Source organism: Cricetulus griseus (genome assembly GCF_003668045.3).
Source record: "Cricetulus griseus strain 17A/GY chromosome 1 unlocalized genomic scaffold, alternate assembly CriGri-PICRH-1.0 chr1_0, whole genome shotgun sequence".
NCBI lineage: Eukaryota > Metazoa > Chordata > Mammalia > Rodentia > Cricetidae > Cricetulus > Cricetulus griseus.
In genome coordinates this window covers 167,744,046-167,816,134 of record NW_023276806.1, presented here as the reverse complement: position 1 = coordinate 167,816,134, position 72,089 = coordinate 167,744,046, and the positions used below count along the sequence as shown (strand labels likewise).

The 72,089-nt window shown below is 35.4% G+C and overlaps 1 protein-coding gene across 1 annotated transcript; it reads right to left on the bottom strand.

The window, feature by feature from the left end:
• Positions 1–24,070: 24,070 nt before the first annotated feature.
• On the bottom strand, positions 24,071–52,058 carry Rassf9 (Ras association domain family member 9). Its single transcript, XM_027394152.2, has 2 exons — positions 51,779–52,058; positions 24,071–25,874 (listed from the first exon to the last, which is right to left on the bottom strand). Exons 1-2 carry the CDS (start codon positions 51,823–51,825, stop codon positions 24,614–24,616), a joined length of 1,308 nt encoding a protein of 435 aa, XP_027249953.1. The 5' UTR covers positions 51,826–52,058; the 3' UTR covers positions 24,071–24,613.
• Positions 52,059–72,089: the final 20,031 nt, after the last annotated feature.

Genomic DNA, 72,089 nt, shown 5'->3' with positions numbered 1-72,089 from the left:
TTTTACCTGTTAAGGATTATTTTGTCTCCCAGGAGACCCACTGTCTAGCATTTAAGCCTTCCACCTAAATTTGGGAGGTTTAAAGGACATTCAGGTTCCTGATTCTACAGTGTTAGTATGTCAGACTTTAACAGGTCTTTCTGTTTGACAATAAGAATTGGAAAATCCAGATACTAAAAAGCAAACAACAGCTCTGAGACTCTTTTACAAGCAGATATTCCACTTGCTTTACTTATGGAATCCATAAAGATGACCCCAGCAAAGACTCCTAGACGTGGTGGACAGGGTGTCTGAATGGGCGTTCTCCTTTATTCATACTAGCTACAACCCTAATTGTCATCATACAACCTACATCCAGCAACTGATGAAAGCAGACACAGTGACCCACAGCCAAGCACTGCGATGAACTCTTAGAGTTCAGTTGAAGAGAGGGAGGAGGGATCATATGAACAACAGGGGGGGGGTCAAGATCATGATGGGGAAAACCACAGAGACAGCTGACCCAAGCTAGTGGAAGCTCATGGACTATGGACTGACCACTGGGGAAACTGCATGGGACGAAACTAGACCCTCTGAATATGAGTGACATTTGTGTAATTTGATTCATTGGAGGGATCCCTAGCAGTGGCACCAGGACCTATATATCCCAGGGGCATGAAGGGTCTTTTTGGAGCCAATTCCCTAAGGTGGGATACCTTGCTCAGCCTTAAAACAGGGGCCAGGGACTTGGCCCTGCCTCCATTTGGTATGTTAGATTTTGTTAACTCCCCAAGGAAGGTCTTACCCCCTCTTAGGAATGGATCCCCATAGAAGAGGGAAGGAGAGAGGGGAAGGGATGAGGGAAGGGGTGGGAGGGGCAACTGGGGTTGGTATGTAAAATGAAAAATAACAGAAATTAAATTAAAAAGAAAGAGTAGTCATTTTTTGAAAAATGCTTGCAAAAACAGATCTGAAAATATTTTCCTTGAAGTTTAGGATGTTATTTCCTTTAGGGTATTCTATTTACTTGCCTATGCAAATAAGACTATAAATACTTTGTAAATTTTATGACTTTGTAGCTTAACATATATTTAAACACTTGTTATTCACTGTCCTTCCTCCAGACCCTGGGGCATTGTGGCATTGATAGTTTATTCATAATATCTGACATCTCTTTTATCATGTGTTGTTTTTCAATTTTGTCTTTATCTAACAAGTTGTCCATTAGAGGCAGTGCAGCCAGGATCCTCATGTCCTTTTTTTTCTATACATCACCCCTCAGGCTTTCTATAAGTTAACTTCCAGGAATGACTGTTGTTACAACACCACATGATTTATCACTCCTGTAAAGTATTTTGGAATTCTGGCCAAATCCAGCAGGAGATATATACTTTTTCCATGTCCATACTATAGCCATTTCGGTATGCCCAGAACTTATTGAAAGATGTCTCTCAAAAGCTGTGTTAAGATTTAAAATGAGATTTAGTTGTATCCTCAGTGCCATCAGATACTCTGACATCTCTGTCTCTGTCTCTTTCTGTCTCTCTCTCTCTCTCTCTCTCTGTCTGTCTCTGTCTCTGTCTCTGTCTCTCTGTCTCTGTCTCTGTCTCTGTCTCTGTCTCTGTCTCTCTCTCTCTCTCTCTCTCTCTCTCTCTCTCTCTCTCTGTGTGTGTGTGTGTGTGTGTGTGTGTGTGTGTGTGTGTGTGTGTGTGTGTGTGTGTGTGTTTGTATATGCCTGATAGCATTTCCAAAGTTTTCACAAAAACAACCAGGCACATTTTTGTACCACCAGAGGCATCACCCAACTTTGAAGATGATCTTGCCTCCTACTTTTTGATGAATTCTGATTCAGTAATAATTCCTACTTAATTTTATTTTCCAAGAATAAAACTTCTGTTAAATCGAGTCCTGTTCCCACAATTTGGTTCTTGTTGTTTTGACTTGCCTTCTTCACCTGCTTTTCCTTTTGCCTGCATTCTGACCCTCTCTGAGTACTCTCACTCTTTCAGCTTAAAACGTTCCCAGCTGCCTTAGTATAAAAGATCAAATTCCTTCAGTCTGCCTTCTTTCTTTCTCCGATTCCAGACCACTTCTTTTCTGAAGACTCTTTCACAGGGGATAATTCTCTTTGCAGCATCCATTCTCTTAATCAGCTGTAACATGATCTTGACCACATTCTTGAAGGTAATTCTTCAGTCATCAGGCAGCATTCTACCTGAAACCTTCTTTCAGTCTACAAACTAATTGTGTCTGAACAGATGGCCCATTGAGGGTCCTTTCTATGTGAATTCAATTCTCCTTGGCCTTTTAGATCTTGCAGTATCTAGGTTTTCCTCCCATATAGGGCCTATTCACTCCACATTGCTGACTCCACATTGTGCTGCAAGGAATTCTCTTGCTCTGCCAGGTGATGATCTCATCCACACCCATACTCAAATACTAACCTTCTATGGCCATTTCTGCTCGCTAGACAGATTTTACAATTATAGACTGGTTCTACCCCTGAATACACCTGTTTAAGTAAAGCTGGAATTTTCTTCTTGTTGCTGTTTTAAGGCAAAGTCTCAGAAAATAGTTCAGAATGGTTGATCTTCTCCTGCTTTTACAATGCTGAAACTGCAAGCATGTGGGACCAAGCGTTCTTCTAATGTTCCTAAAGTCCAAGATTAAAAGCCACCCCCCTATGGATTTTCTTAATTATAGCGGTTGCTTTCCATTTTAGACAGTGTCTAAAATTCAGCAAGTCAAATACTTTTATTTTTCTTCTCGTTTTACTTTCACAACAAATCATTTTATAATTTTATGATGGTTTTGTCTTCTTCCCCAGTTTTCTAATATCTTCCTTCATGTAGCAGTGTTTAGCATCCTTCATGTGTTTTCTTCTCTAATCTCACTGCATTGACACTTAAACATCTCATTTCTTTCTGTCTACGTTTGCTCAACATCATCTGTTGTTACACTCCTCCCAAAGCAAGCTTGATGCCCACTCCAGTTAAACAGGAAAAACTTCTCTCACATTTTCTACTTCCAAACTAAGCTTCTTAGACATTTGGCTCACACATTCATTTTTCTATTACTTTTTTCTCACTCATCTTTTTTTTTTGCCCTCCAAGTATAACTTTCCAATTCCCTCCAGATCCAAGAAAAGTCTTTGATGTGAGGTGTTGAGTTTAATCATTAGAATTATCAAGGGTAATGTACTTCTCATTTGGCCTTAGTATTTTTTATTTATTTTCATATGCCAAGTGGAGATGATCCTGTCTTTTTATCTCAGTCTTGTAAACTTAATTTGAAAAGAGACAATGATTACTGAGTTCTGAACCAAATAATATTAGAATACTTCTTTAATTTATCTTACTTTCCATAAATTCTTACCCTCATTTCTGTCATGATGAATTTTATAACTATGGTCATGTTTTTCATCTTCAATAAGCACTGAAAGAATGCACTCCTGTCTTCAATCATGTCTCCTTTTGTAGCCATCATGGTACTTACTATTTATTGTAGGAACTATAATGTAATTATTGAACATATATTTCTGGGTAAATAATTTGAAATACCTTTATTGAAGTACAAAACAGAATCTTACACATAAAATTGTGAACAATTAACTGAGGTTCATACTTTGTGGCTGATGAAAACCCTAACCATTAAACTTGTGCTAGCTAAAGAGAAAAAGCAGGAGTTTATATGAATCAATTAGCTGAATATTTGCCTATTGTCTACAAAGGCCCTATGCCATCTCCAGGATTACATTAATTTGGCATGCAGTTATATGCCTTCAATACCAACCCTCTGGAAATTTCAGAAGTAGGATATGTTCAGGATCATCATTTTCTACAAAGTAACTTTTAGGTCATCATAGGCTATGTGAGACCCTGTCCCAGAAATAAATAAGTAGGAAAGAGTTTAACATTTTGCATAAGGATGGTGCCTAGGGGTGAAGTACCAACTTAGAATATGTGAGGACTGGGTTCAAGCATGGGCCCTGCAAGGAAGGAAAAAAAAAACATAAAACTGACTTCTAGAATCTGAATGCATATTTAGTGTAAGGACAGACTTATGTGTTACTATGCAGAGGACCAAGTTTCTTCTCTGTCTGGAATGTTAACCTTCTACACATTTTGAGGTGTGTGTGTGTGTCAATGGGGCAAAAGACAACTCTGATGTAGTTTTATTTTTAACTGAGTTTCCTATGGGTCTTGGTTGACTGAGGTCATATACAGAAGCATTTTGATTTGTTATAGAGCAGCATATGATTAGTCATTTGAAGTTGGGTTACATCACTAGAGCCTGAGATGTGGCTCAGTGCCTTTGCTTAGCATAAGGCACTGGTTTGAGTTCCAAGACAGCAAGAAACAAAATACTAGTAATAATGTGGGATCATCATGGTATATTTTTAAATACACACATATACACATGAGTGTTTCTTCCTAGACTTAAAACATTAAATTAATTTTGTCATTTTTTTTAGTATTTTATTTCATTATTCCCCCATCACAGAGTTCATATGTCATACATTGAAAACATATAAATATATTACATTACTACAGGAGAGAAGACTTTTCCCAAACATCTTTGAAATGTATAATCACAGCAAAGTATACAGAACAAACATTTTCTGGTCCAGTATACCCAGTTCTACTGAGCAAGGCATCTCTCAGTGTACATTTCCACAGTACACCAATTCCTGCATCTTGCTGTGGAGACTCACTACTTGTTCAGGTAGAGCCAATCTACTCTAAGTAAACTAATTATTTGCTTTATTTTATATTTTTATTTTTAGATTTTTTGTGTGTGAATCTATGTGTGAGTGTATGCATACATGTTTATCGATGAGCCAGATTAACTGCTCATGAACATATGGAGTCCAGAGGAGGATGCTGGGTATCCTGTTCTATCACTCTTTTCCTTATTCCCCGGATACTGCTTGTCAGTAATTGGAATCTAACCTGGCAGCCAGTAAGCCACTGAAGTCTTTTTTTTTTTCTCTGTCCACAACAGTGATGAATTTAAAGCAGGACCATGATCATGATCACTCAGTTTTTCCATTGGTTTGGGGATTTAAAATCAGGTCTTCATGCTTGTACAGCAAATGGTGTTATCCCCCAAGCCATCTCTCCCATGGCTTGAGAGAGAAGTGGACCTCTATGGCCTTCAATCCCATTGAAGCTGAATATTTTGAGGAAATGTATTCATTTAGTGCAATCCCAGATTACATATTATGCCACTGGTAGTCTAACACTGAACAGCACAAAATATTTCATATTATTGGTGAAATCAGAAAACTCCTAATTTGTGTCTAGACTCTTAAAACAAAGTTCAAGTGTCATATTGATTATAAATTTCTTTGCAACTTGAATGCTTCTTGATAAATACAAGATGACAGAGTATTTACTGTTCAGATGGAGGGACAGGCTCACCATAGATATAAGAGAAATTGGTCCTGTAGTCTATACTCTGTTGGAAGTCTGAGCTACACAGATTACTGGTGACTATTTTATCCTGTGAAGTGGGGTTGGTTATGTTTATACTCAGCAGGATGCAATGACATGAGAATAAGAGCAGTGGGTGACACAGGCAGTGGAGATCCATACATCCAAAATTTCTGAGTCACAATTTTTTCTTCTTGCATCATTTAATATGCATGCTATTAAGTACACTGCCTTGCCTTGCCTTGCTCAGCTGGCAATGAGATACTTGATGTTCAGGCTTATCCAAGTTCATCTTCCTCACCTGTCCCTAGAGTTGTACACATTAACATTCAGACCAAAACCAGAGATGCCTTTATTGTAATTACAATTCATCAGCTCTTAATTATTTATGATAATGAGTTACAGGAAAAACTTGGCCAAAAAAAACCCCATATTTGTTCAGATATTTGTTACCTTGCATGAACTTCCATACTATCCCTTGGGGATTGTGTTAAGGATAGAATAAGGAAAATTGACATGGTGACTCCACACAGTGACTCATAATGCAGGGGCAGCTTCTCTGGGGGCTTCTGCAATGCCCTGTATCACTACTCTCTAGAACATGATGGAACTGACAGATCTGAGAGCCTCTGGCAACAAATATTTGTTGATCCAGTGAATGAGAGATAATTTATGTGATGTGTTTCTAGAAGTGAAATATTTTATTTCATTCTCTTCACGATGCCTAGTATCAATGAAGCAATAAGGAGTTAAAGTGCAAAGTCTTCATGAGCAAACTACACACTTGGTGCATGCCTTTAATCCCAGCACTCGGGAGGCAGAGGCAGGTAGATCACTGTGAGTTCGAGACCAGCCTGGTCTACAAGAGCTAGTTCCAGGACAGCCTCCAAAGCCACAGGGAAACCCTGTCTCGAAAAACAAAACAAAACAAAACAAAAACAAACAAACAAACAAACAAAAAGCTACACACTTAAAAGAGAAACATTTCTGTCAAGTGCTTAAATACTTTGAAAAGACAACAGTGAAGCATTTTTCACTCAATGTTATTCAGGAACTAATGCTCTGTGAGCTTGCTCATATGTGTCATATTACTAAAACATTCCTTGTATAATTATTTAGATACAGCTAATGTTTTTCTTGTAGTAGATACATGGATGTAGTAGATACATGGAGCTGTGAGTCACCTAGATAGTCAGAAGACACATGCACCTTGGATTTAATTGGTTGTCAAGTGAGTAATCTGATTTGACTCTATTCAATATTTATTAAATACTTTATGGTTATTTGCATCTTTCTAGCTCAACATGAAAAGGCAAAGTTAAGCAAGATACTGTACCCATGCATTTATTATTTCTGTGGATAATGGTATAGATTATGAAGGATTTGATCAAATTCAAGTTTGTTCCAATCTATATGACTTCATATTTGTTCTAGTCTGTCAATACTCCAGGGAAGGCTGAGATTACCATGAATCTGTGATAAATAAATCTATGATAATAAACATAAGTATTTATAAGGCAGTTTGCAAAACACCTTAACCCTTGACCAGATTTATGATACCATGTTTGATTTCTCTTCAGTGGAGCAGGCCTCAAATCCAGTCAGAAAGTGGTTAGTTAAAGCCCTAATTATTTCACCATTATTGCACTAGTGGGGATGTCTTGCCAAGTGAGCTGTTGTAATTCATGGAATCCAGAGCTAGGCAGAACCATTGATGATGTTTCTCCCCAACAACTTACATAGCACTTTATGACAGTGTGAAGTCTAGATATATTAACATAAAACCCTGTAATGGATCTACTCTTCTAGAAATGGAATGTAGAAAAAGAAATATGAGCTCTTTATTTGGATACAGAAGTATAAATTTTAATAACAATTCTTCTACTATCTATTTCTGAAACTCAAACTATGAAAATCTTTGTTCTTTTTATTTGTTTTTGAAACAGAGTTTCACTGTGAAACAGCCCTGGCTGTCCTGGAATTCACTCTGTAGTCCAGACTGGCCTCAAACTCAAAGAAATCCACCTGTGTCTGCCTTCCAAGTGCTGGGCTTAAAGGTGTGCACCACCACTGCTTGGCTGGGGAATTTTTTGTTTGTTTGTTTTGTTTTTCAAGACAGGGTTTCTCTGTGGCTTTGGAGGCTGTCCTGGAACTAGCTCTTGTTGACCAGGCTGGTCTCTAACTCACAGTGATCCACCTGCCTCTGACTCCCTAGTGCTGGGATTAAAGGTGTGCCCCCCCCTCCGCCTGGCTGGATTTTTGTTCTTATAGCACTTGAAAAAAGTTTTAGTGCAAGGATTCTTAAGTTTCCCTGAGACCCAACTGGTAAGAGAACATAATTAAAGATAGGACTATTTTGAGAAATTCATACATGCTAAAGATTAATGGCCCCTATCTACAATAAATGTAGAGTTTTATAGACTAAGAATGGCTAGAAGTAGGCTTCTTACTGGAGCAAATGGGAGGAGGGAAGGAGTGGGGGGGGAGCAGGAGGAGAAGGGCAGGGGAACTCGAATTAAGATGTAAAAATATAAATTAATAAAAAATTTTAAAAAGGAATGGTTAGAAGAATCTGAGGAGCCAAATTTAGATGACTTACATCTAGTTCAAAGTTATAGAAAACTTCACTGTTAATTCAACCAAAATGATGGCAAAAGGAAAATAAAGTGCAATGTACACATCTAGAAACTAAGTACTGATTGTCTGGTGTAACTGTAACTGACTTTTTTTTCTTCCTTGACTTGTATATTCTTGTATGAACCATCAAGAAAAATCCCCTAGCATTATGTTTAAAAACTCACTACTCAGCATGGAGAAAGCATATACTCTTCAAGCCTCATTTAATTTGTATCTACAAGGAATGATGACTACTAAGCTGGGCCTCTAATTAAGAACTTAGGATAGCAGGATGAAGTGCAACCCAGTGACCACCCATGAGCCTCTCTAATGGTTGCGTTAAGTGGAATAAGGTGGAGGCTTACAAATCCAGTTTCGGCTGTGCTTCCGTGGTGATGGAGGCCTGCAAAAAAATGGAGTGCATGTCTAATTCAAATGACACATCACTGCATCAGGTCTTTGAGTACCTAACTCAACCAAACACTCTAGTGCTAATCTAATGTATGATAAATTGAGTTCATATTTATTTGTGTATGTATAAGAAGGTTGAAGTAGCATTTTCAACCATTATAACTTACATTTGTGCAGTAAAAACAATTCAACATTCTTGACATTGTTAAGTTACTTTGGCCTAAATATGCATTTATACATAGTGAACTAGTACTTGAATTTATTTGTAAATAAATTTCAACTAAATGGAGAATAGAATTTCATAACAAATAACTGAGATTTGGGCAGGTTCAGTCAGGCTTTCAGCAAAATACAACATGTAAATTTCTCAGAAGTCTCCGGTTGAACAAATGTTTTTCTCTGAGACATATGGGCACTTCAGTGTGTTACCTCCTTCGTCTTTATACTAGTTACTACTCTGGTTGCTGGGAACAAGTGGGATTCTCAACATTTTCAGGTCCAGAGCATTGTTATTCAGTCGCTGAATCACAGAATACAGTCTGCTGAGTTTACCTACATACTTTTATTTTAAGTGAGTGTGGTATTTTCTCATATGAGTAGTAATGTTGTCTACTTTCCTTCCCCTGTATTGATTGATAAAATAATCTTTCAACAATTGGGACAGTAAGACAAAGGTCACACCTCTTTTCTTTAATTCTCAACCATACCACAAATGTAATAATTATGTGTCACAGTGTAATCACACAAATCATTTCCTCTCCAGCTAAATTGAAATAACATTAGAGTAAGGTGATCAAATGTGTATCATAACTATTTATAGATTCTCTGGAAATTTTCAACAAATGATTCCAACAAACCCATATTTTAGGTCAAAATTAATTTCTAGCTACAGCTTTAACTTTCACTTGCTTCTTTGCTTGTTGTTTTCTTCTTTGGTTTGAATCAAGGTCTAACTATGTACTTCTGGCTGGCCTTGAACTCACTGTAGCTGGTCTGTGCCTCTGAGTCCTTCAGTATCCCAAATGTTGACATTTTTGTACAGCTGTTCTTGGACCTCACTTAATTTTTGTCTACTTCTCCTCCTCCTCCTCCTCCTCCTCCTCCTCCTCCTACTTTTACTTCTCCTTCTTTTATTATCTTATTATTGACTTAGAGTCTCACTATGCATCCTTGCTTGTGTAGAACTCACTCTGCAGACCGTGCTGTTGGCAAATTCATAGAGAAGTTCCTGTCTCTGTGCTAGAGCTGGGAATAAAGGTGTTACCCACTTGCTTGGCTGCTTCTTCTTAAAGATTTTATTTTTTTTTGCAATAATCAATTTAGTTTGTCTACTTTCATCTTTTGCAGTAGGCTTGAATATGTTTCCTTTTGTTATCCAAATGGAACTGCTTGAAATATTCTAATATTGTAAGGCAAGGCCTCACATGTTCCCCATGGTTAGTAAATGATCAGAAAATTCTATTTTTCCATTCAGATTTAGCTTCTGTTAGAGCTGTCCCTTTGTCTTTCTTATTTTTGTCATACCAGTGGATATGTTTCTACATTCTCATTTTTGTTTTTCAAGTCCTCAATGCTAATTCTGTTTATTAATATCAAGTAGTCACAGAAACAATTCAGGTAATAAAATGAATGTTTTGAAAGCTTTTAAGTGATAGTGTATTTTACTTATATTTCATGTTTCAAACAAATAACTTTTAGAAAGCAATATATGGACAGGTTTTTAACTCCAGAGTCTAAATATTATATAGTTTCTCTGTTTCTAGAAGGCAATTATAAACCTGCATGTATGACTGTAGGACAGTGTATACGCTAGGTCACATCTGGCTTGTGCTACAGAGTGATTGATTTGCCATTTGTCATTCCATTCTCCTTAGTTTCTCTCTTAACCTTTATTTGCTCAGTTGTAGACAGAGTCCTCTTCATTCTGAGAATATGATTATTGCAGTACATTTGCATTGCAGGGATAAAGCTGAGATACCAGGGGATAATAACATAATATACCAAACTCAGAAAAGGAAACCTTCAATTCAAATATGAGAGCTGACACTTCTTTGATAATTCCTCTGAAGAAATCACCTGGAACATTTCTTCATGAAGCTAATGCTACATATTGCAAGATTAGTTTTTCATTTTTGATGGCTTTTTCTTCTCACTTTCTCTGTTAAAATTCTGATTCTCTTTTCCCTCATGGATTCCTAAGCACTGCTTTATATAAAGAAAAAGTTGTTATATAGAGTTCCTAAGGTGTTATATGTCATAAAACATCAATAAACATCAATAAACAAAGCACACAATACTGAACCACTGTTTCAGGGATACTATTGCTGTGATGCAACATCCCAACAAAGGAAACTTGGGGAAGAAAGGGTTGATTTAGCTTATACTTCCACAACACTGTTCATCATTGAAGGAAGCCAGGACAGGATCTTAAGAAGGACAGTAACCTGGGGAGAGGAGCTGATGCAGACGCCTTGGAGGGGAACAGTTTGGTGACTTGCTCACCCTGCTTTCTTATAGAATCCAGTACCACCAGCTCAGAGTTAAATCTACCCACCATGTGCTAGGCCTTCCCCCATCAATCACTAAGAAAATACCTTACAACTGGATCTTATGGAGGTGTTTCCTCAATTAAGGTTCCCTCCTTTCAGATAACTCCAGCTCGTTAATATTAGCCAGAACAACTGACTTTATGAATATTTCCATTAACCAGTTGTAAATAATGAATGAAATAACAAATTCTTAGTAAATAATTATATAAATTTATTTCTTTATTTAAAGTATGTCAGTCTCATTCTACTAAGAATTACCCAATTTTTCTAGTTCATATTTTCAGCATTGACAGTTTTGACTAGTTCATGTGTAGATAAAATGCAGGTGTCACAGTATTTGAGAATTTGATTTTTTTAATCCAAGATAAATGCAGAATTTGAATAATTTGTGATTTTGTTTTGATATAAGTTCATAGAATTAAGTTTAAATAGTATTGGAAAAGTTACCTTCAATGGCATGCAAGTTTTAAAACTCAACCTTATGACATAAGTTACTCATGTCCAATCTTACTTGTGAAATATTTGGTCTGTTCTAGAATATGTGGCAATTTCTATTGTCTACTGCGACAGCTTGTGAGATATCTCTGTGGCTAAAGTGTTGGCCATGAAAGCATGAGGACCTAACTGGAGTTTGCATTTCCAGCATACATTTAAAATACAGACAATTGTGATACCTTACATAGAACCTCAGATCTCTTTAGGTAGAGAGGGCATCAGTGGAACATGTTGGCCAACCTGATAAGTTGAATTCATCAGTTTTGTGTTCAAGTCAAAAATTATGACTCAAGAAATAAGGTAGACACATAAAGAAAGACTCATGATGTAAATAATTAGATTTTTTTTTCATTGTGTACACTGCACATTCACATGCATGTTCATCCAAATACATGTGCACATGCATGTATACACCTGAATGCACAGTACACACACATAGATACAAGAAAAATAACAAAAATGAAGACACCAAAACAAGGACGACTTTTCATCCTATGGGCATCCAATGATGCTTCCTTTTACTGTTGCCATGGTAACATAATAACCAGCATATTAATAGCCACTGCCAAAAATGGATGCTTACCTATTCTATGTCAAATAATGACTATTATCATCATACATATATTATCTTTTAGGAATATCAAAATGAGTCACATAATTTTAATAATCTGTTTTCCAATTGAAAAAAATAGACATAGAAAGTCAAATAATTCACTGATATTATCTTTATAACTTTCTTAGTTATTCCCACTACTGTGGTAAAATACCATGACCAAGGCTACTTAGAGAAGAAAGATTTTATTTATTCATTAAGTTACTGAGAGATAAGAGTTTACCATAATGCCAGGGAAGTATGACAACAAGAAAGCATAGTGGCTGGAGCAACAAACTGAGAGCTCACATCTTGAAATACAAGCAGGAATCAGAGAAAGGAATCTGGGAAAGGCCTGTGTCTTATGAAACCTTAAGGCCTAATTCAAGTGACAGTTCTCTCAGCATGATCACATCTTTTAGATGACCTTAATAGTACTACCAACTGGGGACTAACTTTTTTGTATACCTGAGTCTATGGGGGATATCTCTTTAAAGACACACATTCCATACTATGTCCCACCCCTTTAATCTTGTGACTTTACTGTAATGCAAATGCATTTAGTTCAACTTCAAAAATTCAAATAATCTTTCCCAGCCTTAACACTGAAAGTTCAAAGTCTCCACTGAGACTCCAGGCAAATCTTAACCTTATTCCCTTTAAAAGGATAAAAGCAAATTGCATACTTCCAACATATAATGGCACAGAATATATATCACTATACCAAAATGGAGTAACAGGTGTATAGGGAGGAAATACTAGACCAAAGAAAGTCTGAAACTCATCAGGGCAAACATAAAATCCTGTAGTTCTATGTCCAATGTCAGAAGGTTTAGAAGGCTACACCCTTTAAGCTCAGCACTCTGTAACAGATTTCTCTCATCCACAGTGGCTCAACTCCATACACATGTAGCTCATCTTAGTAAGTATCCCACTGCTCTCTCATATCAAATGTCTCAGGGCTTCAAGGCACACCACACTTCACTTTCAAAGCTTTATGGAATAGCCTCTGACCCCACTCCAAGCCCGCTCCCCACCCCCTAGGAACTCCACTTCCACATGTCTGGTTAAGCAGCTCTCTGAAATCATAAAGGTAGATTCCACAACTCAAGTCCTAATGTATCCTACATGAAACCACGGCCAACAGCATGTGAACAACACTTCTGAGTTTGGCTGCTAGCATGACGTAGACTCTGGCTCCCTGGAATCACATTTGCAGCAGCTTTTGTTTGTTGTTGCTCTCCAGAAGCAGATTATTTTTTAGGCCTTTTCCTTTCAAAAGGAGAAAAATTTAGCTGAAGGAAGTCTTTTCCAGATGGCACCCTTCCCATTATTTTAGTGTGCACCAGGCTTCTGCTTAATCTCTTTGATCTGTTCTTTTTCTCTTCAAGTTACAAATTGTATGTTTCTTTCTGCTTCTCTTGTTGCTTTCCACTATAGATCTGAATAAGAGTAATTACTGTTATTGATGGGGAAGAATCAATATTGAGCTGTTTTGAAATCTAGTCTGCCCAAAATATTAGTCAATTACTATTAAATTTAGCCACAGGCAAGTTCTTAGGGCAAGGTCAGAAAGAAGCCACATGCTTTGCTAAAAAGTCACAAAAAACATATCTGTACCCCCTCTGAAACCTCTTGAGGTCTCTATAGTCTGTATAGCTCTCAGCACTACTGTCTACTAAGCTCCTACTAGGATGACATATCAAGCTTCTCTTCCCAAGTTCAGTCATATTTCACATCCAAATTTCCAAAATCTTGCATATTCCTCTAAAACCCAGGATGATGCAGTATGTCACAGGGTTTGAGCCCATAAAAATGGCTTCCCTTCATCTTGGCATAAGGTCAGAGAGTTCAAAACTATCCTTACTCTCCCAAGGTTAAAGTCATAAGACCTAAAGGTCTAAGTCATGACTACTGTAGGATGTTTGGTCTTGGTTGTGGATGCCTTATCTAAAAAACAAGAGACTGGGTCTGAGGTGTGGTTACTCTTAACCCTCAAGGCCAGATAATGAGAGGTTTAGTCTAAGGTGTAGTTACCAAATGTTTGGAGAATTAAGGAAGAAAGCCTATTTCTTCCTTGTATAATGATAAAGAAGTCTTTTGCTATTTTCTCCTTTATGGTTGTACTATATAAGAATGTTGAAAAATAAACTTGAGGCCTTCTTATTCACTGGGTTGCCCCCCCAACTCTATTCTGTGTCTATCTCTTCCTCAGAATCTTTACCTTCCGTTTCTCAATCCAAAGTACCCTACTCATGTACAAACGTGGCAAGTTGGCTGGATCCAACTAAAGCCCCACAAAGTCTGGTTCCTGTAAGACCTCTGGAGGCTCAGGCCCCCAGGATCTTGGTCCAGGACCTCGATGACCCCAATCACCCAGCAGAGGTGGAAACTTGATGCAAACAGCACGAGGCTTTATTATAGTTGTTTAATGAGGTAACCCCATGTTAGCTCTGGCCTTTCATCCACCCACCATGGCGGATGGCTAGGAAAGATGCTGCAAAGCCACTGCATAGAGATCTTATAGGGCAGCATAAGGGGGGTGTCTAGGGGTATGCACAGGCTCAGGATTGGTGTGCCTCCAGTCTTGGAGGATTTGCCCTGTGTTGATTGGTCAGCTGGTTTGTTATGGCCCATAGGCCCTCACAGGGTGGTTGCTATGCTCTGCTGTGCATAGCATTGCTGTGCACTTGTCCATAAAGCACACCCAGAGCCACAAAGCATAGCACCACCAGCTAACTTCTGATTGGTTCCTTGCCACAAGGCAGGCATCTGACCTCCTAGTGACCAAGACAAAGTCAGGCAAGTACGTGTTCGGCTCTTACGGCTGTCGAAATGGGGAGCTGGTTTCTTCATTACTACATTGCAGCCACAAGACTTCAGAGTAACAAATTCTGTCTTATTTACAATAGCTGGGGCAAAACATCATGACACAGGCAAATTACAGAAGATATATGGGACTTATGGTTCTAGAGGGAATAGCATCTATCACCACCATGGTGACGAAGCATGGCAGCAGGAAGGTATGGTAACTGGAGAACTGGAGATAATGGCAACTGAAGATATGGCAACTGAAGAAATGGCAACTTAAGAACTCCTATCTTGAAACCCAATAGGAAGCAGAAAGAGATTGAACCGGGAATGAAATGAGCCTTTTAAACCTCAAAGTTTAGTCCCAGTGGCATTCTTCCTCTAGGAGGGTCATGCCTAGTAAATTGCCCAAATTGTGCCAACAATTGTGGCCTAAATATTAAAATTCTTGAGACCACCAAATTAACAAATTTTAGAGCCCATATTTGGTATGATACTGTGTGCCTTTTTGAATAAGATCTATTTTAATCATTAGGTAAAATAAATTGCATTTAATTTGAATCAATAAAAACATCACTTTTGGAAAACTTAAAAGTTTTAATATGTAATCTCCAATGGCATATTTTATGAAGAGTGTAGAGTATATATAATATACCTCCAGCACTTATATGACAGCAGCAATTACTCCAAAGTCCTTGACTTTTCTATTATTTCCACCTATACTAAGTGCTGTTTAAAATGTGAAGTTAAAGTCTTTAACCTTGACCAGTTGCAGTATCCAGAAGAGACCTACCAACATTTTGTTTCCAGTTCACCTTTGTCTTAGGACTTTACAGACTTAGGTTTTTCCTGTTTAATGAGTCACCATGGTAATGCTGACTCCCCACATTCTTTCATTGCAGCTTGGTGAGGCCTTTAGTTACCAGCTCTGCTCAAATTAACCAACCATACTTCTTTCTAATACTTTGGCTTTACAATCATTTGGGCAGCAGTACAACCTTGAAATTTAACATTGTGATCCAAATGCCTCCTACATTCAAATTCTCCAAGGTAAAATCTAGGAATCCGTGTTTTTAACAGGCACTGTTTGTCATTCTGTTGTGGAAACAGGTTTGGGAATTATTTCAGAAAGATTCATGGCTCAGTGTGACCTAGAAATTTTATCAAATGGTACTGTCTGCTATAGTCTGCCCTGTTTTGAGTTATAAATTACAGTTATTATGAATTATAGCTTCATCCAAAGTCACATTGAAATTACTCATGAAATTTAGTATTTATGCATTTTAGTCTTTTGAAAGATAAATTAATATGGGTAGATTTTAGAGAGGGATTGTATAGTTTGTTGGTCAACTTTTAGTTAGTTTCTTCTACTAAAGAAAATTTAAAATTTTGGGGGGTCAAATTTCTATACTTATAACATAGGAAAAATTGTTAGCAATTACCATTTCATATACTTCACCATATAGGATAATGACTAATGGCAATCTCACATATGTAAAAGGTTATGTTAACAAATGTTTCAAAATATCTTTCAGTTCTTAAAATACAAAATTCCTTACTTTCTTATATGAAATAAATCAAATGTTATTCAGTATGAAAAATAAACTTTAAAATTAAGCTTAAAATGAATAAATTTATCCTCAGATTCCTTTAACATATCCTTCCCCATTGGAACTTGTAATGTCCAGTAATGCTTGAATCAAGAAGATTTTGCAATTGTCTTGCTGCTTACTGAACTATGAAGAGCAGTGATCAAACCTGTGAGTATTCGAAGGTTGTTGGTCCGCACCATTATTTCCAAATTACTTTTATTTTACTGTGTTAAAACAATTGCTGCAAACAAAACTAGGAATTTATTTATTAGAGGACTTAAAATTCACTTTATTCTTCATTAATATGGATGTAAACTTGACATGTGAGAAATCCATATGTTCTGATGATATTGTGAAGATGAGAACTGGATACAGAGTCATCATAGACCATATACTGGAACAGTTCGTTTTCTAAATCTTCTCTTTAATGTCCTATTTGAACATTATCTGAATTTCTAAGCAGTTACTTTTCTAAGCAGTGTTTTCTTATCTTAGAAAAATAATCACTGTTGTAATTTATTAGTAATGATAACTAGGAATGAAATTTGTAAGAAATGCAGGAAATACTAAAATAAATTCATACTAGTTTCATTTTTAATATAAATGTAGAAGACCTGTACACAGAGCTTTGTCAATAAAAAGCACTTTATTAGTTGTAGAAACATGAATAGCAACAAGATTTTATAACGGTAACATCCACCATGGGGTTCTAAGTTATTGGCAAATATGTATGGACTTCAAAAGCAAATATGTTTCTTCATATCCACATTATATTATATTATATTTATATTATAATGTCATAAACCATATATATGCACAAAATACTTCTGCCTCAGGATCCTGACTTAACACTATCCTAGAACTCAAAAGCCTGAGGCTTGTCACACATCATTGGTAACATAGCAATACTCTGCTTCAAAATTGAAATAAACCCCCAAATCTGTTATTTTATGTCTTAACTCCGTAAGTTGATACTGACCTTGGCAGATAATGCTTTGACTCTCATTAAATGCAATGCCCTATTCAGCTTTAAACAATATAATAGACTCCTGTCATCAGATTTTCTTATACTTTTTATTTTAAAAATACAAGCACAATTTATTTTAGTAGTAATCTGTTATCTTCCCTCATTGTTTGAAAGAAGGCAATGTAAGCTTTTAGCAAATGGTAATGTGAGGGCTAAGAAATGGGGTTGGGTAAGAACATTTTGCTTGTCCCAATTTATGGGGACTGAATACTAGCTACATTAAACATCAGTGGCTTAGTGGCAATGAAAATGTTGTATAAGTAACAAAAGATGATTATAGTAAAGAAATTACCTGGAAAAATGCCAATAGTACCATTATAAAGGAGTAATGTATGCCAAATTGTGTTGCTCATACAAGCATACATATTGAAGGCTCTTAATGCTATAAGTTGACCAATTAGGAAGTGATAATTGTCAACCACCTGAAAATAGCTTATGGTGTAAAGAATACATATCTTCATATATATACTTCATCAACTTTATTCTGCACAAATTAATAAGAATAGCAGATTTCTTTGCATTCTTATGTTTTATTTTTGATTTTGTTGGTTTTGTTCAGAAATTTCTTTTCAGAGAAGAGTTGAAATTATATATTATTTTTTATATTTCTGCATTACTTTTCTGATATTAAATAACATCAGGAAAAAGATAATGGAAGACTAGACAAGTTTATGATGAGCTCAATGGATAAAACATAGTTGAGTATAATCTTAATACAAGACATAAGTAAAGAATTTCTATGGAAAGCGGGTGAGGACAACTTCCAGCTGAATAATCTAATGGGAAGACACTATATAATATGTAACAGGGAAGGGGAATATTCAGTAATAAGTGTAATACTTCATGTGGTGGAACTGAATAAAATGTTTAAATGCTGCTAAAGAACACATAGAGTTCTCAGAAAATAAGTCCTAGTGTCAAAGAGCTCAACACTTCCTATGTTTATTTGTAAATTTGGCATGAGTTGAATTTAAAATACCAGTATAATACTCTTGTAGCTTGAAATATGGTTTAACACACTGCAAAAATTAAAAAAAAAGATCAACAGAAATGTCTTGTAAAACATAATAGGCATATATATTATTTTAATATACCAAACATTAAAAACATCCAAAAGGTGTGAACAGATAAGATAGATAAGAACAGATAAAATAAATGTGTATTTCAGCCATAGCAAGAAAATGATATAGAAAAGTCAGTAATAGATATGACATGTAAATCATAATTTGGTTCATTCACAATCAATAATTGATGCCACTCTATAACAGTGTTACAAAGTTCTGTGCAAAATGTTACAAAACAATTTCTTACCATCTAAACAAAATCAGTTTTCTTGGTATTTTCAAAAACTAAAAAACCTGCAAAGCTATATTGCCCCAAAGTTTAAAGTTAAAACATAAATATGCATGTAAAAGGTAGAAACTATTTTATAACATGATTTGTCATATAATTTGTAGATATGAATTTGTAGAGGTTTGACTCAGAATGTGCCCTATAGGGCCAGATGTTGGTGCTGCCTGTTGAGAGGTTTAAGAGGTATGGCCAGAGGAAGTATGTCACTTGGGGTGGACTATGAGGTTTAAAATCCCAGTGCTATTTCAATTCCAGTTCCCTACCTCCACCTATTTGTGGATTGTAATCAAAGCTCTCAACTCTTTCTGTTGCTAGGTTTCTACATTGTTGTCACCATTCCCTGCCATAATTGACTGGAAGTTTAAATAAACCTTCCTTAAGGAATTTTATCACAGCAATAGAAAAGTATCTCACTCACTCTCAGCACTTTAAAGAATGACCAAAAAGCACATCAATAAATATTAACCCATAAGATCAACTATATAACTATAATTTATCTGTGTTTTGCATTTTAAAGGCACAAATAAGAAATAACATTGTCTGTAATGAACACATTTCCAATTCAGATCATCAAAGATTAATTTCCACATGTGAATCATAGATTTTTTTCATTGAAAACATATTTGACACCATTTTAGCTAATATTTCTACATCTTGCCTCACAGAAATTTTTGGAAACCATTCAAATTCTGATCTGAAGAGGACCTTGTGACTGATGCTGGAATTGATCTTATCAGGATACTGTAATATAGTGATATAGGAGGAAAGATCTCCAGGTGCACAATGAAGGACCCTTTCCAGAGTAGTCACATCTCTGAGTGAGAAGAATGTGTGTGTAAGGTGAAGTAACAGATCATCTAACTGTTCTGGGCATATGACTTTGCATATGTCTGAATCTGAAAAACAAATATACACTTAATTATGCATGTTATTTCTAGAACAATTCATAAATTTTAGTTGACATCTTCAATGTCAGAATGAACTCACACGGGAAGCAGGCCCACAGCAATAGAAGTGATATTACATAGTGCTCATTTTCTGAAAACACTGAGTACTGTATTTTACCAAAAAAATAAGTATCCAATTATATTACGTGTGTATATGAAGTGTAGTATCTATACAGCTTCCTATAAAAACATCTCTGTGTCGGCTTCATGAAAAGATGTAAATTGTCTATTTGAATTATGAAGATAATCACTGAGATTTTCAGATACCAATCTATTCATAATAGCATTAAATTTTTTGATTCTCAATTTCAACAGTTATTAAAAGCACAAATTCTGCTTAATATAAAAAATATTGTCCCTCTTCTCTAACCATGGTGACATATAGGAATATAAAATAATGTAAAAACATATTCCTATATGTTTTGTTGGATATTATATACAACCTTTTAATAAAGTTTTTATGATAATTATAGTATGAGGTAGAGGATCTCATGACTTCAGTGATCAGTTATTAAAAACAGTCAAAATTGAATGCTTATTTTGAGGAAAGAATCAATAAACTAAATTCTAGTAGAAGGGGACCAACATGATTTTGAACTTTCTTACATGAAATAACTTCACTTTAAAAAGAAAGAAGCCATGTATAATATCAGCATACAAGTTAGGACATACTTTCATAACAAATTGGAACAAATATTTAGGAAACCTATTGAAAAGTTTTCTTAGAAATTATTTACTACACATTTGTTTTGTCAGGAAATACTAACCAATCTTTAAACAAGTTGTATGTGCTAGTATATATTAGCAATTATATAATTCCAAATGACATGCAATTTGTATGTAATATAACTATTTAAATAAAGAAAATACTACAGATGGGATACAGTAATCTTTTATTTTTCTGGATCAGCTATAATTTGAAGAAATGAAACTTTATATTTATCACATGAAGTTTACCAAACCAGTAAGGCAGTATGAAAGGAAGCAGTCTAATGTTATTTCAAAAGCTATCTCAGGATTAAAATGTATTCCTTTGTCACTAGAAAAATATGTTTTAAATATAACAATAACTCTACTCTGAAAATTTATAAAATGCAGCCACAGGAATATACTTTGTCATATACAGTGGAGGTTTAAATAAATACAAAAATAAAATTTAATGGGTTAGAAAAGCTTTTTTATAATAATACAGCATCATGATTTTGCAATTAAGAAGAAAAATGATACAGAGATTTAATTTAGGAATTTAAAAGATTTTGAGTGTCTACAACTTCAAATTCAATGCTATACATTTTTTTCTTATACATGCACAATATTTAGATGTGCATGGGTTATTTTAAGTTATCAGAGCTAGTTAGACATAAGCCTGAGCTATCAGCCAAGCATTTGTAATTAATACAATCTTCAGTGTATTTATTTGAAAGCTGCTGGCAGGACAGAAACTTCTGCCTACATAGATGTTATAACATTGCCATTAAATTAAAAGGAATTTGAGTTGTTTTAAGTCAGAAACACTTAATAATAATAATGATAAAAACTGAATGCTTTTTGTCTTAAACTTGATGCAATGTATACATGTACTGAACTACCATATAGTGCCCTCTAACAATGTACACTTGTAATCTAAATTAAAAATGACGTCACATAGACAAAATTCATAGCAATGTAAAGATTTAGTATTTACTCCCTAAATTTATAGGTAGAATGCCTGCTAATATTTTAAGCCTAGTTATATGCATACTTATGTACAAATTGCACAAGTAAATATAATGTAAAAAATCATAAAACATGTTAAAATCATTTACAATTTAGCAATTCACTTCACTAATGGAACAAGGCACAAAGAAGTTGGCAATAACCAACCAATTTAGAAAGGTGGATAATAAAAATAGTAAGACAAAAATACTACTAGGTGAGTGGAGTTAGATGGTTACATAAATACATACAGCCTAACATATTAGAGAACATCAAAAGAAGTACATCTAAAATATTTGTAAGTTCAGAGATAATAGATTAGAACTGCCCAGATGGAACACAATTGTTTGAAAGAAAAGAACACTTTTAAGCACACTGAAACTAGGTAGTTTGCTGGGTGTGGTGGTGCATGCCTTTGATCCAGCACTTGGGAGGCTAAGTTCTACAGTGGGAGGTCCAGGACAGCCAGGGTTACACCGAAAAACCCAGTCTTGAAAAACCAAACCAAACAAACAGAAAGCAAGAGAAACATAAAGGGAAGAAAAGAAAGTAGCTAACATTTCAGTGTACAGTTAGAGTACAGTGAAAGAGGCCACTACAGCAAAAGAGTACACAAGGCATGCTCTGATAACCTGGTCCTGGGAAAAATAAGCACTGTCAACTGTGGCTTGCCTCTTCTAGCTGCATATGGCCATGTTGTGGTTAATCTGCCAGGCTACTTAAAGGTTTGTAATTCACTAAGTTTCTCAAGATAATTAAAGCATTAAACTTTCAAGTCCTGTATTTATAAGCTTAACCATCAATTGAATAATATCCATGAGATCATTCATTATTTCTATCTGTATAAATACGTTCATATTTAATTCTATTAGAGTTTCACCGTGGAAACTAATAGCTGCGTGACTTAATGTAATGACCAAGAATAGAAATATATTTTAATAATTAGGGTAAAATGCAAATTCTACAATGAGTTTGAGAAAGTCAGCATTTTAAAAGAAATTTTAAACATTCCTAACAGCAAAATGCAGAAGGACAGGTGGATCTCTGTGAGTTCGAGGCCAGCATGGTCTATAGAGTGAGTTCCAGGAAAGGCTTCAAATCTACAAAGAAGCCGTATCTAGAAAAACAAAACACACACACACACACACACACACACACACACACACACACACACACACACACACACACACAGCAGAATTGCACCTTCAACACTACCACTATAGGTAACTGTGAAAACAGTAATTAAAAGTTCCTAAAGTGAAACTCTGTGACAATTCTTATCATACCTGTCTTTGAATTTAGATGTTATCAAGTTGCATACTGAGATGTGAAACACTTATTTTCTTATTAAACACAAACTTCACTGAGATAACTTTCATTTAGGAAAACGGAGTACTAAATGTCTTAACACATATGATAATCTTCTGAATTTAATCTCTATCAGTAACAATAAATATGTCAACAGTTTAGCATGGGCTTTAGTGTCTAATGTCATGTTAGCCAGGTGAACTTCCCTCTCACAAATAACTAATCCATTCTTATTTTTAAAAATGTAATTTATGTGAACATTATCACTTATTATTTATCCCAGTATTTCCCTGGAATATAAATTTTTATTGTATGGTCTGAAAATAACTTTTTTCAAGCGGTAACATAGGTGCCTCCCAGGTGTGAAACTCTCTGGAAATATAAGTATCTTCCCAAAGATACATGAAGCAAGCAAAGGGTGGGGGTGGGGGCACTACATTTTGAAAGACCAAATTAAAGACATTGAGTCCACAATAAAGCTGGTAAAATCTTTAAAGCTTTCAAAATTTAAAAGACAGTACAGCTAAGAGTTGCACCAGTTTGCATAAAAGAGGAACATTCTAGGAATGATAACTAATGTGTACATACTAGATTTACATCAAACATTTCTGCTTTATCTATCCTGACATGTGTTTTCACATGGGACAACTAAAGACAATTAAGGGACACCAATAATCAATTCACAACAAAATAATAAAATTAATTATTTTGGCTCTGATGGCATCCTGTCTCAACTGCTAAGAAGGGAGAAAGAGAAGAGGTATGTGAAGGAAAAGTAAGATATCAGGAGAATAAGAGAGAGAGGAAATGTCTATTTAAAATCAAGCAAAACATAATTGTGAGTGAAGAGAGAATCCAGATAATTCATTCAATTTCTTCAACTTCCCTTAGTGTGCTTGGAACAACTTAAAAATACTGAGCTGTCTTAAGCAACTGGGAAGTCCTGACAGCTGGGTTACAGGATGTGAGAATAAGCATTCAATTCTACTCTGTATGCTCTCAGAAAACAAAACATAGCTATATCTACACAAGGGACAGTAAATTCTGGTTCCATGTAGGAAGATAGGAGGACATAAATAAAATTACGACTGAGTTCTTCTGTAGGCTACACTGTAAAATCCAAAACAATGAATCTGAGCACACATAGCATTGGTGAAGAGAAGATCTAATGAGTAAATAGTAAGAGCATATGCACAGCATGTGATGATGTTAGATTTGCTTAGGAGCAAAAAAAAAAAAAAAAAAAAAAAGTCCCTACTGCTTCCTGTCCCTTAGACTTAAAAAGACAGCAGCCAGGAAGACACACACACATACACACACATGGGACATTTTACAGTCTATTAAAAAAAAAGATTTGAATCTTTAAAAAAAAGATTTACAAGACTTAAATATTCTGATGACACTCTGATGACACAATGTTGTCAAAAATGATGAACATGTGTTCATTTTTCTTCTTCATGCTTGCAGTATGGAGAGTTTGATGAACAAAGTTGAGAATTGTTTTCAAGTTCATGTCACACATGTCTAATGTGGGGGAATTATCAATCACTCCCCATTACATTGTTTCTGTGTTATGTAACCATCGGTTACATCTGCTGCATTCCTAATACATAGTTCATTGCTTGAACCTGTAATAAAGTCAAATTGGAAACACTATATGAAAACAAGCAACAATTTCACTAGTAATTTTTATCAATTACTAAATATTTTAGTGTGGCTTACACTTTCAGAGTTATATATGGAATAGAGTTTCTTATTAAATCACACAAAACATCATTAATAGTCAGAAAGAAGTCATCAGATTTACGTTGACAACAGCAGCACATCTCCCAGAGTTGTCTCAGAGTCCTGGCTGTGGTTGGAGCTAATGCCAGTGTCCGAATCTGTGTCATTTGTGTATGTGTTGAATGCCCTTTGAGTTAATGGAGGGATCTCCGCACTGCCGCTGGCAGCCTCGTGTTCCTTTCCTTTGTTTTCTTTTAATTGGCATCCATCTTTGTTGCTAAGGTGAAACGAACTGAACTCCTTGGCCAGGAGTTCGTATTCTCTTGCTTTCATCTGAAGCAATGAGTCACTGTATTTAATCTCTTTCTGGATGCCACTCAAGTGAGAGTAGATTTTCAAACCAGCTTTCATACTCTTCTCCAAATCGCACTTCACATTTTCTAAATCAGAGTTTTCGAGTTCACAGGCAGCTGCCCCCTCTGAATCTTCACTTCCGTCGATGCCCAAGCTCTTCAACTCTCTCTCAATTTCAGCCGAGAGCTTTTCGATGAGCACTCGGTAGTACTGCAGCCGTTCTTCTAGCTGTGCCATCCCCTCACCATCGTGCACGTCCACCAGAGCCTGGCTGTCCTCAGGTTGAAAGTCTAGCATTTGCTCCTTTTCACTAACCCTGGGCATTAAATATGCCTCCTGAACGTAATTGTCCCCATCATTCCCTACCCGGTCCAAGTGGATCTTAGCCTCACATTTCTCAATTTCCATATCTAACTCTTTCATTCTTTGTACTTGCTGGTGAATAGTGTGGTCCTGAGAAATAATTAGATGAACCAAAGTCTCCATACTGTCCCGATCATGAGAAAACATGTCCTGCTTAATTTTAGCCAGTTTTCGGAAGGTTTTCCTGACGATTCGTTTTTGTTTATCTGGTGGCAAAGTTTTCATGTAGTTCGCCGGACTGAGCTCCCAAGGCTTTTCACTATTTTGCACTAGTTTGGTTTCCGCTGTCCTCCACAGTGGAACTGGGAGAAAGGCATCTGTTTTAACCAAAACAAACTGCATGTTGGCTTGCTCATCTCCCCAAGCCTTCCATAGCTTCAGGATCCTCGTCAGTGGAGGAAGGGCCCGCTCTGAGCCCCTCCACTTCTCTACGATGCAGTAGTCACTGGCCTTGCCCAGTAGAAATCTCTTCTCTCCAAATGTAGCCTCATGTTCCTCCAGCAAAGCCTGGATGACATCGGTGGAGGTGGTGCGTTTAGTTAATCCACAGACAATCTTTTCCTCCTGGCAAACCCAAACCACAATTTCCTTCTCCTCAGAATCCATGTCTTTAGTTGGAGATCTAAAAGGAAAACAGAGTATTATATTTCTGTCATCGCCTGTGTAAACTGGAATGACGGTTTAGCAATAATGCCTTTCCTTGCCTCTACTTTTAATGAGGACATACTTCGAAGGTGTGACTACAGAGTAGGAAGATGTGCTTTAATATATAAATGAAAAACTTTTGGATTTTTATTCAATTGACTTTTTAGCTGGTTGTGGAAAGGACATTATTGTCGCTGAAAAACAAGTAAAATGTTTTTCTTTATTTACTCTTTTAAAATTAGTCTTGACATGCTTGCAGAACTGATACAGTGACAATAATGACAGAGAGCATGACAAAATAAGACATAGGATAAGGCGTTTCTCTTTATACTGGAATCTTCAGAGGAAAAATAGGTTAATAAAGGTAGAAATGGTCAGATTAAGTATTGCAGAATCAAAAATAGCTGGCTCTGTGATTCTATATTCAATGCAGCCATGCTTCCATTGAGCAAGCCTTTAATCTGACTCTGTACAAGCATGGCTGACAATATTGCACAAACAGGAATAGCAATGAACAAAGAAGATGGTTATGCAGGTATCTGTTTCAAAAGCAGTATCATGTGTCAGGTTTTACACAGACGTGACAAAATAGCTGGCTGTATAATACAAAATAGTAGTGTATCCACTCAAGGGAGGAAGGATTCATTCACAGTTTCAGAGGCTTCATTCTGCTACTTGGTTCCATACACTTGGGAAGAATATCATGGTAGAGTGAAGGACATGGGGAGTAGGGAACATGGCAGACAGGAGATAAAAAGAAAGCTTGTAATGTGATCAATAAAAAACCAAACAGATTCCTAACAGGAAGTATTCACAGCTCTAAAGACATACTGCAATGACCAGCTTCCTTCACCCAGGCCCACCTCCCAGTAGCCTATACAATGGTGTTGGAGAAAGGATGAAAAGATGATGGTTTACAGGACTATTATTTTAGGCACAGAAATGATAGGAAGCAAATTGAGCTGGAGTATGAGTGTCCATAGATTTAACAGTATTTACTCTTTTTGCTATTGAGGGAACTGGTACATTAGTTTGGATTTTGCTACTAACAAAATCCTTGAAACAGACTATTTTCTAAAGGAGAAAAAAGTTTATTGTAGCTCACATTCTAAATTCACAAGGCCCAGGGATTTCAACTAATGAAGACTTCTTGCTGCTAAAAATCTCAAGGTAGCATAGAGCATCCTATGGCAAGACATGGAGAAGGTACATGGCCATATGCAGCCACTCCCTATTCTTGCATAAATGACTATATGCAGCCTTAATCACATCCTTAAGGTCATATTTCTGAACACCATAGTTACAAAAGTGTACATTCCCTTACTACTGTAAATTTATGGCAGAAAAAAAGCCCTGTGTGGATTCAAATGCAAATTAAAATATAAAGGAGTGTTTATCCAGAGGAGACAAAAATCAGTTTTCTTGAGTTCAAAAGCAAGGGGACTCTCTAACTCCTAATGGAGAACTGTTAAAACCATATTTCCATTGTAAGTATAAATCACATGAACTTTGTCTTTCACAATACCTTTCTAAAGAATGCTAGCAAACCAGTGATATAATTTATTTGCCAATGTGATTTATGATGCCATGAAATGTATGAGTGTAAAGCGATTTGTAGCGCAAGTTAAGGCAAATTCATTCATCACTTTATGTAATAATCCTTAAGCATATACTCAATGAAGAAGTTATGGAAGACATTGTTACCATTTCATTCTACACTTAGAATGTATAGTGTTTATGTTTTAGTAGCAAAACTCAATAATGTTATTTGATGGATTTTCTGTCATGTGGAATACACTTTTCACTTTAACTATTAACTTCTAAGATGAAGTAGAAGAAAATCAGTAACAACAATAAAGAACCCTAAAAGATCAAGATCATTCCCTCGCAGAGAATTTAGTACAATGAAATATTCAACTGTAGAAAGTAGAATCTTATATCATCAGCCAAAATCTATACTGGATTTTGACAATTCTCTTCAAAAATGTTTTCACTCAGTAACTCATATTGAATAATACTGTTTTAAAGCAATATGGTATTTTGACTATGTTTATAGTCCATTGGCTAATTATATGCCACACAAAATGTGTTAGAATTCAAAACAACAAAAACATCATATTCTTACTAATAGAGAAAAAATGCACACTGATGTCCTTAATAAAACCTAGCACATTCTCAAAGAAAGTGATTGATTAATTACTACCTGTGTTATGGCAATACAGTATAAATTAGCTGTAAATAATCTATACCTTTATGAGTTTTAGCCATTATACATACAATACTCAAAATGAGTGCAAATGCCTTTATACTTTGCAATTAGACACTGTTTACTTCAGCTTTGATAATTTTAAAAGCAGTAACTCATTCTGCAAATTTTTTAAATTAGAACTTATTTACATATATGATTTTTCATAAAACTATAAACTTTAGTTTTTGTCTTAATTATCAACATTAACTAATAGTACAAATAGCTATAATATTTAAGTGAAGAAATAATTTATATTATTCTTTTAAATGTTTGAGGTTTGCAGAAATCTATTCAACATATATAACATTGGGCCAGCAAAATGGCTGGATGCCCACATCCGTTTAATGATCCATCCCCAGAATCCACATGGTAAAAATACAAAAAAGACTCTTATAAATTGTTCTTTTACCTCTACATACCTACAGTGGCATGCACCCCGACACACACACACACACACACACACACACACACACACACACACACACACACACACTCCTATATCCCATAACCCTCTCTCCACACCAAAAAACAAAATAACCAATTTAAAACATACAACATTACAAATCATAACAATGAAATATAAGGAGCTTGAAATATTCCAGGCATTCCTCTCATATCTGCTATGTATTAAATCATTTAATTATTGCAGTTCTAGAAGGGCAACAGATATTAATCTCAATTCACACATGAAAATTAAAAAGTATAGGGATATACCAAGTTTATAAATTGGATGTTTTAGACATGTGAGTTAAACTGATCCAGACCCCATGAATGTGGGTGTCAGTGTGGAGGCCTCGGAAATCTATAGGACCTCTTGTAGTAGATCAGTACTTATCCCTAGCATAGAAATGGGCTTTGGGAGCCCATTTCACATAGAGGGATACTCCCTGAGCCTAGACACATTGGGGAGGGCCTAGGCCCTATCCCAAAGGATATGACAGACTCGGAAGCATTCCCCATGGAAGGACTCACCCTCCCTGGGGAACAGAAAGGGTATGGGATAGGTAGGGTGTTAGTGGGGGGGCAGGAAAGGAGGGGAAGGAGAGGGAAATGGGATTGACAAATAAAACAAACTTGTTTCTAATATAAATAAAAATGGAGAAAAAGATAAATAAAAATGTGTTATTTTTATTGAATGTTATCATGAAAACATTGTCTTCTGAGAGCAATGGACTTACAGTATCCACTTCATCTAGAAGGCCTTCTTTCATTTGTAGCCATGGGGAAAGTGCACAGGATGTGTTAACGTCTATAAGACTTTTAAAAGATTACTCATGTCTCTAAGGTGATAGACTAGTAAGGACTTTCTGGCTTCTTTTAGAATCTCCATTAACTGACAAAACATGAAAAAAAAAAAACAGCTGCTCCTGTTCCCTTTTTAGTTCTGGTCTTCACTAGTGGATGCTGTCTGACCTGCGAGTTCTTCAGTTCTTCAGCCCTACATTAGAGGTATGAATGGCACTGAAAAACCAGGGAGCAGAGATTGCATTTTATAGTTTCTTACACATTGAGGTGTTATTATTCCAAAAGGCTGCTAAGTTTTTAGCTTTTGCCATCTAGTTGCAATAATATTCATTACAGGCAATGCAGAAAATTTTATTTATTTCATATTACATATAAAACTATTGAGGACTTTATTATACTCCCATAATGTCACTGGCTCTTAGCCTTTTTTAATATCTTTCTTTTTTCAAATATCCAATCAATGTTAATGTATTTTCTAAGGTCAACAATTACTAAATATTTGGGGGGAATGTTTTCAGTCATTATTCAAACAAAGTGAGTTTTTAAAGCTCTGCAACTTAACACATTTAAATGTAATGACCACACATTACTGAATTTAGGTAATAAATGTTTCACAACTTGCATGTTTTTTCATGTCTACAGTATATTTTGGAGCTATCTTAGGACTTTGAAAATGAGTTGTTTTATGATACTGTTCTGAATTCTATTCTATTCACCCACTTGACAAATATTTCCTAATCACCTTTCTATGGGAATGGTATGTGACACAAAGACAGGAATGATTAACAAGACTGTCTTTGGCACACTGTGGGAACCAGGTGTTGGCTTGGAAATAGAACACTGTTAGTGACAGATCTACTCCAAGTTCCTTAGTATATGAAATATATTCAAATGCTATACTGCTATAGAATAAAGATGATCCTTAGTGTTTCATAAAATTTAAAAAAATCAAAACTAAAAGAGTAAAACTAAAGATTCACAAACATTAAAGCAGGTTAGAATCCTTAATAATTCCTTAAAAATAATTGTGTCCATTGAATATTGCAAAATTTACTCATCTGATATGGATAAAAAAATTCACACCAAAACTTTAGAAAGAAAGGCTTGTTTCTTAATCTTTAGCTTAGCCTGGCGTTTGGGCTTAGGATACCAATTTTTAGAAACATGCTGCCTGGTGAAAGCCATGCTATCTACACATATATACATTGTAAATAGTAGATAATACAAACATAGGGTGATAACTTGGTTGGTGATGTAATATAATAAAATAGTGTTTATCTAGTGAATGCAATTGTAGTGGTTGCAATCTATGCCTAATGTAGCAGGTCATTGTTTTCTGAAAATAAAAATGTTTAAATACATAACATTTCTGAAAGTGTAGTTTGTGTTGGTTTTGCTTCCTGGTTGGTTTTGGAGAGTATTAATCAAATTCTATTGCTGTGACAGAATACCCAACAGCTCAAGAGTGGAAAGATTTATTTTGGCTCATGGTTTAAGAAATACAACCAATGGCCAGGTGGCTCCATTATGTCATGGAATTAGTAAGGTAATTCATCATGGTGGAAAGGGCTTTGTAGAGCAGAGATGCCCATCTCATGGTAGCCAAGAAATAGAGAATCAAAGGAAAGAACCAGGGACCAGGTGCAAACATCAAGAACATGCCCAAAATATTCCATCGCCTCCTTAGCATATATCTATGAGCATACAAGATAATTATGAATAATGCATAGATAAAATTAGAACCCTCAATATCAAATGAATTTTTAATGCCACAAGTACATATGTAAGGCACTTCATGTACAAACTTTCAGGTTGTACACACATTATAGCCATTCTTTTTTTCTTCTTTTTTTCATTATAGCCATTCTTAATATTTTTCATTTAGAATACCTCGTGTCTAATGATTCAGTTCTAGTTGGTGCTTGTATTTCAATGGCTTAGCACTATTTATTGAAACATTATTTCCAATATAACTATATTATTCTCTGTTTTGGATGTACAATATTGAGTGTTAGATATTTTAAGTGATATCTATCATCAAACAGGAACACAACATATTCACTCATTGATAATTAAATTTAGAGCCACAAATTTCACACAATTAGGATGGGTTGGCTTAGAAATTCAACATTCATAGTATCAAACATTCCATTGAATAACTCCTGTGAACAAAGCATGAGGAGATAAATTAAAAACTTAAGTCTTCATACAATTAAGCAAAATATTATCTATGGCATGACAATGTCAAATGAAGATGCCCAAATTATGTCTTTATACAAAATGCTGCATGTAAATAAGAAAAATTTTAAGATGAATGGATAAACTGACATTAGTTTTTAGTTATACAAATGGACTACTAGACTTTGAAATTAAAAAGAAGATTTACTTAAAAGAATATAGCAGACAATATAGTTGAATATATAAAACTTACCAGTATAACTGTTTACTTCACAGAGAACCAAATCTCAAAACAGGAAGAATCAGCAGAAATAATTAACAATAATTACTTCATACAGTATGCTTGTCAATCAACTATTGCATATAAACATCATGACACGATACATACATTATAATAACATTTAGAACTCTGGAAACATTTTTCTATCAAATCTACATTAAAAACCCCTTTATTTCCTTGGCTAGCCTGGAAAGTGTGATATGGATACAATTATGTTTGCAGATACTACTAGTTTACGTATTGGTTGCCACATACTTTTGGCATCTACTTGTAAAGGTCAGTAACACAAAATCCTACAATTCACAAAAGGGTTCCTTGCAGCAAGATCTATCTCATCTAAACTGCCAATGACTCTGTTTAAAGCATGTTTTTTTCAATTGTGAATCAAGATGCCATAATGGTCTTGACGTAACTGAATGCAAGGGGTCAAAAAATGGCAGTAATGAAAGTTTTTGTAATGTGCAATAACCCCAAATAACTTAGAATCAAGCATACAATGGGTCTAAGTTATTTCACTGTAGTCTTGGTTCTGAAAGCACAGCTTACTTGGCACCCTGCATGGTGTCACTCAGGCCATACAACAGTAACTGTTGCTATGAGAAACACCTGCCTCAGATTTAACACTAGTGAGTACTGCAAACCATAGTGTTTTTTAACCTTAGAAAGTTTTTTTTTTTAGAAATACAATAATTCAATTGTCAAAACAAACTTTTAATATGCTCCTACCAAAATTGCTGAACATGTATCAGAAAAGAATATCTTTTCATTGTGATGTACTATATTGTTCAATTTCAAATCTTCCTATTTGAGTTTCTGACTTCAATTTCATAAACATTACATGAATTTTGACTTGAGGTGAAGACAGACTTTTAACAGTTTCTGAAATATTTCATATGATATGTTTCTTAGAAACTGTACTGTCTGCAGTGATAATCATAACTTCATGCCTATCAAATCTGAAAATTGTACTCCACATCCTATGCAAATATTTAAAAACATTTTAATTTTAATTATTTTTTCCTGTTTTGTTTTTCGAGACATGGCTTCACTGTGTAACCACTTGGGCCGTCCTGGAACTCGCTTTGTAGACTAGGCTGATCTCAAACTTAGAGGTCTGCTTGCTTCTGTCTCCTGAGTGCTGTGATTAAAGACATGTGACAACACAACCTGACTTAATTTTAATTTTTAAAGAGAAATAAACATATTCATATTATAAGTGTGAAATTTTTCATATATTTTAATAAATAGTTACACATAGACAATGTATAGAAAATAATATTTTAAGCAAAACATCTGTATGATTTATAGCCAGTAAACATTTGACTTTTACAAATACATAGAATACTGATAGATTTACATCATTCAAAATTTGGGGTGTCAAAAAGTAGTTAAGAATGGAAGGTGTCTAGGAAATCCTAGCTTAAATGGTTCATAGATTTAAAGATTTATCTCAGAGTCACTTCTGCCCATTTTTGTTACATTTCCTATGGAATCTTCTAGAGGGAAAATGTATGAAAGAAAAAAAAAGAAAGGAGACATTATGAGTCTCACATAGTCAAACACAAATGTTGATAATGCTAGCTCTCTACTAAATATAAGATAAAGTAACTTTCTCCCCTTTTCCATTCCATAGCCAATCTTTTCCAGCTAGATTTCTGTTAATGCTTAGTTGATTGGAAGAAATATGACTTTTGTATTTTGGTGCTGTCAAAACACAGTCAGAATAAGACTGTTTGGGTTAATGGAAAATGCTGGTTTTACACCTTATCAAAGCTTCCTTCTTCATTGGGAAATAACACCAGGCTAGTAAATAAGGAGTGTAGGTGGTAAGGTGAAAGGAGATGTGTGGGTACAGTGTTCTGGGATAAACAAGGACACCTGGGTTATGGCTGGCTGTGGTAGGAGTCATTAGAATGTAGAATCATTGCATTAATCTCTAACACTTTCCCTAAAATCTAGCCTGCCTAGACAGAATAAACAAGCCAGATTATGATTAAGGGAATTTCCAAGCTCACAAAATTTATGACAAGAGGAAGATAATACAAAATTCCTGTGGTGTTTATAAGATGAAATGAAAATATCCAGCTATAACTGTAGGAAATGATGAAATCTTTTTTCTCACCTATTGCTATTCTGATGTAAGTATGTTAGATAGGACCAGATAAATCAATCAGCCACAACCTTCATGGGACATCTCAGCAATTAAACTACAATGAATGTAGCATTGTTTACTTTTTTGTTATTCAAAAGATACCATGGAATATGATAAGATCTTGTAAAAATATTTTTACACATTTATTCATTTAAGTGTGTGTGTGTGTGTGTGTGTGTGTGTGTGTGTGTGTGTGTGTGTGTGTATGTGTGTGTGTGTGTGTGTGTGTGTGTTTATAATACCTTACACATTTGTAGAACAGAGAACAATGTGCCAAGATCAGGTAACTTCTTCCAACATATAGGTCCCAGGAATCTAACTCAAGTGTCAACCATAGAATAATGTGTTTACCCAGTGAGTCATCTCTCCAACTTCCTAGGACCTAATACTGTCTTAAAGTAATTGTAAATATGAGTTTCTATATCAACTAATGAATGAACAAACAAAAAACAACATCTAATTATTTTTCCTTTATTTGTTAGATGGGAAGCAAGTATTCTGATTTGTATATTGTCTTTTCAGTAAGGGTAAGAGAATGTCACAGTGTAGCCTTCTAGGAAGTACAATGCAAATAAATGCTTTTTACTCAAAATTTCCATTTCATTTGCACATGTGTGCATGTGGAAGCCAGAATTTGATATCAACTGGTGCCTTCCCCATTACTCTCCACAATATTTATTGAGGCAGGGTTCCAATGATCTGGACAACCTAGCCATCTTATTGTGGGAATCCCAGTCTCTGACTCATGAGTGCTGGGATGACAAATGGCCACCACACTTGCCTTACCTTTACATTGGTTCTGGGACTCCAAATTTAGGTCCCCACACTTGTACAATCAGTGCTTTATCCAAGTCACCTTTCCAGCCCAAATTACAGATTTTAGTGACACATAATAGTTCAATTTTATGAACTATTTTGAACATGAAAAAGCTAAATGGCCATGACAGTTATGAAATTGCTTCAAACAGGTCCTTCTCACCTTATTCCACACAAATTCGCTATTAAATCTCATGAGAAATGAGTTCTAGGTTTTGAAGCTCAAGGTACATGGTCTTCATATTATAACATGAAAATTAATAAGATAATGACCCTGCATGACAAGGTTCAGAAACAATTATTGTGCAAAAAGCTAAAGAATAAGGTGCTTTCTCAGCATAGACTCAAGCATGGCAGGAAGTTATAGGAAAATATATTGCTCTAATAAAAACCTTTAATTCATTGAAGATTCCAGAATTATTTTTTCTATAAGATTTATTTGTAAGTATGGTGTGTGTGTGTGTGTGTGTGTGTGTGTGTGTGTGTGTGTGTGTGTGTGTATTGGTAAGGACACATGAACACACGTGCTTATGGAAACCTCGGGCATCAGACAACATGGAGCTAGAGTAACAGGCAGTTGTCAACTCCCTGATCTGGTGCTAGGCATCAAACTTATGGTCCTCGGTAAGGGCAGTACACATTCTTAACTGTTGATCCACCTCATCAGCACTGAAAACATAGAATTCCTTTGGATAAAGAATGAGTTCGCTAAATTAAAATATATGCCAGAGGTTATAAATTGGTTTTGAGGTTATAAACCCAGATATATTCCACTCATAAATCTTAAAATATTGAGGATGACATAACCAGTTTGGATGATAAACAGCAATGAAAATGTCACAGCTAATTTTACTCTAGAGTTTATAATTCCTAACTCAATAGCACTTTCCCCAAGCATTATGGATTCTTAGCCTGCAACTATCATTCATTTATCAGACACATGACAGCAGTTTTATCATTGTTTCATGAGGGAAATGTGTATGCTTGTATACAATAAGACCAGTTGGCTTTGAGATAGAGGGCTGAGACCAAAATAGAAACTTATAGGTAAAACTTGACAAGAACACTAACTCTTTGTAAATCTATTAATCCATTTCAATTTGTTACCTCAAAGAAGTCTATGCATTTGAAATACAGCACATGAGCTATTACAGTTTGCATCTGTATTCATTTTTCAGCCAAACTTTAAGGAATGTGTTGGTATGCTGAGAAGACCATGCACTCAGGAAGCAGAAGCAGGAACATCAGAAGCCTGAGAATAGTTCAATAACAAACAAAGACAAGTTGACATTTCTGTTCAGGAAATTGTCATGTAGCTGGGAAGTAAAAACTTTGTGCAAAGATATTTATTTTCTCATATCTTTTCTGCATTTATGTGATGACTTGAACCAAACAGCAGTATAATGGATGCAAACTGTGAGGTCTGTTGGCGCTGTCTGTGCTGTTCCATAAAATTTTTATGTTTTTATTCATTTAATCCTCTTCATAATGTGAGGTTGTTCTACTGTTAAGCATATTTTACAGATGAGTAATACAAATCATTTCACATATACCTATTTTATTCAAAATTATATTTTCTCACCATATTGACGTTCTCTTTTATATGACTTCTTCTTTACAACATGGTATTCTGTAGCATGTCAATCAGTAAATGGACTTGAACGACAACTGTCTCTGATAGAATTGAGTACCAAAAACTGAAAGAGATTATTCTAGGATATAAGAGTATTTCTTAAATTTGTAAATGTTTCAGGCTCTTAAAAGGAGAAAAATAATCTCATAGCCCATGGGAACTGTCTGACTAAATATTAGTGTCCATTAAGCTTTACTGAAACACAGTCATGATTGTTCATTTACATCCTCTCCCTGGTTTCTTCCATTCTACAGTGACAAAGCTAATTAGCTGAGAGAAATCTGATGGCTCACAAACGCAAAGACATTTAGTACCCAGACCTTCCTACAGAACTTTTGCCTACTCATTAATAAATACAAATTCTTTACTTTAAAAATTTTGAGAGCACATAACCTGCTAGTGTTTCACTGTAAACCCAGGAAAAGAAAAACACAAATTTTAATCCTTTCTAAACTATTTGGTATTCTAGGCACACTTCAGAAAATTTATGATCCTCACAAAACATTTTCAGCACACGAATTCAGGTACCTTATTTACTGCAGAAAAGTGAAATGTGTCATTTGCCTTCTTACAGAATATTTAATAATAAATTACAATAATCCTTGATATTGTATGTGAAAATAGCATGAATATATTTTGATATTATAAAATATGATGATGGATTACTAATTTTAAAACATTAATATGTTGACATACACTCCTGATCTGAGTTGTACGTCTTCATATGTTTTAGAAAATTTTCAATTTATTTTTTAATATTTTGTAGAACTTACACATTTCCCCATTCTACCCAGTATTCAAGAGCTATGTTGATCAGTTAATTTTCTTTCCTCCCTCCCATCTTTCCTTCTTGCTTGCTTCCTTTCCATTTTATTTATTTTTTTTGAGACAGGGTTTCATTGCATAATCCCAGTTAGCCAAATCACTGTGTGGACAAGGCTGACCCAAAACTCACAGAGATTGATCCATGTTGCCTGTATCCAGAGTGCTGGGACCAAAGCATTCATACACCAGCAGGGCCATTTATTTTGAGATTTTCTGTATTACCTATGAAAAACTAAAGGTGTTTTAAGTTAAGCAAATATGCTATACAGGAGTTAAAGATAGTTATGATCAGTGATGACTTTTATGGACCGTTTAAAAGTATACACACCCAAGCTTACAAAATGGAATTTAGTAAAAATTAAAATTAATCAAGCACAAACAAGTGAGGAGCCTCTGACCCACAATCTCTTTCAGGCTAATTAGTCTCAGTGTGAAGCAAACACTGACTGCAACCACTCAGGAAAGCACTGCCAATCTGTAATAGATAAACACTGACCTTTCCCCTATAGGTAACACGGGTCTTTCCTGAGATCACAGAGAAAATATGAATCAGTCATTTTCTAAATGAGGCACAGAGCCTAGAAAACTTCTTCCTCCAAACATAGATTATTAGTACTTTAATTAAAATGCTTTGAAAATTATAGTTCTGTAGAAAACTTAGTTTTCTATGTCAAGGCAGGAGAGCAAAATGTCAATCAAGACAAATGCTAAAAATGCTGCTCTGAACATTCCAATTTAGCATACGCCTGTGTGCACATTTACTAGTTTTATGCTCCAGTAAGGCCCATTTAGTTTTTTGAGTGAGACTATAAGCGAGTCATGCAGAAGAGAGCCCTTGGCATTCCACTGCTGCAATGTAGGTATAGAACATGATCCCCATAAACAGTGAAAGGGAAGGAAGTGTGTGAAGAATGTGCATTGAAGACTACTGGAGGTTAAGTACACTGAGCTCATAGTTTGGATTCCGGAAATTGATTTTAATCAAAATGTAAATATTTAACATTAGTGTTTACCAGACAAAACCCTGAGAAAATATTAAATCTCTTTGTCCATTCCAATGTGTACTTCCCAGTGTTAACTCTGTCTCTACCTGGAAAGTAAAGTTTCCTTATTGATTTGTATTTTACCGAAAAATATTTCATAACAACAGAGCATGATGACTGTAAGGATAGTTACTTAACCTGATCGTTGCCTTTACTGATGGTTGTAGGTATTTGGACCTCCTGTGTTAGCTTCTTCAACAACCCCAAACAATAATCGGTTATACATTCAAAGTAGAAGACCCTTCCTGAGGATGGCAGCGTGAATCATGCCTGTGCCTCACAGACACGTTTGTCATCAAACAACCTCAGAAAACACTACAAAGAGTAGAAGCTAAGCTAAAAGCTTCCATGTACTTCCATAGGATGTCCTTTTTCACATTGCTCCTTTATTTATTGTTTTGTTTTTTCTCATAGCAAGACCTACTTAAGAAGTGAGGAAATAGAAATAGAAACTTTTTTTTTGAAAGGAGATATAAAGTATTGCTGACTCTGTGGACTTCTTGTTCAAAGTGTAGGAGATGCAAAGCCTATGGGAAACTTGACAGCAGAATCTAGAAAAAAAAAGCCACATGACAGTGGCATCTTAGAAGTAAGAATGAGAGGGCTTCAAGAAGAGCTTGAAGGAGTCATAACACATTATGAATGGTTGGGTCACGTGAGTTCTGGAAATGGCTACTGACTCTGACAATTAGAAGACTCTCTTTTGGACCGAGTGGTGGTGGTAGTCACTTTCTGTTGACATAAAGAGTTTGTGAAAGTGATGAACCAGAAAGAATGATTATAGACTGCTATTTGGGTTTGTGTAAGAAAGGTAATTGAGGGGAAGATGTCATTAAATGGTGGAAGTGATATGTGTCATATAATAGAAAGGAATTGAAGGAAAAGAGATGGAAGGAAGGAAGGATTTAATCAGTGATAAATCATGAAGCAAAGCGCTAGGGAAAATGGAGACAAAAAATAGAGAATACCAAGAGTTTAAATTCTCCACATTAATAAATGGATATGCAATATCATAGGCACAGATAACTTCTATTTCAGTCAAAACCATTCTTTATATATACATTAATTCTTAATTTTTTGCTAACCTCTGACTATTTTAGTATAGTTATATATTGACTTCTAAAATACAATGAACTGAACACATGTATATATATATATATACATATATATATATGTTACACACACACACCCATATATATATATATATATATATATATATATATATATATAAAGAGAGAGAGAGAGAGAGACTGGTATTCTTGTCCCAAAACACCACTTTTTTTTTCTTCTCCATCTGAATAACATTCTGCCTCCATTGTTGTTTCCTCTGGGAAATTCCTTGAAATTGTCCTCTAGAAAAATTCTATTTTAACAACAGTCCCACTCACACAACCTGAAATGGAAATAAACACCTATTCTTCATGTGTCTGGAGAATCTAGTGGATACTCAGTAACAGCACTTTCTACTATGGTTAATTCAAACTTGCTTCCCATATGGTCTTGTACTCAACCTTTCACCTTTGATTCCTGGAAACCTAGTATGGTAGGAATTAAACCTCTGTCTCTCTCTATCTCTCTGTGTGTGTGTATCTTTCTGTCACTGTCTCTGTGTCTGTCTCTGTCTCTCTGTGTGTGTCTATCTCTCTGTCACTGTCTCTGTGTCTCTATCTGTCTCTGTCTCTGGCCCCCTCCTCTCTCTCATTTAAAGATGGTTGCTCCATGTGGACTAGATAGGATTGTCATTGGATTTGTTAGCCTGGAATTCCTAGCTGGAAACCAGTATATTTTGCCTATAAAGCCCTACTCCAGGAGCATGATGACCCATATAAATCATCCCCACATGGAGGCATAGAAGAGTGGTATAGACAGGATGAATGAGCTATCACAATCCCTCCTCAGGTGCATGTGTCAAACACCAGGTGTCTGTAGGTGGAATGTTTGGAAACATTTAAATGACACCTTGTGTTTTCACTGTTCACCTTGATCTTCCCTCCCTTAATTTGTCCTTATTACTTTCCTCCTATAACCTCTGTGACTCAGAACCAAAACTGCTGTTGTCATTAATTCTCTCTTCCATCCTGACACTGCCCTGGACACTGAACTTGCATTCTTATAAATTCTGTGTACAGTGGTAACTCTTACCTAACTTCTTCACTTTTGTATTAAGAGATCTCCTTAATTTTCTCTCCTCTCATTGGCCTACTCATGATCTTTCTTCGATGCCTTCAACCTTCTGTGTCTTGCAGATTAATCACAGATTGTTAGGGATTTATACCGCGAAGTAAGTAAACCATTCATTTTCTGTCAGCGACAATGATACAATGCCAAGAACCTCACCTTTTTCTCCTTGTCTTTTTTTTTTTTTAACCTCAATGCTCTTTCTTCTATTTCTTTTAACTCAAATATTACATCTCATTCATCATTTAATGTTGGTATTGTTTTCTAACACCCAGGTAATCTTCTGTCTTTGTCACCAAAGAGGCTCTTCTACCTATTATGTCCTGCCCTGCACTTTAGACATCAACCTCATCTTCAGCACCTCTGATTTTTTGTTTGTTTGTTTTTTGTCGGTTTTTTTTTTTTTTTTTTTTTTTTTTTTTTTTTTTTTTTTTGGTTTTTCGAGTCAGGGTTTCTCTGTGTAGCTTTGGAGCCTGTCCTAGCAGTCGCTCTAGGGATGAGGCTGGCCTTGAACTAACAGAGATCCGCCTGCCTCTGCCTCCCGAGTGCTGGCGTGCTGGGATTAAAGGCTGCGCCACCAACGCCCGGTGTTAAGCACCTCTTCTTATACTTGAATACTGAGTTAGAATTTGAAACTGTACAAGGTGCACTTAGAATCACTAGTTACCCACATGTTCTCAACATCTGCTTTTCTAAAACATTTTCTATTGGCACCACACTTAACAATTAAGCACTTTTTTTCTTTTCTTTTCTTTCCTTTTCTTTTCTTTCGAGACAGGGTTTCTCTGTGTAGTTTTGGAACCTGTCCTGGCACTTTCTCTGTAGACAAGGCTGGCCTCGAACTCACAGAGATCCATTTGCCTCTGCCTCCCGAGTGCTGGGATTAAAGGCATGTGCCACCAACGCCCTGCCACAGTTAAGTAATTTAAAATTTCTTAATTATCAATTTTCAACTATCCCTTCACACATTAAACACCTATCAATCCTACTTCCAAATGCATTCAGTATTTTTACCTCTCTGGTGTTCTACAGTTAGGACACTGGTTCTAACTCTTGGCTAGATTATTGCAGCAAGTTTTCTCATGTACAACTTGCAAACTCTCTTCATCCTATCATAATTATCATTTCATATAATAGACACATTTACCTTTCAAAAGCGTGAGGAATACTATATATTTCCTTTACTATACATCTTCGGGGAATTTCTCTTTCTTTTTGAATACAGTCATAATCACTTGAGATCTGCAACAAAAGCCCTTTTCCATGAAGACATGGCACATTCTGTTTTATATGCCTAAATTAGTCTTCCCCTGGCTTCTTACATACATTAATCATTTTGTCAAATTAACCCTTAATTTAAAAGCCTCTTTTTAAACAACTATACACTGTTCAATATGACATGCTTTCATTCCTTATAGCAAAAACAACTATCTAAAATTTTTAATTCATTTACAGTTTTTATACTGCTGATCTAATACTACATTTGTATATTAGACAAGGGAAGTTTTACCCATTTATACCTGGTAACTAAATAACATATGACATATGTTACAATATAAAAATACATTTATTGTTGGTTATGTGCTGTTTAATGACAATTGTAATTGACCACTCTTTAAGTGTTTAGATGGGTCATATATGCCTATCAATTATTCAGTACCTTAAAACCATAATCTATTCGGGACTCATCACTATCCTTTATAGGGGACCCAAATTAGGGCTTACCTAGTATTTCAATATATTTTAAATCATTAATCAGCACCTAGAGTCCTAATAAGGATATATAATATATTTTATATATTAAATATTACATAATAAATGAATAAAATATAATATATATGTGATAGACATATGTAACAAGATTGTGTGTGGGAAGAGAGAGAATGGAGTATGGTATATCTCATGAGTGTTTTCTTTTCAGATAGTAAAATGCATTCAAGCCTTACATAAAGTAGAACAATAATGAGAGACTATGTGAAGCATATTATCCTGTGTCTTCATTCATGTAAATTATCTAAACTATTATATCATCAAGTTCTAAATAAAACCAAAAGTACTAAAATGATCATGTTGCTTAGTCTTATGCATCTTTTAACAGTTCTAATAAGAACTTATTTTGACTTTCTTTATTAGAAGTGGATATGAAGTAAAGAAATAACTACATATAGCTTGTAGCCTACTAAGAGGATGCCACCAGGTTCCTGCACAGTGAACAACAATGAAATATCAAGGATCTGCAACTTGCTATTTCTTACTTGAACTCCTTTCCTTCATGTGGGAATGGATTTATTATATGTTTACCCAAAGGAAATTACCAAGACTTTTCGATGGCATCTAGCTTCCAGGAAAATCTGAGGTCTTATTGGAAGAGCTAAAACAAATAGTTACCCACAACCTCTTCTTTGGGAGATTGTGATCTCTCAAAGATATTGTCATCTTCTCTCAACTAACCACAACTGCAGGAATTTCCAGTGGGTTGGATGGAGGCAATCAGAACAAGTACCTAACACCAGAATAGCTTAAAGGTAATTAAGACTCTATAAAATACCTTACTCACTGGTTAAGAGTAGCAAGCACACATCACAGGTTCATCAGTAGGCTTCAGATGCTGCATATATTCATTGTACAGCACAACCGAGGCAATGAAAGCTTTTAAAAGTTGTGTAGTATTCACAAAAATATTGAACTAAAACTTAAGAGAGAAAACAGCTCAACCACACAATCTGATAGACTGATGGATCTAATAAAACTATTTAATTAGTTGAGGTCAACCACAAATGATCAAGTGGGGCAAGGTCGTAGAAACATTCACAGTTGTGTCCTAAACATATCCATTGCAAACTCAGTTGCTATAGTTATGGATTCTTGCTAAACTATCCACATTGCTGCACAATTCTTAGGTTCTTCTGTTTTGAAGAGACTGACTCAGTCTTATGCCTGTGTGATTCAGCCCCCTCCCACATCTTACTGCATTCCCTTCTCTTGCTCAGACCTGTCACAGTGGGAGTTTAATAAATGCTACTTAATTACAATGATGTTCCTTTACTTCCATCTACTTCTCTCCCATATGCTTATATTGAGAATCAATCATCAATGATTCCTGAGTTTGTTTGCCAACACCCATTTCTTTCTGCTGATCAAAAGCAACTGTAATCTCTAGTTTCAGTGGACCCCACACTCTATTCTGGATCCATGGACACCAATATTTAAGTCAAATGCCCACACACTGTTACATACACTTAATTTAAAAAATAAACACCATGCTGTGATATATTTAATGTGTATGGAAAGTTTATTAATGGCCTCAATATTCATTCAGAATAGCTTTGAAAACAAAACAAAAGTACTGTTAGAATTTAAATACTTTTTAAATTTTTTTATTAGAAGCAAACTTCTTTTACATGTCAATACCAGTTCCCTCTCCCTCTCCTCCTCCCCTCCTCTCCCCAACCCCCATCACAACCCCTTTCTGCTAAAGACAGTATTTATAGTCACTTCTTATTATGTTCAATAATTCACAATCTAATACATTTTATACTGGGATAAGGAGATGAATACTACTGCAGTAATTCTAATAAGTGAGAGTTAGATTTTCAAAGCCCCAAATATCACACAATATTTATGTATTTTTAAATTTACATAAAATTAGCAGTTTCCACTTATTAGCCCTGAAAAGGGAATGACAATTGAAATTTTCTTATGTTTTAGGAAAATAGCAAGTCTTTCCTAGACGTTTAATCCACAAATCTGTTGTCCTAATATTAATTCTGTTTTTAAAGTGATAAAATTACATCCCAAGGAGACTAGACACCACACAGCAGTCCTCGCCAGTAAAAAATAAAATGAATTTGAAAGCAGTTTGTCAATTATTGACTGCTGTAAGGTTCATTGCTTTAGGTGCCTCGTATGTGTTAAGTATTAAATGAGTTTATTTATCCAATCTCTCAGAAAGACCTTCAACATAAAAGGAGTTATTATAAGAAATGCTAGTAGGGGTAAAGCAATTTTATGCTAATGCAGCAAAAGAAGGAATGGTCCAATAAAGCATCACAATCTATAGGGCCTGTTCACTGAGAGCCACTGAACCCCATTTATGTACATATAGAGTATATTCAAAAGGCACAAGTGAAGGCATGAGCTTCACCAGAGAGTCATTAGTGACAGTGTCCCTTTTTTGTTTGGTTCTGTTTGTTTTACCAGAAGCCAACAAGGCCTCCCATGGAATCTCTTTTAGCTGTGGTTTTCTCTACCTGAAGGCATGGTGGAGTCACACAGATGGTGAAAGGTCAGCACTGCATTCACAAATTCATTCTAAGTTACACAAACAGTCATTCAACAAAAACTCATTGATCCGTTTCTCTGATAAGATGTTGTCTAAGGATCAGCTGCATTTTTAAGAGCATATGTTGGATTCCTTTATTTAATCAGAAAATATTGATTGAGCACAATTCTGGTTATTTTAAAGGGCAAAAGAAAGGCTAAGTATTCACTGGTAAGGGGCCAACATTTTATAATAATATTTTTATAGAAATATTGCCACCTTCCAGGCAAAACAGTGAACATTTCTTTCTGCCTATAAATATAAAACCTAAAGTATAATTTTCCAGGTTGGTCATCATAAGTAATACCCATTGATTTTCCTTTCTTTTGAAATAATTATGTTTATTATATCCAATGTATGATACTCTCCACAAACTATCTTCAATTTTAAATAAAGTATTTTGTATCCGGTCATCTTTATTATTATCAATTGCCTTTAATTGTACAAAAAATTCAATAATTTTTCATCTGCAAAGTGAAATATAACATGCAATGGTGGAAGTAATTACAATCACTGAAAAATAGTGAATTAACTCAAGAATCAGTTGTGAGCTGGGCAGTGATAGCACACTCCTTTAATCCCAGCATTCGGGTAGCAGAGGCAAGCACATATCTGTGAATTCAAGGAGAGCCTGGTCTGCAGAGTGAGTTCTGAGACAACCAGAGCTGTTACACAGAAAAACTCTGCCTCAAAAATAAATAAATAGATAAACAAAAAAAAATAAAAAATGAAATAAATTTAAAAACAAAACAAAAAAGAATCAGATGTGGTTTTCATTTTGTTTGGCTGTTACTGGAAACCTAGTCAACTATATAGGGCTAATGAAGCTATGAGTCTTGCAGTAGAACCTAAAACCACAACTTTAGTAAAACAGCATAATCCCTAACTACACTCTAAACATTTGTCTTTATACTCACAGATAATTTTAGTCCTCATCAAATAAAGTCCCCTTTTCAAAAGATGGAGCCCATTACAGAGAGCCACAACAAATCAAAATGCAGAGTTGTGGAGCCCAGCCCCAGTGGATATATCTGCAGTACAACTCCTACACATATGGCTCAGGGACCAATGCAGAAGAAGGAGTGAAAAGATTGTAAGAGCCAAAGGATCAGGGAGTTTGCTGTGTGATGTGTGTCCTAGGAACATCAGAAGCTAAACCATGAAGCCTTACCAGTGTGAGCACCTAGACATGATCTGAATAAGGATGAAAATAGACATGATAAAGTAGACAGGGGAAAGCCCACGGGCCGCAACTCTACACAGTTACTGGCAACTAAGGAATGCCTGCAAGTCAGAAACATAATTTCCTGTGAGAACACACTAGTTGCTTATCCAATACGAAATACTAAGCTCTGAAACATATACACAGTTAGTATTATACACATTGAGCAGGTTGTGTTTAGGTATTTAGGGACATACATGTGTATACATATATGTATGTAACAACAATTACTTTTTAAAAGACCATGTAATTGAAAGGGAGCAGTGAGGTGGATATGAGAAGGTTTGGGGGAGGAAAGGGAAAGAGGAGATGACATAATTATAATCTCAAAGCATGTGAGAATTAATTATATATACATCCAAGAAAAAGCCAGAAAGAGTCTCTCAAAGCAAAACAAAATGAGACAAAACTAACATATAAAATCAAACAAAAAGCAAACAAAACACCTTAAGTAGAAAATGTAGTAAACAACAGTGGAAGACAGAAATGTGCTATTCTTTTTCCTTTGACATGTATGTAATACAGATATTATGAGGGCTCATTTCAGAAGATAAATTTGCTAAAGTCAGATTCCTTGTCAAGGCCATAAGGTCATATGTACCTGGAAAAGGTACACTCATACCTCATATGTCAATATCTTTTGATATATATGTACATGTATACACATATACACACACACACACACATATATATATATATCATATGTATATGCATATATATATATATATGAGTTAACTTCTGTGAATGCTCAGAACTGTTATCAAATCCTCTGTAACTGTATGTAAAATAAAGTTAAAATGTTCTGTTATGCAGCCAAACTAATCAAGACATTTTCAAAATTAAATTGTTATCCAGCTACAAAATTGTTTAAGTTGTTTCAAAACAATTTTCATCCAAGAGCTGTTCTCACTGGCGTGTGCCACTTGTTGGTATGATGCCTACTGAGAGATATTACACAGTAAATGTTAAGCTGGCAAAGTTGGCTCAGGTTTTTTTTTTTCCCTCCAAGCAATTCAAGTTTTAACCTGGAGCTCAGTTTCACCCCTGATGATGCTCTTGAGTTTTTTTTTTTTTTTTTTTTTTTTGCCAGGGATAAAGAATTCTAGTCATTGTTCCTAATGGGTTGTATGTTGCCAACTAACAACCACTTAAGGCTCCAGGCATCATCCTCAGAAACTTGGAGGATGACGAAGATTTACAAACTTAAAAATCTGGCATTTCTCAATCCAAGTGAAGAGTTTAAATCCCCATTTGAAGTTACAGAAAATAGTACCTGGTATTTTCCACTTCTAATTACAGAAAGGAGACATTCTTCTTGCCAAAATCTTTGACTCTAACCATAAAAGTAATTCTTCTTTCTGATGAAATAGTTAGCAGGGTTCATTTATGATATGTGTACTTAGTGAAAAAAATACAGCCAGGTATATTCAAACCACTCAATTGTAACATAAACACCAATTTTTTAAGTAATTATTTAAAAGTGAGGAGCTGTACTACTTACAATATGTTCATTGCAATTATAGTTTCTGGGACCCCTTAATTTCAAGTTCACATAAAAAGACTGTCTGCATAGCTTATAACAGACTGACACACTTCCCTATTTTTTGCAAAAAGCTTTTTAAACAGCTCAAGTGAAAGTCAGAAATTCAAATAGGCCTTAAAAATAATGATAAAAACTTATTTACCTGTGTCTTGTCTCTCTGTAGTTAGCAAATTTTTATTCTGAAGGAATGTATGGGACCCTTCTGCTCTCTAGTAATTTTCTTCTTCCAATAAAATTTGGTGAAAGTTACAACCAATTGCATCTCCTCTAATGTTATTGATTAAGACTTGTGCAAGATTGGGTGGCATATGTTTATTATTTCAATATTCAGGAAGCAGACGCAGGAGGGTTATAAGCTGAAGACCAGTGTGGTTTGAAACACAGTGGGGCTGTTTAAAACAAAGCAAAACAATAATGTCTCCTAACTAAATACCCAAACAAAACCTTGAAGTGTCAGTAGTTCTTTAAACTTTTTATAAATATTCATAAATTCTGGTTAGTCACATTGATTTGTGAAAAAAATTGAGTTGAAGGTATCATCCGATACAAAGACTATCACAGTCACAAATGTGGTGTCTATGAATAGCTAAATGCATTAAAAAATCTAAGTTTAATAACTGAGAGGTCACAAGAATATCAAATGGATCAGTGTTTCATTATTTACTTCTTTAGCTTTTATGTGAGAAAAAATAGTTGCCTAGTAACCATTAGCATACACTTTAAAAAACTGAATAAGTTGTTGGTTAAGAAAAATAGCAATCTAGATTTTCTATCATTTTAGCCACCTTGAATAAAAGTCTTATTACAAAATGTGCAACAATTCTCAGGTTTCTGTTACAGTTTATCTTATTATTTTGGAACCAAAATAAACAATCCATTCCCTAAGAAGATGAGATCCTTTGAAAAAAGTACTCTTCTAATTATAACACTTAAGAAGATTAATACTAATTACAATCATTAACATTTTTAGATTGACTCCCTTTCATTTATATGAAAGTTTAAAGTTAAAAGCCCAAAATGTTTGGGACCATGTAGTATTTTTAATTTTCTAAAGAAAAGTTGTCAAATGTTTTAATGGAATGATTCATTCCATTTGTGATTGATTATCTGGTAGAATAGGAACATCCTTGAGTCTGAATCCATAAAGTTTTTGTCTATCTCTTCATAGTTTTATTGCATTCAAAGCCAAAGGGTTTCTCTTGAGTATTGAGTTTTATGCAAAGCTGGCTTGCATCATATGACAAATAAGGAATAGAGTAATGACAGTCTTTCTAGGTTAAGGAGAATTATAACTTAGTGCACAAAACTAAACAAACAACTGTATTACAGGTCTACAACATGCCAGGCACTCTCCTAGGCCTGAAAACATAATGATGTCTAGACAGATATGACTCCACCTTCCACAAGCTCTAGAGCTTGTTAGCTAAAAGTTAGTATGCCTCATCTTTTGCAGCTCCGATTATATTTCCTTAATGTCTAAAACTCTCAAGTATGTACTTATTCTGAGCAGTTACAGGACTATCTCTTGTTGGCCAGGCTTGCTTGATTTAACACTACTCAAAGTGAAGAAAAGTAACAAGACATGCAAAAAACTAAAATGCAAAATTTTGTAATTGCAAACCCCAAGAGAAACTCAGTCTAGACCAACAACTTTTTTCAACAATCTGGATTTCTTCCGGCTAAAAAGATGCAACCATGCTCAAGTCATTCTCTTCATTATGTTATAGATCTTATGACACACAAATGTGCTATTTAAATTCATCCTTTTGTTTTATAAATTGTATATACATGTATTGGTATATCTATAAGATGTATATCTCATAGAATAGAATATATTTCAATCAAATGTTATCAATCACATTTTCTACTGAACAGCTGATCGACTCATAATGTAGTGAAAGGATTTGTTGTTTAGCTGTTAGGGTGGGGTTATTTAAATCATATAGATCCTGGTCAATGAAATGGATAACTTTAACCATGAAAGTCATTTTTAACTCTTGGTTCATCTTGAAAAGGTGAACAGACAAACCCACTTGACAAGACCTCATATAAATTCCCACATTGTATTAAATCCATCTCAAGGCCCAACGTGACTTATTTAGTCTGAGTTCTGTCTCAAACACTATCGTACTCATATATTTATGTCAATGACCTGAGCCATGCTCTCTCCTCTCTCCCTCCCTCCCTCCCTCTCTCTCTCTCTCTCTCTCTCTCTCTCTCTCTCTCTCTCTCTCTCTCTCTCTCTCTCTCTCTCCATCTCTTTTTCTTCAGGTTAAAAACCAAAAATCTGCAAAAGGAATCAATCACTGTAGTAGCTTACACATATCCTTCTCATTACCACCTTTGCACACACCCTCAAATTGAGGTTATAATAAATCGTGACCCTTTGCAACACCTTTTTATTTTCTCTGAGAAACTTGAAATGCTGATGAACTTCCAGTTTTTCTGCTGTTCTTACTTCTTCATCACCATTTTGCATTTGAAATACCATGCTAAACTTGTCTGTGTAGGTACCTTGAATGGCAGCTAGTCTTTTGGGTAGACCAGAGGTGCAGTCACAAAAGTGACACAAGGAAAATGGACTACACACTTTGATAAAGGCAACACAGGGGTTCACTCAAAGGCTTGGTGCTCAGTGATGTGATTCTTGAATTGTTTTAAAGAAAACTTCACAGAAAACAAAAATTCTGAAGACAACACTTGATTGTCAGGAGCACAACTTGTTTGCTAAAACACTGGACCTTTCCAAAATACTTTTTAAACAATTTTGTAGTGTTTTAAAAAATGCAAAAATGCTATAGTGGTGGCACCAGAAAAAATCAAATTGAAACAATGGAATTGGGGATGGACAGCTAGGGTGGGTTTTCTGGAGTATTTTTATATACCTTGCCACCACTAATACAGAAGTCTAGTTTTAATACGTATTACTAGCTTTTAAAATACACTGACACAATCCTACCTTAACATTTAATAAAACATACCTAATTCACGAATACTACATTTATTATATAGTGTCAAGTTATTAGGACATAAAAGTGCATGAGAAGGTTTTACAGTACATATTGCTCTTTTAGTTTCTTAAAGAAATTTAGTCAAATATTGATATATTTAGGATGGTGTTAAAATATGCAAAGTAGGTATTTGTGTATACAACAAAACATGAAGAATTACTTTAAAGTTGTATCTATATTATCACGCAGACACTTTAAAATAATTATATCATTTCCTACCTTGTAATTGTATCCGTTTAAATTTACGCTAAGTAAATTATGACAAGTGCAAACAGGCATAATGGAGAGAAGAGCGGCTGGAAAGCCCCCATGTGTCGTTTGCATAAAAATGTAATATTTGAGGTATAAATAAAATCGTTTACATTACTGAAATATAAATATGGATACTATCCCATTATTCCAAATTCAACCTCTCTCTCTTTATCTCCCCCATGTGTCTCATCTATGGTTTAAGTACATGTATTTAAGCCATGGTTAATGAAGGCTTGATGTAGTAAGACAAAGTAAAATGGCAATGATGAAGATCCAAGGACTCAGATGCTTGCCTCTTCTTTGAATGCCTAAGTCACCTAAAGTTCTCAAAGACACAGTTCATAAAACGTTCGTCCAGGGAATGTTTTTACTAGGGAAATTTCCACATTTTAGGAATGCCCCATTCTCAGGAAAACCAAAGCATTGTTCCCAGGCTATATCACCGTTGTACTTTTGCCTCTCTAACAAGTGGCTGGAAATTCTACTTGTATCTTTACCAAAGTTTGAAGCCTTTTCAAAATGTGAACATTCTTAATTCACCGGTCTTTAAACAAAAATGTATTTTGTTACTCTTCTCTCTCCTGCCCCCTCCCCAAAGTTCAAGACAGCTTAAAGAGAAAATGTTGGTGTTAGGAGTGACCTCGGATTGTGAGAAAGGGAAAAGAGAATTAAAGTCAGTCATGATTTCCCATGATCCTTGTGAGGGCTGCTGCCATCATCAATACAGGACCTATATTCTGAAAAGCTGGGTCTTCATAATAGACCTGACCCCTCAGTGCTAGGTTTCCATCAGAATCGAAGTGCAAAGAACCATGCTTTCACACTTAAGAAACTGAGTCCAACACACACACACACACACACACACACACACACACACACACACACACACACACACACACACACACACACACAGGCACTTAGCTTTTTTTTTTACCTGTTCTTATGTCGCGTCTTCAACAAATTTCTTCCAAAGGGAGCCATGGTCTGTCCAGGAAGGCAAGCAAATAACACAGTCCTTATATCAAAGTGATCTGGGTCTGGGGAGGGGTGCCTGGGTCCCCCGCTGAAATGAGGAGGCTGGAGGCTTCCTTTTCACCACCTCAGATGTTCCTGGCTTTCAGCTCATTAGCAGCAGGCTGAGAGAGTTGCTGGAAGTTGTGCAATTGCTGCTTAACTTTGAACTGCCGGATTGTTGTGGCTGCTGCTCCTAGGGAGACCAGCCCAACTTCGGCCTGGAAGAAGCTGCTGTTTGGAAGCAGGAAAAAAAAAAAAAAACAGAGAATGGGGGGGGGGATGAGAGACATGGGGAGAGAGGAAGAGGCAGAATAGGAGAAGGAGGCAGGGAGGGGAGAGCGGGGAACTCTATTGTGTTTTGTAGCTATTTGCCAACTTCTAAAACCTACCAACCCTACAGGCACGGTAACAACCATGGGATGGGAATTTCACTCGACTTGGAAACCCCCCTTTTCCTGCTTTCCACACCCAACCACACAAGGTGTACACACATAAAAGATTTTAAAGTACCCCCTCCCCCCGCCGTCTCCTGCCAGCCAGCTCCAGTCTGTGAAAAGTAATCTGATCTTGGCAAACAGGAATGAGGGCCAAGAATGCTTTCCCTACCGACTCCCTACACACAAAATAAAAACCCTCCCCTGCTCTGAATGTGTGTATGATTAAGCCAGTGGAGGAGAGCAGCTACTAGGAAATCAAATCCCCTAGTTCTCCATTTAAGAACTTCCCTCAACTGGACTTCTCCTGCACATTCTCAAGCTAGCAATCTCTGCCTTGCTTATGACTCCTCCTGGGTCTCTAGCTGACCCCTGGGAGTTCTGAAATTCAACAGACTGTGAGACCCCTTACTGTACCTCTGGGACCTTGGGAGTGTCATAGGGAAAGTGAGCTGTTTGCCACAGCCTTTAAGGATACAACAGTGGAACTAAAAAGCTGAAAAGAAATTATAGAGATTATGGTCAAAGTGTGGTGTGTGTGTGTGTGTGTGTGTCGCGGAAAAACTGGAACCCATGCCCTGGTATCTAAGACATGCTCAGGGAGCTGCAGGAGGAAAAGTCTGCAGGGGAAAGGTGGTGGAGGATTTTCCCTGGACCTTTCTTCTCGGAATTCATTCCCAACGCCCCCACCAACAATCACTTCCCCAAGCACAAAGTATATCCTACCCACAAGCTTGTGGGATGGTTGTGAGGTGGTGGTTTGTGAGGGGGTGAAGAAGAGGGAGGAAAAAACAATAGACCCTGGGCTTTACCACTTCTTTTTTCAGGTTGATGATGCCTTGAGTCCCAGTAAGAACACAGAGGACCCCAGTTTTCTAGGGAAGTCCTGCCAGATCCCCAGGAACAACAAAGAAGAAATGACTGCAAGGGCTTTTTTATTCTTATAGACACTGTTCCAGATTTCAGATTTCTCAGTGCTCAGATGAACCATTTTTCATTATTTAGTCATAACTTCCTCTATATTATGTATGTTATATATTAAATAAAGTAGTATTTTCTTCATAATCTTATAAAAATTATACATATGCCCCTGAACCATTGTAAAATTTAAAATTGTACTAGACAGTGTTATAATTTAATTGCACTTTACAGCCCCAGAAGAATTGTTTTAGAATATATAATCATGTCTAAGTGCTAGAAAAACATAATAATAAATATGCAAATTGTATGTTTTATTTATCTCTGTATATAAATACATGAGCATATATTGCACTTTTCATTATATATATACATATATATGTATATATATGTATATATATACATATATATATATATATCCCTATTCTATAAAAACCACATAATCTGGGGTATGCTTCTAGTTTCTTCCTTTGTCAACACATAAAGCGATTTAAGTCATTAGGAATGTAAGTTTATATAGTTTCTCTAAGTTATTCTAACTTGTGATTCTTTTTTTTTTCCAACTTTTTTATTTGAATTAGAAACAGGATTGTTTTACATGACAATCCCAGTTCCCTTCTCCCACCCGTCCTCCCCTACCCTCCTCCCACTAAAACTATATCTGTCACATATCTTTTCTGTTCCCCCTGGATGGTGAGGCCTTCCATAGGATGTCATCAGATTGTGTTTCTGTAGCTGTGATGTTTACATATTAATGTAATTATTTTGTCAATTTGAAGAGAATTTTGCATTTGCTATTGTCTCTGTGGATCCTATAATTGTGGTCCTTACTTTTACTAACATTATTTGTAGAAGTATGTATGTACAATATGTTTTTAATAAAGACTTGATGGAGGAAGAGGAAACAGTATTACACCTTTACTAGCATAACCTTTATGCTACTTTCAAGTTATCACAAATGAGTTGCCTTTAACATGTTATTATTTGTCACATAAAATAGCCTATTAATATTCTTCAGGACAAGCTCTTTCATGTGTAAGAGTTAAACACAAAGAGGTTTGTATACATTAAACAAATGTGTTTTTATTTGTCAATTATATGTTAATAGAGCTGGAGCAAAGCACGAAATGTTACCATCCACTAGTTATTAAAAGCTGAAAGACACAAAACATGGATCCAAGTATTAAATAGAAACACAAGAAAGCAACATCTCTAACCTTAATTCTAAAAGACAATAACAAAACTATGCTTTATAATATCTGATTCATGGCTAAGATGTTCTGTAGGAAATTATAAAGGTAACTTTTATTTTGATTTTATAAATGTGTCTGGTTTATAAAATCCTGATGCTCTATTCTGCTAATACAATGGTTGCAGAACGGTATTTCATATGAGTAGTATAAATGGATGTGTAATTTTACCAAAGAACTTAGCTTTGTACAACAATAACCTTCAAAATATTCAACATTGAAGCCAATTTTATTATCAGAAATTTCCCAAGAAAATAAAGTTTCTGAAAAGGGCTAATGCTCACTGACAATAATTTTGCTAAGTAAATGAAATAATGTACAAGAAATTTTGAAAGGTGGTATTAACTTAAGTGCTTCTTTTCCCCAGAATTATCTCAGAATTGTAAATAAGACAAATAATGACTTCTTTTCATTCCAGTGATATAATATAATGCTTGTCTAAAAGCAATTCTTCTTATTTGTGTTTATTAAGATTACCAGAGTATTTGGAGCAATGCGTTATTATTTATTGAGTAGAATAATACTGATGCTACATTATAAGACAAAATAGAAAACCTGTAAACAATGCCTGTTGAGGAGTAATACAAATGATTTTGATGATCCTTTCTTTCTATGAGTACAACCTTGAGCCCGAATAGAAAGTACATGCTTTCTGTGTTATGATTGGAACTGACTTTGGAATCTAGAAGGTGGATTTTCCTGGTAAAAATAAGTCACTAGAGATGACCTTTAAAGGTTATGCCCAGCCCTAGTTTCCCCTCTGTGTTCTGCTCCTGGGTCCCCGTGTTCCTGACACTTTACCTTCTACTCCACCATGATGAATTTAACTTTCTCTGAACCAGAGCCAAAATGAACCTTCACACTCAGAAGTTGTTGTCAGGTACCGGTTCACAGTCATATAGAAATAACTAATATCTTACCTTTCATGTTTATATTGGCATTTGAAAATCAACATAGATGACATTGAACTTAATATTATTACAAAATGAATATTTGCTATAATAGATGAATATTATTCTATCTGTGATTCAATTGGTACCAAAAGGTAAAAAATGTTAAAAACACTCTGACAGAAAAACCCTACTTTGTAAGCTACAAACAAGAAAGATATGTACAAATTGTTGGTACAGTTCATTTTTAAAATATAAGACTAAGCTCTATTGATATTATGAAGTCCTGTTCCCTTGCTGACAAGTAAATTTCAAGACAATTTGAACTGTTCTTTGCATGCACACAGTGGGGTGTAGAGCCTTGGCACATATTCTGAGCCATTTACATCAACACCTCAATTATCATCCTCCTCCAATACATTAGAAAGCTAATCTTTTGAAAATACTTCTCTCTGTACCAGTGTCAAGAGACAGGGAAAAACTGGGAAGACACAAGACAAAGATTCCAAAGCAACAAAAATATAAGGTGAACAACTCCAGAGAGCTAATGTATGACATGGAGGCCACACAAATTAATCATTAAAATCTAGGCTTCTGCTTAATATTTGTTCTTGCCATAAGAAAATAAATGTGTTTCCAAAAATCTTCCCCCAGTACAAATGATGTTATTATTTTCTTAACATGTAAAAGTGGTATATTTGCTAATTCATTTCATTATAGCAAACACTTTATATACATGTCCATCATCTGTTATATACCTTAAATATTCATAACAATTAAAATAAACATGAATTATTTCCATGCTAATTTGCAGCTTAAATCATTTTACTCTCTTATAGAATCAGTTCTGTATCCTGGTACTGTGGTTTGCTATTACTGAGTTTTCCTAACTATGGCATGAATGACTTCTCTATGTGTCATAGAAGTTAAAGTTTCCATGTTCTCACTACATTGAACTCTATGTCACAACTCTGACATTTCCTTTAAGGGACTGTAGATAACCGTTAGTTAGTCAGAGCCTCGGTTTTTCTGCTCTGAAAAATGCAGGAAGAAATAATAATGTTTTCTAAATCCTTTATGAAATGCAACTTTAAGGGGACGTTTTTCTTTAAAAAATATTTTATGTAGATGTTTTATAATCTTTCTACTAGTCATTTCCTCTTCACATTTTAACAATTAAATTGGCTTACTGGTATTTTTTTATCAGAAGAATCTGTGTTGGTATGAGCCAGTTTTCCCTGGGGCCTATGTTAAAAAGAACAGCAGAGCTAAAGTTCTAAGTCTGGTATTACACACAAGTGACTGTGAGCCAATTTGACACCACTTACATGGTAATCTATGAAGAAATAACACACTATATAACTTGTGAAAATCAGTCAGTTCATCTGGCTTTCTGAAAACACTATTCTCAATTAAGGGGAAAAATAATAAAATTTGTAACCTATTGTTTGGACAAGAATGAAAAGATCAGAAATAATTAGAGCCTGTCAGATGGACATTCTAAAAACCAGTGTGTGGATCTTCATACAATCAGGATGTGGCAGATAAAGTGGCATGGGACAAAAGAGCACTGACTACAGAGGAATGACAAAAATCCACCAGGATTTGTGGACAAGTAGTGCAGCTGAATTCTAGAGTCTATACATTACCACTGTGGCTGTTTCCTTCCCAGTGAATGTCTATCATAGGCAGTCCTCTCCTGCATTAAATGTGACCATAGTTACAGAAAGTGTGTCTAAAACATGGAATGGATGTGGCTTTGCCCACAAAACCATTTAAATCCTATGTAAGTGTCAAGGCTTGTGAAATATGCTGAGAGGTTTTCACCAAGGAAGGAATGACATTCTGGAATGCCGTGGGCAAAGGAGAAGAAGCTGAGAGTCCATTTCAGCTAAAAGACCTATGGTGGCCATGTTCTTTTGATTCCCCATAAAAGGCTAGAGAGACACTCCTAAGCTTTGTAGGGCTTATATAGTTGGGGTATATAATTAGTCATCCAGCTTCAATGGGTGTTTCCATTAAAAATAGCTTTTAATTAATTAAACTCGGTGTTTGAATAGCTGACTGGCTGGGTGTAGTCCAGATACTTGTGACCTAAATAAAAGGCCAAATGTTTTCATTAAGTAGCCATGGCTGTTATTAACTTTAATGAGATAAAGTGACAAATCTCTATAAGGCTGGCTACTACTAGACATTGCTCAACCTCAGAGAAAGTTTTGAAAGCTAGGAAATCTGGTACTTTAATAAAAATTGTAAAAGGCATATGTATATGTAAATGCCTCAAAAATACATTTATCCAAATAAGTAATATTTTAATATTATTCTGTGCAATACAAGGTACTTATGTTTTTTGATACCTTGTTTTGTTCAAGGATGATCATTGAGGAAGATAATGTTACAATATAAGATTATCATATGATGTGAATTTAAAGTGGGCCTTTGATTAACTGGATTAAGACTGAAAGTCTAAATAAAATTAGAATTCAAGGTTATTTTTTAATTCATCTAAAAATACTGTAGATATTCTGTGTCCAGGTTTTCACTGTATAAATGAAGACTATGGGACCCAACAATGAGAGAACTTTTTCAACTGTCTGACCTGACCATAACAGAACCAAAACATATTAAGTGAGCCATGCTAGTGTTCAGGTTCTATCTTGAAGTCAACTGACATGCATAAATAAACAAACAAAGCTAAAGTCTGTAGACTGAAAAAGATAGAATTTATCCATATAAGGATTCGTGTTTCTTCTATGAATTCTGAATACAGAAGGAAATAAATTAATTTATAAATTTCTCATAATTTTAGAGTTAGAAGACTACTCTCTTGAAATATTCATTTTAAATGAAAACATCAGGAAATGATGAGGCACTAGAACTATTTTTGCAAAACAAATATGTTCTGTAGAGAGATATTAATATTGAACTATTCAAATTCTAATGTGTAAGTCTAATAAGATACATAACTCTTTTTAAATGAATGAGGGATTGCTATCCAAAGAAATAGGTTTCCAGCTATTATTTTGGTAGGACTATTTTTCTTTGCAATGTTAGGGATAAAATTTAGGGTCTTATGCATATTAGGCAAGCTCTGTACCACCAGCTTACAGTCTGAACCTTCTGTTCTGTTTGCTAGATATAATTTCAGTATCTGTTACCCAGAGACTCAATATCATAGTGCAGGACAGCCTCAAATTTGCAGGCCCAGAACTCATAGTCTTCCTGCCTTAGCTTATGAGTTCTGAGATTAATATATGCACTACCATTCCCGGCACAATGTTTCTTTACCTAGTACACAATGACTGGTATTTGTAGCAGAAAAATAATAGCAGGGTACTGCATCAGATTCAGGAAGAAAATCAGAACTGATTTTCCACAGCACAAGGAATAAAATTTTGCAGTGTTGAATTAAGACCACTTTCATAAAGAATTTTATAAAATAGTTTCCAACCTACTCTACAGAATCGAAGTATCAATTAATGAACAGAAACCCATCAGTGGTATATGTGATTAAATATGTAGGTGATAGCATTTATATAATAGCACTGGCATTGAAAATGCCAGTCACTGATATCTGTAGACCAGAGAAAAGATTCAAACTTGTTTCAATTTAGAGTATTTGAAAGCCTTACAGGAGATTACCATCTGTCGCATTTAAACCCTTGAGTTTGCTGCAAATTTTAACTGAAAAATAAAGCCTTAGATCTCATTTATTTATTTTATTTTGAAAAGCATTATGTAAGTTGGAATATAAAGTAGGATATGCTTGAATTTGAAGAAATGTGCAAAGGAAAGTGCTAATGTTTTTAATAGAAATGGTTGTAGCAACCATTAAAAGTGGTTAACATATTAGTACTAAGATGATGCAAACAGAATCATAATTTGGTTGGTGACAATTGTTCCTCCCCATTTATGTTTGCCTTGTGTTTAATAGACATAAAGCCGTGAAACTGATTTGTTCTCTGACAAAATAAATGCTTATCATACATGCATATTATGAAAGTACTAAGTTAAAGTCTCTTGTTCAGAGAAAAAGGCTTTAATTCCACATTACAAAATTGTGAGTCAAATGGGGGATTAAATAAAAGATCATTCCTTGAGTTGCACTCTCTTAGTAAAGTATATTTGTGATAAGGAAAAGGGAAAGAAATAAACTTTTTGAGATTGGAGGAAAGTTATGCAACTGAGGAGTGCTATTATATAAATGCTATCACCTACATATTTAATCACATATACCACTGATGGGTTTTTGTTCATTAATTGATACTTCGATATGTAGAGTAGGTTGGAAACTATTTTATAAAATTCTTTATGAAAGTGGTCTTAATTCAACACTGCAAAATTTTATTCCTTGTGCTGTGGAAACATACTAGTCTTGTGTCTATCAAAGCCCTAACAATACTTATTATGGACAGGATCATACCTCAGTATGAAACCATATTCAGAAAACTTAATCCCCAACATGATTTTTGGAGACAAAACAATTAATTAAGTAGTTAAGGTTAAAGGAATCACAAGGATGGACCTTCAAGCCAGTAAGGGTTGTGTTCCTATAGAAGTAGAAAGAAATTTCCAATTTCTCTCACCATTTAAGACTCAGATGAAAGTTTGTATGTCCTGAATGCAAAGCAGTAACATGTATATTATATATGTAATAAAACCTAGGAAGAAAGTCATAATGGGAAACTGGAATTTTAGGTACTGTGGTTATGAAGTACTAGCTTCAAAAATGGTATGAATGTAAATTTTGGTTGGTTTAGACACCCTGTGCATGTCTTATGATGGATCAGATTCATATTCTCATCAAACACCAATAACCTTGGACTGCAATCTCTTGTAGAGCACTATATAACCCTTATTCACTAAGAAAATAAAACGGTGAGTTATCTTCTATTCCATTTGTGCTCTGGAATTAAAATTGATGAGTTGGCATCTAAATCTAGAATCCTCCTAAGAGTGCAGACCCCAAGTCTATACCTTCCCTTTGTGTCTCAATATCACTATTTTTTCCAGTAAGTAAAATTGCCCTACCAGATCAATAGGATTCCAGAGTTTTTAATATTAATTAAACACAACCATAAGTCAAACCAAACTTTTTACTGTTGTTACTATGGCTCAATGAAAAACTGCCGGCATATAGGTAAGGATAGAATCAGGAAACCTTAATATGTAGAGTATGCACCTTTGTGAGTTCATATTGATGATACATATATTATATATTATACATATATACATGAGCACTAAGTTTTGTGTAGTTGTAGGGGTCTGAGATTGGGACAGCAGTGATCACACACACACACACACACACACACACACACACACACACACACATATATATGTATATATTTGAATACTTACTTTTTGATTCTAAACCCATAAAACAATGAAACTAGGGCAGGTTAACAAATCTATAACTTCACCTGGTGGTGGTAGAGTATGCTCTGTCTAGATAAAGAGGAGAGTAAAGAAGAATACCAGGTTCCTGATAATAGAATTATTTAATAACCTTATCAATAGATTTATATTTAAAACATTGGGGCCATATTGCACAAAGGACCCAGTGGGTTAGGTTTCAATGTAGAGACAAAGTTTCATTGCACATACTAGTTGTAAAAATTAGATGTAAAGTAATGGTCACAAGTTTGAAAACAAGATTACTGCAGGGAATAAAGGTGCTTAATGTTTGGTCATTAAAAGAAAATACTGATTCATTCATGTTCATATATAGAATAGGTGGAGTTGATTGCCCTGTTTCTGAGTACAGAGTAGTTCCCAGTGACATTTCTAATAGATAAAGTAAGTTAGGCTTGGAGACTTGTTCATGAGTAGAGACCAAAGTAGATAGATAGATAGATAGATAGATAGATAGATAGATAGATAGATAGATAGATAGATAGATATAGGTAGATGATATATACATAGATACATATATAGATACATAGAAGATAGATAGATGATAAATAGATAGGTAGAAATAGTATATCACTTTCAGCATTAGGTAAAGAAAGACTGCAGTTTCTGTCTTGTTCTAGGAGTCAGATTGCTTCCACCCTCTGCCCATACAATCTCCCCTTCAAAACTAATTTAAAAGAAAAAACAAATTTTGAAATTTTCATGCCTACAAAGTTGTCATCATTTGTCATGTGCACAGAGTCAAAATCTGCTGCCAGAATAAGCCATTCCTTGGCCCAAACATAGTTTCATAATTAAGTCATGAATCAAAAAGCCCGGTGCCAAATATAAGACATTTCTGTAGGAGACATTGGTCAGAGAAGTGTCAGAGGTCCCCGCAAACCACAGACTCTTACCATTCCTCTTAGTTATTTGCCAAGATTAGTTAATAAGTCCAAACACCACATATCTTGGATTCAAGAAGTAGTGAAATTAAGATGAAAATGGGCTACAATATCCTTCCATGTTGGTGGGTATCATGGTGATAGACATTGCTATACAAGCAGCTGAGGGTACAGACGTTGTTATTCCACCCCAGCTGTGAAATCTGTGAGCTATAATATGAGCTCTTTATGTAATAGTGGTAGGAGTGTTATTGGGAGTTAAGTAACTACAGTTGAAATTGCTCTACAAGAGAGAATTCTTGTCAAGGAGACATTTCAAGGATAAATTCTCTCTCTCTCTCTCTCTCTCTCTCTCTCTCTCTCTCTCTCTCTCTCTCTCTCTCTCTCTCTCTCTCTCCAGTTTTTTTTATTTTCAAGACAGGGTTTCTCTGTGGAGCATCCCTGGCTGTGCTGGAACTCTATTTGTAGACCAGGCTGGCCTGGAACTGACAGAGATCCACCTATTTCAGTCTCCCAAATGCTGGGATTAAAGGCATGCTCCGCTATGGCCCTGTGAAAATTTATTTTATAATGTATTTTTTCACTTGTTTGTTTGGATTTGAGTTGTCCTTACATGAATACTGGCTTTTACTTTTGTCTAGTATCTATAAGTGTCATTTTGGAGGAGACTAGTTATCAGGGTGATGGTGTTCTCACAAACTGAGTTTAGAAATAATTTTTTGCCTCATTTCTTCCTTAAATATTTTTAGAATTATTCAGTGCAGCCACCATGCTTTGGGATTCTCTTCAATGGGAATCTTTTTACTATTATTACTATTGATTTATTCTTTCTGCTCATTATTGGTCTGAGTACCTGTCTTACTTTTCATGATCTATTCTCCAAAGGTAGTATACATGTTGGGAATTACTTATTTCTTCTACATTATCCAATTTGCTGATACATCTACAAACTATTTTCTTACTACCTTTGCAAATGTTTTCTTTGATCCTTGTTTTTGTAGTCTCTTGTTATTTCTTTTCTGTTTTTTCTTCATTGTATTATTTAGGTTACTTTGTTCTCTTTTGTTTTATGACATTTTATGGTATAAAGCTGGTTTGAAATTTTTATATCCTTTGAAACAGTGAGTGACCCTTTATTCTGAGGACTCCTTTTTATCTATGCCTAAATTTTTGCCTGATATTTAAAAGATTTTAATGCCATGTTTCTACTTTTTCTTTTAATTTCTTCTTTCATCCATTGATTTTAATGGTATGTTGCTTGACTGACACATTTGCAAATTTTATAGAATCATTTCTAGTAAGCTTTCTAATCTCATATTATATTAATTGAAACATATCTTTGATGAAAAATACCAAATATAAATCAAGTATAAATGAATGATAAATACAATGAAAAATGGTTGAAAACTTATAATCATGGTCTGAGAGGTAATCATAGACATACTGCTTATTTTAGAAAAAAGAAAAGTATCAGGATTAAAGTTCTAAGGCTTTCCTACAGAAAACAGAGAGGCAGCCGCAGTTTAAAGCAAAATAACAATAAAAAAAGAAAGGAAGGAAGGAAGGAAGGAAGGAAGAAAGAAAGAAAGAAAGAAAGAAAGAAAGAAAGAAAGAAAGAAAGAAAGAAAGGTGTTGAGAACTGCAGTTAATGCAACAAAAGTAAGTAGTGGGGAAATAAATATTGAAAGTTATTTTGTTAAAGGATAAGTGAAATTGATAAATACTTAGCAAAATTAAGCAGAAAATAAAAAAGATAAATTCAGTAATAGCCATTGAAAAGAGTACTAATATAGATACCACAGAAAAATAACTCATAAAGTACAATAGCCCTCAATTATTGCACAGAAATGTATTTAATTAAGTTTAATATTCTATATTATAAGGGAACATTATTGAAATATTCAAATCACTGTAGGATATGCAACCACCACATGGTAATACATTTAAACCCACAGAAATCCTTATTGAAGCAGTATCTCAACTGCTATGATAAGAAGATATGGGAACCTCCTTGGAAGATCATTTTGAAAGATGAAATTTTTCATCCATTTAACAATATCTAGCCTGCATTTCTCTCTGTGACAAATAAAAGTCCAAGACCAGTCCACCTAACTTTTTCCAGGTCTAGTATTCACAGAATCAGTGACTCAGTGATATTAAAATGTTGTCTACTATTACCAAGAGTTCCCAACTGTCATTGCCACTCATATACTGGTGCCTCCACCTAGAGTACAGAGTGAGAAATGCTCTTTTTTTCCACTACTACCTCTCAGGTTAGACTCCAAGTCTACTCACTCCAAAGACTCTCTTTATACTTGCTAATTCTGCACCCAGTTAAAGCAATGCAATTCCTACAGAGTCTATTGAAGTTTGCACTGTAAAAATTCTGGCATTACTAGTCTATGCCTTTAAGATCTATGACATGTACAAAGGGAGAAAAGCATGGTTAATATAATGGCAAGGGAATCTAAAACCTAAACATCATATTGTTTTACTGAATGAATTTTCAATTTAAGAATATGAGCAACATCCTTTATTTGAGTAATATATTCATACAACGTATTTCTGGCTTGAATATTGTATTGTTGGAGTAACAAAGATTAACGGTCTTTGGCAATGGAATAATTTTCAGTCTTATTAATACTCTGACAAGAATGCTTAGCCATACGTAGGCCATGTGTTATCTTTTTATTTTTAAAAATCTTTATGTTGTGTACAGTCAGGCTTTTCTAGTTCCTGTGAAATCAAATTAACCTGGCAGCATATCTCTCATAGAAATTTTTATTAAATGCATTTTAGATTCAGATTTAGGTTATTCTCAATCCTCTGACGTTGGTTCTAATGGCTGATTCTAGTCTATGATGTTCACTTTTTTCTCCATCCTGACAATTTGATGCTGCATAGTTGTTCTGTACAAAATGACTCAGCAAATGGGGGGGGGAGTTCAGGTACTGTTAGTATAACTTCAACCCACTCAATTCTCGATGGCACCTCACAAAATGTCACCGACAATTTAAAACAAAGCTCATTGAAGAGAAGTTCTTTCCTGCTTTTTCCTGTAGCTAGAATCATCTCAAAAGATTTCTTTGATGAGAGTCACCCTTTATAGATTAGAGAATACAATGTTCTTTCTGAGAGGTAAGGGAAAGACAGCAGTTATGTAACTGGTAGGGACATTTGGAATTTCATTATTCATTTCATTATAAATATTTACAAAATGATTACTGCTCAGAAGTATTACTTCATATTTAGGTAATTTAAGGAAACAAGACAAAGCAAATCTTTAATTTTTTATACAAATGGCAAAAAGAAATAGGCTAACTAAAAGTGGAAGTGACTGAACTTGTCAATTGAGTGGGTATAGTAATAGATGCATTATTAGGTAGTGATTGCTACAAAAATACTGCATAATGAATGACTCTCAAACCTAATTATTCAAAACTAATCAGTGAAACCAGATCCCATGACTATGAATGAATTTGGAGAAATCTAGCATGAGCACAGGAGTCTCTAATTTATATTGCAAGGTTTATGTCAGGTGTGATGGATTTAGTCATGTGTTTCTTTCAGTGTTGGGTTAATTGAATAAAAGTTATTCTTTAGGCAATGTCAGGGAAGTAAGAAAGCAAGCCTGATGCTTCAAAGACATATTAAGTCAATTTTCCTTCTGTTTATTAACATCCCATTGGTCAAAGTAAGTCACATACCTGAAGCCAATATAAGTCAGGGATATATTTACTGGAAGTTAGTATTTGTAAAATAGTATTCTGATCTTTTTTGAGATAGTGTTTATTTGTCTCACCCTAACTGTCCTGGAACTAGCTCTTTAGACCAGACTGTCACTGAACTCACAGAGATCCTCCTGCCTCTGCCTCCGGAGTGCTGGTAATAAAGGCATGCACTACCACAACCTGGCATACTATTCTCATCTTAATATTAATTTTATTTTTAATGAAAAACTTAGCCATGTTTGCAAAAGAGCAAGAAGACTAATAGGTTTGAAATGTTAGTGTAGAATCAGATGATATGGTGACAATAAAAGAGATAAGGGCCCTTTGCCACTACAGATTGGAGTCAAGACTTCTCTAAGTACAAGCAAAACTTTTTGCATGCTTTTAAGTACAGAATGACAAGCATAGGGTTACATCTACAAACCAGCTCTGTATTCTGTGTAGTATCTGCATTGGAATAGATCCTAGATGAGATCATGGATGATTCGAAGATGGATACCCAGTGGCCATGGTTGTGACTCAGAAGAGAGGCTTCAATCAGAAGCTTGGTGGTGATAATAAAAGAAGGGAAAGCCTTTGGGTGTGGGACATAATGTAATGGCAGACCCATACTCCTATGGGCTTTTGCTAGCTCAGAAATATTTGAAGATGGAAGACAGGCAAATAAAAGCAGATGTTAGCTATAGGATAGCATATAAGTCTGTCATAAATGTTATTATCAGGGGAGGGCATTTAAGGTAGCTTCTCCTCTGTTGCTTAGATTGTTAGCTGGTGTCATTTTGTAGATCTCCAGACATTTCCCTAGTGCCTGATTTCTCTGTAAACCTAAAAGGTCTCCCTCTATTATGGTATCTCCATTCTTGTTATCTTCTATTCTTCACCTGACTCCACCTTTCTGCTCCCTCATGTCCTCCTCACCCCTCCTCTTCTCCCCTTCACATTCTCCTAGGTCCCTGCTCCTTCCTCCCGTGCTCCCAATTTGCTCAGGAGATCTTGTCCCTTTCCCTTTCTGTAGGGCACCATGTATATCTCTCTTAGGGTCCTCCTTTTTTACTAGCTTCTCTGGCAGTGTGGATTTTAGGCTGGTAATCCTTTACTATGTGTCTAAAATCCACATATGAGTGAGTACATACCATGTTTGTGGAAGTAGAAGCAGACACCCACAACTAATCACTGAAATGAACTGGAATCCAGTTGCAGAGAAGGACAAGTGATGAGGAAAGGGGTCCAGACCAGGCTGGTGAAAACAGCTGACCTGAACAACAGGGAGCTTTTGTTACCCAGACTGATAGCTGGAATACCAGCATGGGACTGATCCAGACCCCAGGAATGTGGGTTTCACTGAGGAGACCTCAGAAGTCTACAGGACCTCCTGTAGTAGTTCAATACTTATCCCTAGCATGGATGTGGACTTTGGGAGCCCATTGCACATGGGGGATACTCCCTGAGTCAAGATACACAGAGGTGGGCCTAGGCTTTATCCCAAAGGATAGATAGACTCTGATGATCCCTTATGGAAGGCCTCACCCTCCCTGGGGAACAGAAAGGATATGTGATAGGTAGGGTTTTAATGGGGGGGGGGTGAGAAGGAGGAGAGGGAGAGGGAACTGGGATTGATATGTAAAACAAACTTGTTTCTAATTCAAATAAAAAATCTGAAAAAAGCAGTTGTTAGCATCCCTACATTTTGATTATATGCAACTCAACAAATCATAATTCTAATAAGTAAAAGAAAACAGAAGAGGCTGTGGTCAGTAAGGAGTTTGGTATCTAAAGGTTTGCTGTGGACAGGATGCTGTCCCAAAGAAAGAACAAGCAGAGCCAATATGGTCATTGTACATTCGACTACATTAGAGATACAAATTTTAAGAGCACAAGGGACAAGAGAGGATTTAAAGTCAGGGATCACATGGGAAAGAGTGCGAGTGGAAAAAATAACAGGAACAATTATTAATAAGTATCAACTATAATGGATCAAATACACTAGTAGTGTCTTCAGAAAATGAAAGAAAAAGAAACAGGAGTTTACTAAGGCCTGGAGTTGTAGTTCATTGTTGAATTGCTTTTCCTCCATACACATGGAAGTCATTGCTATTGATCCCGGCAATATGAAAAAAAAAAAAGAAAAGAAAATGGAGAAAAGTTACACTTTAAATAATTCAAATAAACTATTCATAAATAGTAACGAAAATAAGTCACCATGCAGCATATTACAGATGCTGTGTAAATAAAAACTTCATAACATAAGAAGGGAGATGATTTTATTTCAGGTAAAACCTCTTACTCTAGATAATTGCACTAATTTGTAGAAGTGGAAAAAACATGGGAGATGCTTTCTGAAAGAATTTTTCTTTAACTTCTTAGTTAGAGAGGGGTCTTACAGAACAAAGCCATACAAGGAGCATCAATCTGAGCATTATATATCGGGGTACATTCCAGGCCTTTATTTTCTTAAATGTGAGAAAGAAGAAAGTAAACAAAATCTGTACTATCACAATGTGGAACAGCTTCATTCAGTGTGATAACTCATAATATGCGAATCACAAACAAACCAGGGGTAACAATTAGAGTTTCAGCTGTAAAATTTGCTTTGGTTATACAAATCCATTACCAACTCTCCCCAGTTAGTTTTCTGCAAGGCTATAGTAACAGAAACTGGAAGAACCATCAAAAATGAGCTGCAAAATTGTAGAGATTATGGGCAATGTGACCTTATACTTACAGGGGGAAGCTGACCATTTGCTTTTCATTTACCTAGATCTCCAAGGTCTATGTAATGCACATTTAGTGTATAAGATAGTGTATATAAGTGTGGGTGTATGCACACACATATCTAACTTTATGTCATGAAAATGGTCTTTAATTGTACAGAAAAAGATCAATTGGGCTTACAGGAGTCTGATTTATTGTTTGTTCAGATGAATCACAGCCACAGTTGAAGACCTGAGATGCATTTAGAGAAATAAAACTGAAGCCAGTTTATCTAAACTTTCGGCTGATAAAGACACATGGCTCCAGGATGATCTCCATTTGTGACTTTTCTCAGAGTTGATATGCCTAGCAACAGAGGGAAAGGATGGCTGGGGAAGGCAGAGAAGGTTAAATAACTCTAAAGGCTCACATAAAAAAAAAGAAAGATGAAAAAGAATCACGGAAACCTAAGAGATTCTGGCTCACAAGAATGACAAATGTGACATGAAGAAAACATGAGAAGTATCTAAAAGTTAGCATTTTAGTTAGGCTCAGGTGCGTGAACTTGAACGTACTGAAGAAATACAAAAGAAATATAGTCCTTTCCAGCTAAATTATGCAGTTTTTCATAAATAGTATGAGTTTTAGGAGAACTGGGGGAAAACAAAAGGCAATGAGAATACCTCAGATTTCTAACTTGGGAAGTTGTGATGGAATCAGATCACAAAAGAAAGTCTTTTTAAGATGAACAACAATATCACAAGGAGTACAGAACAGTGGAAGGAAGACAGCAGGCTGCAGATGATAGAGAAAAGGCATCTTCAGGTGTGTGTCAGTACAGAAGCATCAGCAAGCCTAGGGAAGGTTCAGTCATGTGAGGGAGTCTCTGAATGTGCAAAAGGAGCTGGTGTGGACCTGTAGGGCCACCGTCCATCAAGTGGTTTCAGGCTCTCTCTTCTCCAAATTAGACAAGTTTACACATCACTGTTTTATAATTACTAATTACTTAGATGTCTTTGTTGATTATTTTGAGAAACTGGTTAATAAATGTGCAACAAATGTCTATCCAAAAGTAGAAGTCATCTCCTGTAGAGATCTTTCCATCACCAGGACACTGTGACCTTGAGCTGGAAACCCAACTCATGAAGAGTGGCACAGCTGAGCACAAGTTGCTTATTACTCCATGAAGCAGCATTCCAGGTAAAACTGCTGTTGAATAAAAATTGTTCACATATATCCATAGAAAGATACCTACAATTCTGTGTGAAAGGTATGATTTGTGTCAGTTTCAGTGCGTGTGTGTGTGTGTGTGTGTGTGTGTGTGTGTGTGTGTGTGTGTATGTGTTTATATGTGCATGGTGTATGACCATGTATATGTTTTGTGTGTGAATGTGTGTATGCATGTGTATATGTGTGTATGTGTATGAATATATAAGTATGTGTGTATGGGTGAATGTGTAGATATGTGTGTGTATGACATGAGCAGGTGTATGAGAATGTGTGTATGTTTGCAGGTATATGTGTGTATATCTGTGTGCACATGTGTATGTATGTGTGTCATTGTACATACATGCAACTGCATGTGTATGGAGGCCAGAGACTCACAGTGGGTACCTTTATTTGATTCTTTTAAGAGAGACTACCAATGAAACATGTAGTGGCATCTTGGTCTGCCAGTGGACTTGGGGTGGTGGCCATAGAACCTGAAACGCATATATTTGCTTAAGTTAGGTTGCCAAAGTACTTCAGTTCTCCTTAGCCTTTTCTTCCCTCCCTGCAAGTCTGTCATTAATAGGAGCACACTACTACTCCCAGCATTTTACACGGGTTCCTGATATCCAAACTCACGTGTTCATGCTTTTACTACAAGCTTTTCATCAAATAAGGCACCTCTTCTGATGATATGTTTCACTTTGCTATCCATTTCCATTGAGAACACTTCCTCCCACTCTCAGCGTTCCTTAGTTGCCTGTAGTTTTTGAGTAGATTAAGCTGCCTACTGTGCTCTCCTTTGTCCATGTTAGTATGTCTACTGATGCTTGATGCTTCAGGTCGTGTTTTGGCAGTCATGTTGGTGAGACATTAGGATGTAGCTTCTGACATTGTAGGAGACAAGCTCTCATAGCAAACTCCCAGTTTTTCCTGTTCTTACACTCTTTCTGCCCCATCTTCTGCAATGATCCCCAAGCTTTAGATGGAGGAATTGTGGGTTCGTTTTTTTCATTTTTTACTTACTTTAAATATATTCAAATCACCTATTCTGAATGGTCTTCTGCCACATTTACAAATTGTCAGTCTTTTTACTCACAGTATGTCTCAAAGCACTTTGTGGGGTATTTGTTTCTCTGTCAGGTCTCTGTTATTTTGTTTAGAAATAGCTGAGTCTCAGAGAAGCCCTGTCTTGGCCATTCTGTTTGCTATGGCTCCCAGGAATCAAGCCTAAACCACTGGGCACCTGTACCTTCCTGCCGAAACAGACTCTTTAATAGTCTTTCTACAACAGCTCCAGTAAACTAGGCTAAAAGGGAACGGGTAGAGTATTTTATAATACCAGTGAAAGTCATTTACCAACACTGTAACAGAAAAATTACCTACGATAATCTCTGATTTTTGTGTCATTTGACATTGGTTGATACATATTCTTGTAATATTTCTCTGGAATCATACAACTAAAAATAATTCTCACTTTAACAATGAATATTCATGTGGTATGCTTAAAATGAGTTAAAATGTTATTTTTTCTTAATTATTCAGAAATACATTTATAAACACTTCCCCAAGCTCCACTTGCTAGGAAATCACTCGGGGGAATAAGCATCAAATTTTCCTTTCACTATTAGAAGGCTAGCACATATTTTAACACCTTTTTGAAGATTATTCTTTGTGTTTTAAAATTTAAAAGCAAAGAAAATAATTTAAATATTATGCAAATAATATAATTTATTGTCTTCATTAAGTCTGAAATTATTCTGGGATAATGAGAAAAGTAAGTAACCCTGCTCCCAGTGAAAATGAAAAGCCTTCTAAACTACCACTGCTCCCCCCAGTGGTAGAAAAAATCCATGCATGCTCCAGGCTTGCCAGTCAGTCATCCTTGAGAAAACTGTCAAGAGTTGAATTCAGTATATTTGTGTCACAGAAACTACAAATCAAAATTAAAATACCATAAAAGACAACTACTATTTAGCTTTTGGGCAATAGGAATGTATAGTAACTTCCTTTAAGTTTGGTGCAAAGACTGAGACGTTAGTATCATAGTAAATACAGGATAGTATAAACCCACTGTCTGAAGTACCAATCTTGATTTTCCCTTTAGTTATTATTACATGGTTAGTGTTCTGAACAAACTAAACAAATTTCAGAAATCTTTGCTTTCAAATATTCATATCCATAATACCTACCAGTTCAGAACATGCAGGAATAAAGCTAGTCCCCCCAAAAGGCATTTGAGCTATACGCCCTTGCAAGAACCAAGAGAAGGAAAGAATAGCATTGTAACTCACAAATTATCTGAGAATTCTTAGAAATTTGACTTTGGTGAATAGCTACCACACAGAATATTTTTCTTTCTAAATGTAGAATCTCATTTTGACAATAAAAAAGAAGATCAAACTGAGAGGGGGCAGTTGACAGAATGCAGAAAAAAGTTAGGAGAGTTCGGTGAAATAAAGGAGAGAGAAAAATAAGGAAGCGATGCATGGTTTACCTTATAACACATAAGCTGTTTATGTCTTTATTATTTTAAACATTCAATTAAAGTCCAACATATGCAGTTTAGTCTTTCCCCAGTTACATATAATAAACACTCAACTCAGTGGCAAATAATACTATTCATTGGATCTAATATTCTTCCTTTTAAAAACTGATTTTCCCTTTCTTTGATTTGTTTTGTTATCTCATTATTGTTTCCAACTTGTGCCTATTTCCATTCTTATTTTAGCATGTGCAATGTACATTTTCTATGAGTTTTGAAACCACAAAACATTTTCTCTAAAGTTTGTGTTACCAGAAAATATATTCA

What these genes read in the sequence shown, in the direction of transcription:
- Rassf9 (XM_027394152.2), bottom strand. Translation starts at nt 51,825, where the DNA reads ATGGCTCCCTTTGGAAGAAATTTGTTGAAGACGCGACATAAGAACAG. An exon ending in AAGACGCGACATAAGAACAG is followed by an intron (nt 25,875 to 51,778) that starts GTAAAAAAAAAA and finishes TTTTCCTTTTAG; the next exon opens with ATCTCCAACTAAAGACATGG.